This window comes from Crocodylus siamensis, chromosome 1, assembly GCF_052110815.1.
Source record: "Crocodylus siamensis isolate JL-2025a chromosome 1, ASM5211081v1, whole genome shotgun sequence".
NCBI lineage: Eukaryota > Metazoa > Chordata > Crocodylia > Crocodylidae > Crocodylus > Crocodylus siamensis.
In genome coordinates, this window is record NC_143395.1 from 99,894,504 (window position 1) to 99,966,592 (window position 72,089).

Consider the following 72,089-nt stretch of genomic DNA (forward strand, 5'->3'; position numbering starts at 1 on the left):
AGCGGGGAAGAGCCTGGGATGGTGCAGGCAGACCTCCCTAATCAGAGCATCTTGATCAGAGCTCAGCACTGGAATGGAAGGGATGGTGCTCTAGTGCCCCCCCGGCTACCTGCCACTGCAGTATGTGCCTGCATTTCTTCAGTTCAGAGGGGATGTCTGCACAGTTGCAAACTGGTTCAGCCTAGCTAGGTTAGACTAATCTGCCAAGGTTTAATCAATTCAGGCTCAGGCCTTTTGAATGTCTGTCCCAGAGTTGGAATGTGTTAAACTTCTAGAAGTTTGGCAAGGCTCATGTTACTTTAAAGGTCATTTGTGGAGAGATTGGGATGATAGTTGATTAGAAAAGATACCATACTTTTGTTGTAGATTTAAAGGGGGAGAATGGATTTTCATTGTGTAAATGATTAACAATGGATTTATGTTTGAGTATAAATGGTGATTACTTTGTTCTTTTAAATATTGGAAGAGTCGCTGAAAGCATAGGTGGGACTTGCTGATATGTATGTTTTTATAAATATCAAAATATTCTCTGTCAATGGCCTTTTTCCATCTGTGAATAAGAAAACCACATATCCTTGTCCTTTTTAGGCAGCCACTGTCTCACAGCCCCCAGCATATCACTGTTATCCTTCTAAGGGAAATTCCACCTTCACAGTCCCATCTTCATCCTCCAAGCTGAGGAAGTTACAGTCCATCCAGACAATGAGAACAATGAGATATCTCTGTGGTCATTGAGTGTTGTTTTGAAGAACAATGTAAAAATAGGCAAAAAATAGGAGGTATTACTTTTTTGACTGTTTTTTAACTGTCTTAAAAACAAACAAACAAGAAATAATACAATCAATACAATAGTTCCTGAATTATCAAATCAATTTATTGTGCCATTTTCAATTTTAGTATGTGAAACATTTTAATAATGATAAGGCACAAAGTATTTGTGGGGAAGATGTTGGAAGTTTGACTAACAACATGGCTTTGCATTGCTAGAAAAACAATATTGAATGGGCCTGCCAAAACAAAGGGCACTGAGATATTAATGCTGATATTTAAATTGTCCTTTATAGCCTCCAGGTGTTAATAAGGAAAATGGCTCTGTTCATGTGTCTCACAGCTAGAGGGTATGGTTCTTCTTTGTGTCAGTATTTATATCTGTACTGAGTACAGAAAAACTGGTTGTAAAGTGCAACACCTCTGATTAGGCCTCAGTTCTATTCATAATTTAAGCTTTCATTTAATTTTATTAGCAAAACATTTAAGCCCTTGCTTAAATACTTTACTGAAGAGAGGTGGGTGGATGAATTGACTGTCCATGAAGTGGCTGTCCATAGAGTAAGGCAAAGAAGCATTTGATGTAAACGCTATAGTTGCAGTGCTGTGCAATACGTGTATGGTAAGAAATAAAGTATTTAATGCACATGATGCAAAGTTATTCAATGAATTATTTCTATCTGTGCACCTTAGGTGCTTAAGCAGCTGAAAGATTGTTCAATTTTTTTTTCCCTTTGGTCACGTCGTGCTTATTGCAGCTATTTAGATGCCAAGTTAAAAATAAGAGGCAACCAGTTACTGCGGAAGCTTCCATTACAAGTTTGCGTGTGCCATAATGGTATCCCTGGTCTCTCTTCCCTGCTCCTTTCCAAGACAGACTTGACAACATTTTGTTAAATATTTTTTTTTTTCAAGATTTAGCTTTCAAGCAGCAAATGTAGCATTAGTTTGAAGAATTTGGCAGGATTTAATTACATACATAGAAGGAAGAGAAAGAAGAGAGCATGAAGCAGATGGGAGAAGATCCACAAGAAAAAACACGGAGCCACATCATTACACCCCGCAGAAAATGTAGGGGTCAAATTTCAAGAGCAATAAAGGAAAAAAAAATAAACCTTTGGGCATCTCCTCAGCTGCTGTAAACAGGCTCAGCTCCATTGACTTTCATTATGCCAGTTGAAGAGCAAGGCTTGCACATGCTATGCATAACCCCTCTAGGAATTGTTTTAATTTTATGTACTATACGTTATTTTTATCCTTTGGATTACGGTAACAGGTAGAGGTCCAAGTAAAAATCTGAACCAAACTGTGCTGGGATCTATATATACACTAATTAGTGGCGGAGGGCATGTCTACACATACATTAATATGCTTTCCCTAATGGACATTAAATGGAGTACATCCAATATGAGGTACTAAATAAATGCAGATTAGGCTTCACTAATGTGCAGTAATGCAAGCACACACTTTTTAGTATGCAGTAGCCTATTCTACTGCACATTAGAGTATTAGCTTGTTTTTTTACATACTCCTCTAATGTGCAGTAGAATAGTCTACTGCACATAAGAGTGCATGTGTAGACGTGCCCAGAATGTTCTACAAATGGCCACAATTCTAAATAGACCATCCAGAAAGAGATTAGGGAAAGAAATGGAGGCACAAAGAAGTGAAGTCATTTGCCCAGCAACATGTAGGAGGTCATAGCAGGGCCAAGTAAACCCAGAATTCTTGAGTCCCAGGCCATATCACTGATCAAAATGTAGAGGCTATGGTACAGACTACATCCAGTAAAGGACAGAGGCTCCTGAAGTGGGACTTACAGGCTAAAGATCAAAACTTCAGCCCAAACCCCTGACCCACTCATTTCTGGCACATAAGGCCTAGAGTTACCTTATTTTTATTATTTTAAAGCTCCTCTACTACCAAGAATCCTACCAAGAATAGTTTGCAGGCAGTTTGCTGGGAGCAAGAGGAGGAAGAAGGGGAAGGAGAAGAGAAGCCAGGCACCAGATCCTGCCCAGGGAAGGTAAATGATCCAGAGCTGCCCGAGTCTTTGGTTTGCTGAGTGTTTGTTTGTTTGTTGGGCTGTGTGTGTTTGGGGCATATGCTCTGAGAAGCTGATAGTGTTGCTAGCTGAGTGATTGCTGATTGTTGGGTGATTGCTGCCTGTGCCTGACTTCTGATTCTTCTTGCTTGTTTCCCAGGCTCCATGCATTCATGTTTAGACACTTAAGGTAACTAGTTGATTGCTCTGATTTCTCTAGCAGAATGAAAGCACCTTTCCTTTTGCCCTTTCCTGCTTGCTTTTCTCCCAGGCCATCCACTTCCCAATTTACCCCAGGGCTTTGGTCCCCATCCCCTGCAAAGCTAATTTAAAGCCCTCCTCACTATGTTGGCAAGCCTGTCTGCAAAGATGCTTTTCCCTCTCTTCATCAGGTGGATCCCACCTATTCCCAGCAATCCTTCTTCTTGGAACATCATCCCATAATCAAAGAAGCCAAAGTCCTCCTGGCGACACTACCTGTGCAGTCAGGCATTGATCTGCAGGATGCACCCACTCCTTCCCGGGCTCTGTCCATTGACTGGAAGGATCAAAGAGAACTCCATCTGAGCTCCCGTTCCTTTCAGTTTTGTACCCACAGCCCTGTAGTCACTTTTGATCTGCTCAGGGTCTCCCCTGGCAGTATCACTGGTGCCAACATGGATGAGCAGCATGGAGTAGTAGTCAGAGAGCTGGGCAAATCTCAGTAATCCTTTTGTGACATCTTGGATCCAGGGCCCAGGCAAGCAGCAGACTTCCTGAGACAGCAGGTCAGGTCAGCAGATGGATCCCTCTGTCCCCCGCAGAAGGGAGTCCCCAACCACCACCACCCATTGCTTCTTCTTGGTTGTGGTCATCTCTATCCTTACCACTGTGGGGAGGTCTGATAACTCCTTCTCCACCAATGGAACATGCTCATCACCCTCTGTTACTAGGGCTCCATACCTGTTCTCCAGATGAACTGCTGAAGGTGGAAATGAAGATTTCTGCCTGCTGCCAGAGGTCACAAGCTTCCAGCTTCCCCTTTCTGGGAGTATATGTCCTCTCCCTTCTCTAGCACTGCCTCTGGCAGTTCTTTCTCCACAGTCCCACAAATCTCCTCCAACATTCAATCAACAAACTCCTCATGGCAGAAGATGCTTCAGAGCCTCACCACCTCCTCCTGTAGCTCTCTTGCCTATTCCCTGAGAGAGACCACTAGGAGGCACAGCTCACACCACAGGCACTCCTTCACCTGGCCACCACTGGAAGGAACCTGCAAGCCGCAGTCCCCACAGTGTCAAACTTGGACCTGGGTGGAAGCCTCAATGGTGAGCTGTCTTGTCTGGACAGAAACCTCACAGGTACAAGCAGAGACAGTGGCAGTGGCTCTGGCATTGCAATGCCCTCCAGTCATTTCCCTGGGTCACTTAATCTGCCTCTTCTCTCTTTCTGCCCTTCTTCCAAGCATGCCTTGTCTAGTGAACTTGCCTGGAAGTTGACCTGTTTATTGCTCCTTAGTTCCAAAAAGTTCCTTTTCCCCTGCTTTCTTACACAAAGCTGAAAATCTCTCCCCTCAAAGGGGGGCAAACTGACTAGTGAACTACCTGAAAACTGCTTGCCCTGTTTGCTGCCCCTGTTCACTGGCTCCCTGGTCACATGGGGAGTCTCCTTTTATACCCTGATAGATCTAGACTGGCTCCACCCCCTCATTAGGGAGGGGAGAAGAGGAGGAGGAGTTGCACTTTATGTAAAAAAGCCATATGATTGTTCAAATGTCCGGTATGAAACTGGAAATAAGCCCATTGAAAGTCTCTGGGTTAGGGTCAGAGGAGAAAGCAACAAGGGTGATGTCATGATGGGGATCTGCTATAGAACACCAGATGAGGAGGAAGTAGTGGATGAGGCTTTTTTTAAACAGCTAGCGGGAGTTTCCTGGTCATAGGCCATTGTTCTCATGGGAGGCTTCAAATCACTATGACGTCTGCTGTGAGGGCAATACAGCAGTGCACAGGAAGCTTTTGAGAGTGTTGGGAACAACTTCCTGGTACAAGTGCTGGAGCAGCTAACTAGGGGTCATGCTCTTCTCATCCTGCTGCTCACAAACAGGGAAGAATTGGTGGGAAATGTACTTGTAGATGGCAACTTGGACAGTACTGATCACGAGATGATTGAGTTCAGGATCCTGAGGAAAGGGAGGATGGAGAGCAGCACAGTAAGGACCCTGGACTTCAGAAAAACAGACTATGACTTGCTCAGGGAACTCATGGGCAGGATCTCTTGGGAAGTCAGTCTGACGGGGAGAGGAGTGCAGGAGAGCTTGCTGCACTTTAAAGAAGCCTTACTGAGAGTGCAGGAACAAACCATCCTGATGTACAGGAAGACCAGCTTGGCTTAGCAGGGAACTCTTCAGTAAACTAAATCTCAAGAAGGAAACTTATAAAAAGTGGAAACTTGGCCAAACAACTAGGGAAAAGAATAAAAGTATTGCTGAGCCATGCAGGGATGAAGTCAGGATGGCCAAAGTGCAATTGGAGATATGGTTAGTAAGTGATGCAATGAGAAGTGTTTCTACAAATGTCAGTGACAAGAGGGGGATCAAGCAACGTGTGGGTCCCTTACTGAATGGGGGCTGCAACTTAGTGACAGAGGATGCAGAAAAGGATGCAATATCTTTTTCACCTCAGTCGTCACAGGCAAGGTCAGGTCCCAGACTTCTGCACCAGGCAGCACCGTTTGGGGAGGAGGGGAGCAGCCAACAGTGGTGAAAGAATAGGTTAAGGACTGATGGTTAGAAAATGATTTGTAGAGGTTTGCTTTTAGGAATTGGCTCATAGGTAAAATACATATTGTATTAGAACAATGGTCCAGGGCGACAGCAAGGGTTAAATGATTTTTAAAAGCCTGTTTTGTCATACAGTTTCACAACCTTCAGGGAAGACAGGACATCTGCAGCCAAGATATACACATCTTGGGAAATGGAAAACATCCAAACTTTATTTTCATAATAGAGATAGGCCTGGCTCCAGGAATACAGTACCCACTTTGCAAAAGCCCTTGGGTTTTCCAGTTTTGGGGGAACAGACCAAATTAGAAGGCCACCAGTAAAGCCCAAATTAGGATGTGTGTATGTGATAGGTTTATGAAAATAGGATTTTGGCTGACAAAACAGAACATGGACAGTATGATGACCACAGGAAGACCAATTAACAATGCCCAAAGATGAAGAGTTATTGGAGAAGAAAAATACAAAAGGAGGGGTTTTCAAAACAGCAAGTGGGCAGTTGGCATCGGCCTCTGACCTCCAAGGTTGCTGATATCAGACATTCAAACAAAGAACCCCAAGGTGGCATTTATGTTCCGGCCAGATAGACCACACACCTTTTGGATACTAGGGTATTTGTGTAAGGTATGTTGTAGTCAACTTGCTTGCTTTGCCTGCATTGTTCTTATTTCCTATCACTGTGTATTATCAGCCAGAGGAGTTGTGGTCGGTCTGAAGGTTGTGCTTGCCCAGAGCAAGGTATCAGGGCTGGATTGTGAATCCAGTGCCAAAAAAGGACTCTTTAGAAAAGCTGGACATATACAAGTCCATGGGGCCAGATGGCATGGACCTGAGGGTGCTGAGGGAGTTGACTGGTGTGATTGCAGAGCCACTGGCTATCATTTTCGAAAATCATGGCTATCAGGAGAGGTCCCAGATGATTGGAAAAGGGCAAACATAGTGCACATATTTTAGAAAGGGAAGAGGGAGGATCCAGGGAAGTACAGACCAATCAGCGTCACCTCAGTCCCTAGAAAAGCCATGGAGCAGATCCCTCAAGAAATCCATTTCTAACCACTTGGAGGAGAAGGTGATGAGGAACAGTCAGCATGGATTCACCAAGCACAAGTCATGTCTGACTAACCTGATTGTTGTGGCAGACTCTTATCAAAAGCCTTGCTTTTACCACATCCACTGGTCTCCGTGCATCCATAGAGCCAGTTATCTCACCACAGAAGACATTCTCACAGGCAAGCTAAGGAAGTATGGAATGGATGAGTGGACTGTAAAATGGATTGAAAACTGGCTGGATCATCGGGCTGAAAGTGTAGTAATCAATGGCTTGATGTCTAGTTGACAGCTGGTATCAAGCAGAGTGCCCCAGAGGTCAGTCCTGGGGCTGGCTTTGTTCAATATCTTTATCAACAGCATGAAAGGGGGCATAGAGTGCACCCTCAGCAAGTTTGTAGATGAAACCAAGTCTGGAGAAGCAGTAGATATGCTGGAGAGCTGGACTATGGTTCAGAGTGACCTAGACAAATTGGAGGATTGGGCTGAAAGCAATCTCATGAGGTTCAACAAGGACAAATACAAATTCAAACTTAGGACAGAAGACTCCCATGCACTGATACAGGCTGGGGGATGACTATCTGGGCAGCAGCTCTGTAGAGAGGGACCTGGGGGTTACTGTGTACAATAAGCTGAATATGAGTCAACAGTGTGTCCTTGTTGCCAAGAAGGCTAACAGCATACTGGGCTGCATTGGTAGGTGTGTTGCCAGGAGGTCAAAGGAAGTCAGCATGTCAAGATTGGGGGGCCAGGGGGTGGGGTGGGGCAGGCCAGGAGCAGAACAGGGGCAGGGCAGGCCAAAGGGGGAGATCCTGGGGTGTGCCAAAAAGTGAACTTCACCATAAAAAGGTTAGAGACCACTGATCTAGTACAAACCCCTTACTCTGCCTGCTCAAATCAGGACCATCCCCACTATGAAACCTTGGTTAGGATGTTATCTATCCAGGTCTTAGAAACCTCTAAGGATGGAGATTCCATGATCTCTCTGGGAAGCCTGTTCCAGTGCTTTACTACCTTCCTAGTGAAAAAGATTTTCATAATATCTAACTTAAACTTCCCTTGCTGGAACTTGAGACTTGCTCCTTGTTCTGTCATCTGCCACCACTGTGAACAGTCTACCTCTGTTGAACCACCCTTCAACTAGTGAAGGCTGCTATTAAATCCTTTCTCAGTCTCTTCTTCATAGTTTCATAGTTTGTAGGGTCGGAAGGGACCTGAGCAGATCATCTAGTCCGACCCCCTGCCATGGCAGGAAAGAATACTGGGGTCAAATGACCCCAGCAAGATGTTCATCTAACCTCCTCTTAAATACTCCCAGGGTAGGAGCCTGCACCACTTCTCTTGGAAGCTGGTTCCAGACCCAAGCCACCCTGACTGTGAAGTAGCGCCTCCTGATATCTAACCTAAATCTACCCTCTGCCAGCTTGTGACCATTATTCCTGGTCACTCCTGGCGGTGCTCGAGGAAACAGTGACTTCCCCAATGCCTGCTGATCCCCCCTGACTAGTTTATAACAGGCCACAAGATCCCCCCTCAGCCTTCTCTTTTGGAGGCTGAACAGGTTCAGGTCCTGCAGCCTCTCCTCATAGGACCTGCCCTGTTATCCCGATCATACGAGTGGCCCTGCTCTGGAAACTCTCCATGCTGTCGACATCCCTCTTGAAGTGTGGTGCCCAGAATTGGACACAATATTCCAGCTGCGGCCTGACCAGAGCCGCATAGAGGGGGAGGATCACCTCCTTGGACCTGCTCAAGATGTATCTGTGGATGCATGACAAGGTGTGGTTGGCCTTCCTGACTGCCTCCCCACACTGCCGGCCCATGTTCATCTTGGAGTCAATGATGACCCCCAGATCCCTTTCCGCCTCCATGCTGACAAGAGGGGAGTTCCCCAACCTGTAGGTATGGTGCCAGTTGTTCCTCCCGAGGTGCATCAGCTTGCACTTGTCTGTGTTGAAACCCATCCTATTCTCATCCGCCCACCCTTGTAACCTGTCGAGCTCTGATTGCAGCCTGTTGCATCCTTCCAATGTACCCACGTCCCCCCACATCTTAGTGTCATCAGCAAATTTGAACAGGGTGCTTTTTACCCCCTCATCCAAATCGCTGATGAAGATGTTAAACAGTGCGGGCCCGAGGACCGAGCCCTGCGGAACCCCACTGCCCACGTCCTTCCAGGTTGAGAAGGACCCATCTACTACCACCCTCTGGGTGTGGCCCTCCAGCCAGTTGGCGACCCATTTGACTGTGTGGGTGTCTACACCACAGCCCCCCAGTTTCTTAATGAGAACAGGGTGAGAGACAGTGTCAAAAGCCTTCCGGAAGTCCAGGAAGATTATATCCACTGCTACCCCTGCGTCTAATAATCTGGTGATCTGATCATAAAAGGCCACCAGGTTGGTCTGACAGGACCTGCCACTGATAAACCCACGTTGGTTGCCCCTAAGCATGCAGTCTCCTGCTGGCCCCTCCTGGAGGTGTGCCAGCATAATTTTCTCAAACAGCTTACCTAGGATCGAGGTGAGACTAACTGGCCTCTGGTTTCCCGGGTCCTCCTTCCTGCCTTTGTTGAAGATGGGGACCACGTTGGCCCTCTTCCAGTCCTCCGGTACCTCACCAGAGCACCACGAGTGCTCATAAAGTTGTGCCAGGGGACTTGCAATGACCCCGGCCAGTTCCTTTAGAACTCTAGGGTGGAGATCATCCGGACCGGCTGACTTGAATACATCCAACCCCTCCAGAAGCTCCCTAACTAAATCCTCACTATCCCATGGCCCAGGTGTGCCTCCCTGGGGCCTGAGGGGGGCCCAGCAGGGTGGTGGCTGTTCTGGTCCCTACTTAGGAAGACGGAGACAAAGAAATCGTTAAACATGTTAGCTTTGCCGTCTGGTGGGACGACCAAGTTACCCATGTCCTGCTGCCAGGGCCCCACATTACCCGGGACCTTCTTTTTACCCCCTACATATTTAAAAAAAGGCTTATTATTGTCCTTAATCTGGGAAGCTAGTCCCAGTTCCATCTCTGCCTTGGCCTTCCTAACTGCCCCCCTACATCCCCGAGGAACTACAGAATAGTCCTCCCTGGTGATGACCCCTTCTTTCCACTGGGTATAAGCCTCCTTTTTAGCAAGGAGACATTCCCGGATGCTTTTGGTGAGCCACGGAGGCTTGTGTGCTCTCCTGCTCCCTTTGATCCTCGTTGGGATTACCTTCCTTTGGGCTTGGAGGATTGTCTCCTTAAGGAGCGACCACTCTCTTTGGACACCTGGATCCCCTCCCCCCCGGGACCTCAGAGCTTCTCCAACTATCCTCGCTAGCTCGTTGAACTCTTCCCTCCTAAAATCCAGGGCTGCTGCCTTACTGCATGCCTTGTGCTGGATGGTGAATTCCAGCAGGCGATGATCGCTGTCGCCCAGGTGGTCGAGCATTTGCAGCCCCCTCACAAGGTCATCACCCGTGGCCAGCACTAGGTCCAACAAGGCGTCCCCCATGGTGGGGCTGTGCACCTCCTGGGTTAGATGGAGGTCCTGCACTCTGGCCAAGAACCTACGTGAGCGTTCAGACCTGGCTGACTGCTCTTCCCAGCAGATGTCCGGGAAATTCAGGTCCCCCATGACAACCACATCCTTAGCCTTCACTACCTCTGTGAGCTGACCCAAGAATTCCTGGTCAAGCTCTTCCCCCTGGTTGGGAGGTCTGTAGTAGACTCCCACCATTAAGTCCCTTTCCCCTCAACTGCCTTGTACTCTAACCCAAGCACTTCAGAGTGCCCCTCCCCTGACTCCTTGCTAATTAACGAGGATGTGTATTCCTCCTTAATATAGAGCGCCACGCCCCCACCCCTCTTTCCTATCCTGTCCCTCCTGTACAGCCTATAACCCTTGACATTGACCGCCCAATCATGCGTTTCATCCCACCACGTTTCCGTAATCCCCACTATGTCCGGGCTGGTGTCAGCCAGCAGGAGGGTGAGTTCCTCCTGCTTGTTGCCCATACTACGAGCATTTGTGTAGAGGCATTTGAGGCCTCCTGTGGGTGTGTGTACTGACCCCCTAGTCCCAGCATTACCCTGGCCCCTCTGTCTTACCTGTTTGTTCGCTTTGCTTGTTGGTCTGGGCTGGGCTGTAGTTGTGGGTGCTGTTTGGTCTGGCAGTCTGATATTTCTTCTGCCCTCACCTTCCCCTTCCCCCGACGAGCCTAGTTTAAAGCCCACCGGAGGAGGTCTGCCAACCTAGAAGAGAACACTCGCTTACCTTTAGGGGAAAGGTGGAGCCCGTCCCACCCCAGCATGTCTCTCGTCATGATGTGCTGGTCGTGGCTGAGGAAGCCAAAGCCCTCCTCGAAGCACCATTCCTGTAGCTGCCAGTTGGTTTCCGCAATGCACGTTTCATGGCGTCTGCCTCGTCCACTCACTGGCAGGATAGAAGAGAAAACCACCTGTGTGCCCATCTCCTTCAGCATGGACCCCAGAGCATGGTAGTCCTCCATCAGGCGATCAGGGCTCCTCCTGGCTGCATCGTTAGTACCCACATGGACTAGGACCATAGGGTAATAATCGGTGGGCTGGATTACGGTCTGGAGCATCCCTTTCACGTCCTGAATCCTTGCTCCAGGTAGGCAGTATACCTCACGTGCTGAGGGGTCCCGGCGACAGATAGGGCCCTCCATACCTCTCAGGATGGAGTCACCAATGACGATCACGCGACGCTTCTTCCTCCTGGCCTTCTTGCCTCCTTCGGCTTCCACGGGACGCAGTTTCGTCCTCTTCGTCCTCCTCCTCCAGGGCTGCCACAGCTTCATACCTGTTCTCCAGCCGGCCTGTAGGAACTGGTGCTGCCATGTCTCGAGCAGCCCTGGCTGCTAAACTTCTCCAGTTCCCTCAGATTGTCCTCAGAAGTCAGATTCCCCAGCTCATGAACCATTTTCATTGCCCTCTTCTGGACTCCAACTTGTCCATATCCTTTCTGTAGTCGGGAGCCCAAAACTGAACACAGTACTCCAGATGTGGCCTCATTAGTGCCAAATAAAATGAAGTGATCACTTCCCTTGATCTGATGGCCTTATTCCTATTAATGCAGTCTAGTATGTTGTTAGGCTTCTTTGCAACAAGGACATGCTATTGGCTCATATTCAGCTTATTGTCCTCTGTAAACCCCAAGTCACTTATCCCAGTCACTCTATTCAGTACCAGTCCTAAATATGTTCTTTATTTCCTCAGTGAAATGACTTGAAAGCAAGTTCCTTTTCACCAAATATGGTCCTCTTATAGACCAGAAATTTTATTAAAATGGAATCTATTTGGAAATCATAATTAAATATCTTCATGGTCAAATTCCAAGCCTTTCAAATTTCTTTACAAATATATCTTGCATATACATACACTAGCTCAGTTTCATAAGATTAAAGAAACAGTTACCCCATATAGTTGCTTTCTGATCTAACTTTATTCAAATGATGCATCCAATTTACTTTTCACAAGACTTCTTAATGTCATTTTAATTTATTTAATAGTAGCTTGAATTAATTTCTAGGTGTCTACTGAACTTTGGCATTGACTTTTATTTTCACAATTTTATGTTATGAAACTTTTTGATGAAATCGTTGGGTGCATCTACACAAGATAATTTACTGCACAGTAGCTTTGATGGAAGCAGCTTTGTCCATTGCTGCCCCTGTCTTGCTTTGCGCCCCTGCCCCAGAAAACTGGGCAAAAAATAATCAAAAGATGATGTTTCATACATTTTGTAGTCATTAGAATTAAATGCACATCTCTTTTTCAGATTCATAAAAAAAAGTCTAGCCTTCTTGTGCATTTTGGCAGTGTACCTAGTCCTTCACTTAAAGTTATTTCCGCACCTGAGTTCATGTTTTTAGTAGCTAGAGTTAAAAAATGGTCTGCAACCCTGTTAAATAGGAGCTACATTACCAGAAGCAGCTAATAGCAGAATTGCTGAAGAAAGGACAGCTTGATTCACTGAATATCAAAGACCATTGAAAAGGAGGGAGAATTGTTAACACTTATGGAGGGACCTGTTTAGAAGTAATCAGGAAGACTACCATGATATATGAAGTCAACTGAGTGTCTCACTGCTGCCTCACTAAAAGTGCTGCTGCTTCTGCCAGGCAGTTGGTTTTAAACTTTGGGTGGAGCAGGAATCAAAGCAAGATGCAACTGTACACTGCACCCCACCCAGATTTGTCTTTGGCTGTGTGTGATACTGAACAACATGTGCAATTAATTTGAAGCAATAAACTCCAGAATTAATTGTGCTGAAGTTTTCTGCTCCTGGGTGCGCCATTTGGATGTGTGCCTTGGAGTGCAGCACATTGAGCCTTGTCAAAGGAGCCCCAGCTGGCAGGGGGTCAGGCTGCCAGCCTGGTGCTGCTTTGACCTGGCTCAGTGTGCTGTGGAGGAGCTAGTTGGGGCACAAGGGTGCTCCAGTGTGGGGATAGGTTGGAGGCAGCCCCTACACTGAAGCACCCTTATGCCCTCACTAGCTTGGTCAGCATCTACACATGTGCTGTCAGCATCTACACATGTGCTGCTGTGCAAGAAAAAACTCCTTAGCAGGGTAGGACTTGTATTTACGAGTCCTGCCCTGCTTCAGAGTTTATTAGTTTCCTCTGGCCTAACAGGGCTGCATGTGTAGATGCTGAGCCATTTATTGCAGAGCTAATGAGGCAACTCCACAGTAAACATCTTTTGTAGACACACCCAGGGAGACCTAGAGCTCAGACTCTGCTCTAAGGACTGTTTATTTTATGTTAAACAGACCCTGCAGTCAATATATAAATAGGCCTCTTGATCAGATATAAAACCCAGCCCCCACTCCTGATAGGAAAGCCCTAATCATTAGAACAGCTATTTTAAAATCTCTCTTTATCTGACCCAGTGAATCATTTATGTTCTGTGAAGCCACTTTAAACAGGAGGCAAAGTGTCTCCACCCATTTTAGCCTTGTTATTAGGACATCCTTCTAGGAGGTTTGGATGTGTGGGCATCAATTGCCTCAGGTAAAGGAGGGAACTGAGCTCAGGTCTATCAGATTTGGGGCAAGTGCTATAAATTAGTCTACTGTGCCCTATTTCCCATGCCTGCATAGATGGAGGGGCTTTACAGTGCAGCAAATTAGTTTCCTGTGCAGTAAATTCTCTCATGTAAATGCGCTCAGTGTCTCTGAGGGAAAACATGTAGAGCTATGTACCAAGCTACTCACCCCTATCAAATACCAAAGTGCTTCTGAGCATTTGCAGAAGTAGAGCTTTAGGATTCTGGGGCTATGCCATGCAATAAAACTTCTGTGGAATTTGGTACCTCCCTAGGATTAAGTGGCAACTGACCAGGGGGTTGAAGATTACAGTTTTGGATTTAGGTGGAATTTAGGCACATAAATTCTACTTTCAGCACCAAAGTTCCTTTCAAGGATGTGGGCCAAATTCACTAAATTTCCTGTTATAGGTGTTGTAACCATCTACTCCTAAGCAGAAATAATTTACTAATTCAAGAAATATTATGTCTGGCAAAGGAACGGAAATTAAAAGTCTGAGATAATGCCGCAAAGTTCCGATTTCTAGTGCTGCAGGAAGCCAATTTGAATGAATCATGAACGATTACGTTCAATACACTAATTTAGCGGGAAAAAGAAGAGTGAGTCTAGCTTTCTCCAGTAATCCAAGAGCTGTCCCCCTAAGCATTTGGGGAAAAAATTTACAAAAAAGCTCAGTAAATTCAGAAATGCAGCAAGGCAACAAAGCATAGATGAAATTCCAGTTAACAGATTTTGACTTTAGAATTGTTCGAGTATAAGGAAAAAAAAAGCGCTACGCTGGACAAAAAATGGGCATAACATAAAAGCCAGTATCCACTGAATATTCTTCTGGATGTAACAGCCTTGTTTACTTAAAGGAAATCACCATAAAAGCGCACACACTGTGTTTTATCTATTTTGGGGCTTCACTGCCTGAGCATCCCATGTGACTTTAAATGATGAAAACTAATTACATGTATTGGACAGTTCGTGCAGTGTGCTTAGTTGTGCAGGTACTGTGGGAACAATTCTGCTACACCCTAGATATTGACTTCACTGGATTGTGTCCAGCTATGGAATAGTGTAACTGAGAATGGAGTTTGGCCTTGTGCCTAGTCCCTATTACAGCTGTCTGAAAAAAACAACTGGCATCACTAGCAAACACTGATATTTTGTAGTTTTGCTTTTTCACACTTGGGGGCTGATTCATTCACACTGACATTGGCTTTGCTCTGGAGTTTCTCACTGGCATTAAAAAAAAGAAGTTATAGTTGTAAATGAGATCAGAATCTGGCCCTAAATGGAAAAATGTTTTGTGGATGAAAAAAGCCCTGCCTATTTTAACTTTTTTTTCACTATAGAAAGAATGAGCCTTGCTAGATTATATGTTGTATTCTGAGTAAAAGGCACACTTTTTAAAACTATTTCTTCTAAAAAGAGTTTGTTTCTTAAATTTTAATAAAAAACCCCAAATGGTCTTATATCTGTAATACATCTAGCATCCTTGAAACATGTCTTCATTTGATTATTTTGCTTTCTTAAGTTAAGAGTCAGAAAATGCGGGTGCATCTTAAATTCAAGCATGTCATGCATTTGAAGGAATACAAAGGATTAGTAGTAGCACTGCAGTACTGGAGCAGTGATTCACAGAAGTGTCTTAAATCCTCAAAAGGGTTTTGTAAGGTGTGAGGAGATAAACAGGTAAGTGCAGCCTCTGGATGAGTCTCTAACTGGCCATTTCCTTGCCCCCACTGCCTGACCCTTCTGCATGGACATAAGTACAGTAACAAATGTTAGGTTTTCAAACAGAGTGCCCCTCACAATTCACAAAAATCTATGGAGAGAGGCCTTGAGTCTAAGAAAGTTGAGAACCACTGACCTAAATGCTCTGAACACAACAGGACCCTGTTGTGTTAGGTACAAACACATAGTACAAAAGTACCCCTCCTCGAAAGGACTTACTATTTAAATTGGTTAGGCATGCAAAGGGAAAATAACTACAAAAAGATGAAGTATTTTTCCAATATCCCTTGCAAGGTAGTTCAGTGTACAAAGGTAGTTCAGCTAGGAACAAAACTGCTGCTTCAGAAAGTGAGAGACAGTGAGACACACACACTTTGGCTTGCTCTTTTTGTCTCCGTCTCACAAAAATGGGCCAGCTACATAAGGAATACGGGGAGAAGTTGCTGAATAAAACCTGACCTACAGTGTGGCAGGAAGTGGGAGAAATCATGGTTCAAACTCCCTCTTGGTGAGGAAGGGATCTAGAACCCAGATCCTCTGACTTTCTAAAGGAGTGCTATTGTCATTGTACTACTAGAGGTTAAGCTATGAACCTGAGAGTCACACTGTTATTTGTGCACATCTCCAGTCTGTGTCCATACACTCTCCTCTATATGCACAGGGCTACTCAGCCAAGACTGGAATTCCAACCCATGAATAAGTGACATTTTTTGGACTTATATCAATGATCAAATCTAAACACTTAGGTGACCAGGATAGAACAGATTGCCATCCTACGTTTCTCTTTGGAAATAAGAAGTCGTATTTGCATTCTGCCTCTTCTCAAGTAGTTCTGGGCAACAAAAGGTTAGTGGCTCCAGAACTTGGCTTAGAAAAATCTAAGTCTCACACATACTTAAGATTCTTTACCTAGTTTTGATGATTCAGACTGACAGGTGATTGGAAAGGTGATTGAAATAATTTAGCTGTAACGATTTGGCTGAATCCTCAGTTTTCAGAACTCAGGCAAGCCTTTACTCAAGTGTCTGGTCCTGGTAGTGACAACTGGATGTCTTAGGCAAATAACAGCTCTTGCATGGGTTTACAAGGTTGGCTTGTAAAGTTAGTATATTGCCCCTAAATTATTTGTAATAGATAATGCAAGTAAGTGATCCAGACTCTAGTGCTGGTACGAGAGTCCTTGTATCATTTTTCTTAAAGGTTATGCAGTTCTACACTGCTGAGGCTAATCCCTGTGCTGTAACAAGGCTGAACATGCACGGAGTAGTGAATGTAAAATCGCTGCCTATTTCAGCACCTTGAAAACTACACTGTTTTAAATCATCATTCTGAAATAAGTTTGGACTGGCTTCTCCGAGACAGAAACAAAAGTTTAAAAGCAAATTCCTCTTGAAGTTACCAGGCCTCTTAATGCCTGTGTTTCAGTGGAGGTGCCAAGAATTTTCTATCCACTACTGAAATAATCTTTACAAAGCTGATATTTCTGATTTTAAAAAAGATATTGATATAAGTTTTAAAAAGATCTGGATATAAGTACATTTAAAGTGAGATCTTTGACAATGGTTCTGCAGAACTTAAATAGTTTCCACTTCTATTAAAGGATCTTTGTCAGACATTTTTATGAAAAACGTTTGTGCTTGCTAAAAGTTCAGGTTTTGGATTTAAGCAGTGTCTTTTATTTTATGCATGCTTGCTGGTGGGTAGAAATATTCCACTGGAATTGTAAATGCAATCAAAGTTGCATTTAAATAGTTATTAGTTCTGGTTGACTTAATACTTGTTAGGCTAGTTGGCTACATGAATCAAATTTAGAATGAAAGAAAACCATTAAGAAAGAGTTTACATTATTGTGTAATATGACAATAAGCCAAATCATAAGTATGTTCTAGTGTCCTAAAAGAGCAGATATTAAACCTATGAGAAATGTGCCATTTGAAATTTCTATTTGTTTACTTCCCACTTCTACCTTCTTGATCATTAGTTTCCCAATTCATTTCATGATTTAAGATATGGAACATCCCCTGAGAAATGAAATAATACATGATGCAGAAAACTCTAAATTTAAATTTGAGTAATGATTGCTGCCCTCAGAAGTTGAATTTTACATTAGAAATTAAAGCATAGCCCTTTGCAAGGTATAGTATATTATTCATTTCTCATCTCACAATTTCCATTGTTTCCTCAGTTTGTTGATCATTTACAAGAGAAAAAAGAATCTAAAAATACAATTTGTAATTTCTCTCACAGCAATGCAAAATTTGATAGGAACTTAATTTGTAATCAGGTTGATGCATTTTTATTATTTTGGCCATTATTTTGAATTATCTTTAAATGTGGATAACCTTGCAATCTATTTGAAACATCATCACAGTAGCTTGTGAGTAGAGCCATAGAGTTATAACACTAATACTTCTAGAGAAGTTGAGACTGTGAACATATGATCCATGCAAGTCTCACAGTCGTTATTGTACTAACCTACAGCTCTGGGGTCAGATTCTGTGCTGTATTTGTACAAACACTGAACTCAGTGCCTGGGGACAGGCAGGATTGGACTACAAGTGTCTGTAAGCCATCTTTGTACCATTCTGCTCCTGAGCTATTTCAGGGGTAAGAAGTATTTCTGGCATAATTTAGACACAGCCTGAGGGGTCTACATAAATTATGACAGCTTTTCTGGGCTGAATTGTGGCTGCAGGATTTTCTGGAATATATCTATATATGTCAAAGCCCTGCACCTTATTTGCCTTTTATGACACCAGCTTCCATAGGTGGGTCCTCTAACATAGCACACAGAAGAATTTGCAAGTGAACTACTAGAAAAATAAATGAGGCAGAGGGTTTCAGTTTTGTTGATATTAAAGTTACTAGTTATAAACTATATAGGAAGAGTCAAGTGGCCAATAAAAAGGAAAAGTGGAATGCTGTCAAAAAATGACATTACCTGTTTCCCAGTCATAGGCACCTTGGAAGCAAATGATGTTGAAGGCTTATGGATTTTATATAGTAGAAGAAAATCAGAGTCGATAGCAATGAATATAGCTCAGAAGTTAGTAATGGCAGAAAATTAGTAAGAGACCAAAAATACAAAATGGGAAATCTCTGACTAGCAGATTCAAATAGAGATCAAGCTGAAGCAACCCTTTGCATCATCTCATGTAAAATGTAGGTGTGAGCATTGTCATCAGTGGCAGTCCCTCAATACAAGGATGACGGTCTTCCAGGAAATAAGGTAGTCATCAGTGAGTCCACAAATGGTTAAGGACACCAGTCTGAGATCCACATATATGACTGAAGATGTGGCAAATAATTTTAGGAGGAAGGAGTAGATCCTTGTGATGCTGGGTCACAACTCTTTCCCTTTCTCTCTCTTATCTATTCATCTCTTGTAAGCACCCGGCCATTTGGATTGAAATCCAAATCCAGCTTACAGGGGTGTAGGTCTGTTAAGTCTCCTTGAATAGAGAGACTTAAATACTTTGAGTCTGAGATTCACAACACCCATACACTAAGTAGGGAGAGCATAGGTAGAATAGCCAGTAAGTGTGGAAGAGGGAGAAATGTCTGAAATCCTGCCCATCTCTTATTGTTGGCAGTCAGACTGTATACTCTGTATCCCTTCCTAAGGGTTTCCTTCTCATTGGCCTTGCCTCCTTTTTTTCTGACCCCCTGAATCTTGTACTTTTCACTATCTAGTAGGCCAGCTTCTCCAAAATATGGCGGAGGATATTTTCAGCCTAAGTTAGAAGTCGGAGATCTGGTCTCAAATCAAGTTTCCGCACTTCCTGGGCTAGAGTTTCACCCACTAGGAAATTGGACAAATGGTTTCCTCCTCCATTTTGTCCCTCACAGACATTTAGAGGCTAGATCCTGTTTTACCTAATTAGACATCTAAGTGGATTTATGTTCCATACCTGAGTCTATTCTATTTCATCCTCTTGAAGTCCCTGAAAAATCCATCTACATGTGCAGTATACCTTCATCTTGCCATTAAGATGGAATCACAAAAAAGTAACAAGAAGGATATTCCACCTTTTGCATTGATTTTTTTTTTTAATATTTTTTTATTAACAGGGTTTTTAAAATCAAACAGCAGGCTAAGGGAAGACTACTCACCATTTGTAGGCACCTACATGAGCAACAAAAATGTGATAGGAGAAGGGTCTTTTTATCTACCAAAGATGTATAAAATCCAGTGGCTATACAGTGAAGCTAGAAACATTCAGCCTGGAAGTAGGGCTGTGGGATATTTAACAGGGGTAATTAACCACTGAACCAACTTAACAAGGTTGTCATGGGTTCTTTATCAATGCAAATTTTTTAATTTGCATTGATACTGGATATTGTTCTTAAAGGTGTGCTCTGCTTCAGAGATGCATTAAATTCAAGGAAGCTCTACTGCTTGTGTTGGGGAGAGGGTCAGAACAACATTGTGGTCTTGCCTGGCTTGAATCTGTCCTAGGGCTTGTGAAGACATCCTCAAAAGGCAGTCTTACCGTTATAAGTGACATTCATGGAACATGTGCCAGGAATCCCCTGCATATTGGTTAAGGAACTTTAATAGCCCCTTTGGTCAACCCTGCAGTAAGTGGTATAGTCTCATCCAGTCATAATTTTCTTTTGGAGACATTTTTTCAACAAGAACAAGGTAGAACTTTCAAATGTTTATTTTCTTGGAGTTTTTATAAGAACAATTCTCAAGCACTTCATAATTGTTTAATCAATCTTTGACAAAACAGGGGGGAAAAGGAAATATTTGCCTTCTAAGGCTATTTTTAGGTTCTTGAATTTTAACTTTGTGCTTTCCCCCCTTACTTCTGTAGCAAGATGGGAAAGAAAGAAAGGAAGGGGCAAGAGGAAGAAAAAAGGAGAGAAAGAGGGAAAACCTGAAAAACATCCAAACATTTTCCAAAAATAAAATATTGGGAAAATTCAAATAAATAATAAAGTGTTCTTGATATTTACAGAAGGGTAATTATATTTAAAACTTCTATGAAAAAATGTTACTAATTTAGTAACTCTAACATAATAACTAGAAATAAAATTACCCAACAGATTGCCTAAAGAAATGTGTGTATGTTTTTGTATTAGATTTTCATAGTTACTTCTTTAGTAAATTAAATTGGTAACAAATTATATATTTGTACATATGGATTTTTAGGATCATTGTTAAGCTATGTTTATTCTCAAGGTTTGTTTAAAAATCAGAGGCAGTAGAAAAGTTCCACTGAATTCAAAGTTTTCAAACCGATTTTCACTTGATAGGTACCTTCCCTCTCTATTTTATAGCATATTATTACTCATCCTGGCAGCCTGCCTTGATCATGAGTTGGTCCAGATGGGCCAGTTATACAAAAAAGCTTCAGTAGTCACTAATAGCTGCACAGGAGAACTTCTGGCTATACACTTTTCAGCTGTTTTGCCATTATTGGACAGACTACTGTGTTTTTATGATGCAAAAGTCAACCACAAGATGAGTACTTCATACCTATAGCATTCCAAGTTGCCATTATTTTGTATAATGATATATCATTTAGTCTACAAACAGATTTCTCAGTCTATTTTATCATGGATTCACAGCCATATTTAGAAATGAGTTGAACAGCAGGTCTTGTAATTTTTTTAAGCCTCTGTTTAGAATCTTTTCTTTGTAAATATGCAATGTGAAATTCATCCATCACACATGGGATTGTTTATTTGCTGCATTCCCTGTCTGTGAGACTCCCAGCAGGAGTGACATATGAAATTGCATAAAAATGACTGGGGTGGTGCATGTTATAATTACATGCATGAATACAGTGATAATAAAGTAAAATGACTGCCATGATAATCAACTTAATTATCTTCCCAACTTCTGGTTTCTAATTGTTTAGTAGGAGTCAAGCATCCAACTCATTACAAGCAGATATTTGGCGACATCTATCCCCCCTTTCAAAATTAACTTGACAGCTACTATTTTTGCTTGCTGTTTATGAGAAACATTTTTATTTCTCCCTAACAAGCCAAATGCTGCTCAGTGGAATTGATGGACTTTTAGCGTACATTTGTTGTTAATCATGTTGCTGTCATTTTCATTAGTATATTGCAAATATTGCTTTAATGAAAATGAGCTAGTAACAAGAGTAACAAATTAGCACAGTACAAACCTTGGAGGGAAACACTATAGGACAAAGTAAAGCCACTAATGAGCTACGAATATGCTGTAAAAATCAGGGTTGCCTCAGCCTTTTACATGCATGGAGGCACCTTTAACTCTTCATTCAATCAGCAGGCCAATGAAATCTGAGATAATGATAATACCTTGGATTCCATGAGGGCCTTACTAAAGAGTAAGTTTGGGCGGCTCCTGGACTTCTTAACCCCTGGATAGTCCACACATTAACACCTTCAATTGGCTTAAAGCACTCATTATGGAGCTCAGGATTTTCTCTTAATCTGCACAACCCAGCTCCCAGTTCCATTAAGGTCTGGCCACTCCCTACAGCTGTGCTGCTCAGGTTGAAGGTGTGACTGATCCAAACTCCCAACTAGCACTACTTCATCAGCATTTCTGCAGCTTACAGGGTAAGATAGAACAAGGCCCTGAGGCTATCATGTTTTCAGAGCTTCCAGGGTGAGATTACATTTTTCGAATTAGACCAATTTAAGGTCACTTAAACTTGGATAATCATACATTAAGGTTCACTAACAAATTAATTGTTTTCTAGGTATCTTAAAGTTATGCCGCATTGGTCAAGAATTATTTTTGAGCTATGCAAATTAAGATAATTTCTGGCTATGCACCTGAGGTAAAACCACTGCTTTGCAGTCTCTAAGTATCCCAGGCAGCACTGCTTTCAGGTGGAGTAGCTATCATCCAGGACTCTGCAGACTTGGACTGATAGCTGGGCAGCAGGTGAGTGGGGAGGGATGAATGGGGAAGGAGGGAGAGAGGGGAAATGGGTCAAAGGACACAGAAGCTAGGGCCAAGGAAACATGGGAATAGGAAGCAAGGGAGCCAGTAAGTGAGGAGCTTCCAAGATGCTGATCTCCGCCCACCAAATCACCCCCTCTGCCCCCAGATCACCCCTCTGTCATCCCAGTCCCCCACCTGGATCACCACACTGCTGTCCCAATCAACCCTTCCTCAAAATCACTTCCCTGATCAGTGATCACACCCCCCCACCCCCAGACCATCACTCTGCTGCTCCAATCATCCCAAAAGCTGTGGTTGTGATAGCAGCAGTGAGGAGTAGTTCTCCCTCCTTGCCTGTTTCTAGGCTCCCTGCAGCTCATGCTGTTCCCACACATCCAGATCCAGGTCACTCTGGGCCCTGCAACTGAAGGGGGTTAGGGTATGGGGGGTGGGCACAGGAAAAGAACTGATTCCTCTTTTACCCATCTGCTTACACTAAATGCTGAGGCCTGGGGACAGATTACAGACCTGAAAAGTTAGTACCTGGTCCTGTTTTAAATCCCTTTCTAAGACTCAACTCTGCCATGAATACCTACAAAACCCTACCTGCTGGTTAATACATGGGTGGCAAGCTGTGCCTATTTCTTACCTTGTAACATTCCCTCATCTTTTTTTCTTTGTTTGCCATTTGAATCTCACCATCTCTATAAACCAAGATTCTACGTTTTTGGGGTAGGAGCCACCTTTCCCCTTCATGTTTGCCCATGACTTAATTGTCATGGGACTTGGCCCCCTATCTGAGACTTCAACATTAATAAAATACAAGTAATTAACCAAACAACAAAAACACATCACTTCATAAAACAAAGATTAACCCAGCCATAAATGATGGATAGGCAGATGAGTTTTTTGCCTCTGTCTTCTTAAATAGGAGCCTAGACAAACCCTCAATATGCATTACAGACGACAACAAGGGGAACATAAGCTGACCAACGATCAGTGCTGACATGATAAAAAGACACTTGGAGGGACTGGTCGTGTTCAAATCACTAGAAAAAATTATCAAGGGACACATCTGTGGGAGCCTGTTGGCTAATGTGGTGCGGAGGGGTAACCTGTGGCAGGCCAGTAGGGGGCACTCCTGCGTTGAGCCGCCCACCTCCCTGCGCCGGACCACCTTCCAGGCTCCGAATGCCTCCCTAGGGGCGCCATACACCTGGCCAACCCCCTTCCTGGAGCACACTCGTTAGCCTGGGGGTAACATAGCTGCCACCACCCTGAGAATGGACTCACTCTCGGCCCTGTGTCCTCGGGGAATCACAGGCCTAAAGCCCTACGGGTACTCGACCCAGTACAGGCACTTGGGGCACTTCCCCAAGTCCGGGGGCAAAAAGTAAAGTCTCCCTTAGTCCTAAGGGGTCTCTTAGGCATAATTTAGACCCACCCCTCAATAAGTCTCCCACACTGGTCACAAAGGAGAACTTTATTGATTACAGGGGTAGGGTGACAACAGGGTACAAGATTGAGCAATATCCTAGAAATCCTAAAGAGCAAACAGTCTGGCTGAGGTAGCCTTTTGATCACACATCTGAGTTACTGCCAGCTAGATATCTAATCAGATCTCGAGTAGCTTACTCACAAGCATCTTCCAAAGGCGGGTCAAGTTTTCCTTTGGAGGCAGGCGGTTTCATAGATTTCATAGACTTCATAGACATTAGGGCTCGAAGGGACCTCGGGAGATCATCGAGTCCTGGCTCGTGAGTTTGGGGGAGAGAGCCAGTTTCAGAAGGTAAAGCTCCTCTGTGTCCCCCGCATGGCTGCTGCCCCTTCCTCCTGGGCAGTCCTAACTTATGTAGCCCCTGTGACCTCATTCACCTGGTCCAGTGGAGGCCAGCACCTGTTGGCTGTCATAGTTTCATAGTTTTTAGGGTCAGAAGGGACCTGAGTAGATCATCTAGTCCGACCCCAGGCTATGGCAGAAACAGTACTGGAGTCAAACGACCCCAGCAAGGTATTCATCTAACCTCCTCTTAAAGACCCCCAGAGTAGGAGCCAGCACCACTTCTCTTGGAAGTTGGTTCCAGACCCTAGCCGCCCTGACCGTGAAGTAGCGCCTCCTGATATCTAGCCTAAATCTACCCTCCGCCAGCTTGTGACTGTTATTCCTGGTTACTCCTGGTAGTGCTCGGGGGAACAGGGACTTCCCCAATGCCTGCTGGTCCCCTCTGACTAGTTTGTAGCTGGCCACTAGGTTCCCCCTCAGCCTTCTCTTTTGGAGGCTGAACAGGTTCAGGTCCCGTAGCCTCTCCTCATAGGGCCTGCCCTGTTGTCCCCGGATCATACGAGTGGCCCTCCTCTGGACCCTCTCCATGCTGTCCACATCCCTCTTGAAGTGGGGCACCCAGAACTGGATGCAGTACTCCAGCTGCGGCCTGACCATTGCTGCATAGAGGGGGAGGATCACTTCCCTGGAACTGCTTGAGATGCAACTGTGGATGCATGACAAGGTACGGTTGGCCTTCCTGACTGCATCCCCACACTGCCGGCCCATGTTCATCTTGGAGTCAATGATGACCCCCAGATCCTTTTCCGCCTCTGTGCTGACAAGAGGGGAGTTCCCCAACCTGTAGGTATGGTGCCGGTTGTTCCTCCCCAGGTGCATCACTTTGCACTTGTCAGTGTTGAATCCCATCCTATTCTCATCCGCCCATCCCTGTAACCTGTCTAGGTCCAATTGTAGCCTGTTGCTTCCTTCTAGTGTGCCCACATCCCCCCACATCTTAGTGTCATCAGCAAATTTGAACAGGGTGCTTTTTACCCCCTCGTCCAAGTCACTGATGAAGATGTTGAACAGTGGGGGCCCAAGGACTGAGCCCTGGAGGACCCCACTGCCCACATCCCTCCAAGCTGAAAATGACCCATCCACCACCATTCTCTGGGTGCGGCCCTCCAGCCAGTTGGCGACCCATTCGACTGCGTAGGTGTCGACACCACAGTCTCCCAGTGTCTTAATGAGAACAGGGTGAGAGACAGTGTCGAAGGCCTTCTGAAAGTCCAGAAAGACTATGTCCACTGCTACCCCTGCATCTAATGATTTGGTGATCTGTTCATAAAAGGCCACCAGGTTGGTCTGACAGGACCTGCCACTGATGAACCCGTGTTGTTTGCCCCTAAGCATGCAGTCCCCTGTTGGCCCCTCCTGGATGTGTGCCAGCATAATTTTCTCGAACAGCTTGCTTAGGATTGAGGTAAGACTAACTGGCCTATAGTTTTCCGGGTCCTCCTTCTTCCCCTTTTCGAAGATAAGAACCACATTGGCCCTCTTCCAGTCCTCTGGCACCACATCAGAGCACCATGAGTGCTCATAAAGCCATGCCAGGGGTCCTGCAATGACCTCAGCCAATTCCTTTAGTACTCTAGGGTGGAGATTGTCTGGACCGGCTGACTTGAATACATCCAGTCCGTCCAGAAGTTCCCTAACTAGTTCCTCGCTAACCCTTGGCCTGGGTGTGCCTCCCCTGGGGCCTGAGGGGGGCCCAGTGGGGAGGTGGCTGTTCTGGTCCCTGCTTAGGAAGATAGAGGCAAAGAAATTGTTTAATATGTTGGCTTTGTCGTCTGATGTGATGACCAAATTTCCTAACGTGTCCTGCAGGGGCCCCACATTACCCAGAACCTTCTTTTTATGCCCTGTGTATTTAAAAAAGGACTTCTTATTGTCCTTAATCTGGGAAGCTAGTCCCAGTTCCAGCTCTGCCTTGGCCTTCCTGACTGCCCCCCTGCATCCCCAAGCAACTGCAGTATAGTCATCCCTGGTGATGTCCCCTCCTTTCCATTGGGTTGTGCCTCCCCTTTAGCTAGGAGACCTTCCCGAATGCTTTTGGTGAGCCATGGGGGCTTGTGTGTCCTCCTGCTCCCTATGATCCTTGTTGGGATTACCTCCCTTTGGGCTTGGAGGATTGTCTCCTTGAGGAGCAACCATTGTCCTTGGACATCTGGCTCCCCTCTGGCCAACCAATTTGAAATACATCACTAGTTGCCGGGCAGATTCCAGCCCACCAGGTAGAAACCCCTCACCCAGGTAGCCGATACCAGTCACGTAGGCAGAGGGAGCAGGTTTCCACCCTCCCTCAGGAATGTAGCCAGCAAAAGTTACCTAAAGGGAGAGGCTGAGATGCGACTCCTGTGCTGGGCCCATCCTAATCACATTGTCACAGGGCAGAGATTTTGTGGAGAAACCAAGGTGACTTTCTGCCACACAAATCACTAGAAAAAATTATCAAGGGACACATCTGTGGGAGCCTGCTGGCTAATGTGATGCGGAGGGGTAGCCAACATGCGTTTATAGCAGGCAGGTCCTGCTTGACTAACCTAGTTTCTTCTTACAACAAAGCCACCAAATGTTTAGATGCAGTTGAGGTAAATGGTTCTATCTGGACTTCAAGGAGGCCTTCAATACAGTATCCCATATCATCCTTATAAATAAACTGAGGAGATTTCCCTTGGATGATTATACGGTAGACTGGTTAGCAAACTGGCTCAAGGGTCACGCTCAGTGTGGTGGTGGATGGGTTGGTGTCAACCTGGAAAGATGTGTGCAGTGGAGTCCCTCAGGGATGAGTTCTAAGGCTGGCACTGTTCAACATTTTCATCAGTGATTGGGATGAGGGGGTGGGAAGCACCCTGTTCAAATTGGCGGATGACACAAAAATATGGGGTGAAGCTAATACCCTGGAGAGGAGGAACCAGATCCAGGCTGACCTAGGCAGGTTGGGGAAATGGGCAGAGAGCAACAGGATGCAGTTCAGTAAGGATAAGTGCAAGGTGCTGCATCAGGGGAGAAAGAACTGCCATTATATCTATAGGCTGGGGGCAACCTTCTCAGCACCACTGAGGCAGAAAGATCTTGGAGTCACTGTTGACTGCAGGATGAACATAAATCAATGTTTCATAGTTGGTAGGGTTGGAAGGGACCTGAGCAGATCATCAAGTCCGACCCCCTGCCTACCATGTGATGTAGTCAGCAGAGCCAAATTGCACCTTGTTGTGCATCCATAGGTGCTTCACAAACTGGTCCCAGGAGGTGTTTCTTCCTCTGTGCAGCACTGGTCAGGCCACAGCTGGAGTACGGTGTCCAGTTTTGGATGCCACAGTTCAAGCAGGACAACCTGGAGACGGTCAAAAGATGAGCCACTCATCTAATTAGAGGCCTGCTGGGAAAGCCCTATGTGGAAAGGCTAAGGGACCTCAACCTTTTCACCTGCTCCAAGAGAAGGCTGAGGGGGGACCTTGTGGCGGTGTACAAATTCATAAGGAAAGAGCAACATGAGGTAGGCGACGATCCGTTTACCAGGGCACCCTCTGGAACAACAAAGAACAATGGCCATAAGCTCCTGGAGAGAAGGTTGGACATTAGAAAAAAAGTTCTTTGTGGTCACGGCTGCCAGGATCTGGAATGGACTTTCAAAGGAGGTGGTGCTCGCTCCATCCTTGGGGGTCTTCAAGAGGAGACTGAACAGTCACCTGGCTGGGATCACATGACCCTAGGTTTGATGACCCTTTTCTTGCCTGCCAGGGGTAGGGCGTCAGACTAGATGGCCCACTGAGGTCCCTTCCAACCCTAGATGCATTTACAATAATAGATCTATAGATTCTACAAGATCAATCATTTCATCTCAAACTTAAAATAGTCTTCACAAAAATTCTTTGGATCTGAAAACAGCATACTTCACACATCTCTGACAAAGATGAAGAACAAAGCAGCTAGCTGGGAAAGATCCAGTCCATTTTGTGTTCCCCTCTAAGTTTTATTTGTTTGAGTACTGCAGCAATTGTTGTCAAGTAAGAAGCTGATGAGAGAGAAAGAAGTATAAGACTAAGTTAGTTTAGTTTAGCTTAGACGTTACAAACTACCTTGCAGCTGTGCTGCTCCAAGAGAAGACAAAGGGGGCAACTGTGACTCAGAATCTTTTGTGTTCCCACTTTCCTCCATTTCTACAGACTTATAATACTATACTCACAATGTATTCCACTAGTGATTCATTTCCAGTATATTGGGATAGTAGAACTGAACACTGCCCATCCACCTCCTTCTTGCCTATGGGAGAAGTACTAGAGCCATTTCCTTCCTTCCTGGAACATTTTGGTCACTGAGTAAATGCACTCTTATTAAAGAACATGGATGTGCGTGTAGCAAGAAGCCCCAACAGTAAACTCTCTGAGATTTAAAGTCCAGTTATCTTCCAGGGGGTTGGTTACATTTCGCACAATGAACAAATCAAAATAAAAAAGTATCTGTCCTGAATGTTTTTATGTAAGAATTGTTTTCTTCTGCCCTCTGAATATGTTTGGAAGTGCATCTCTGTTAGAATTATTGCTGTAGGGAAGTCTGGGGTGGTCTTTGTTTTCCTACAATTTAAATAGAAACAACTAGAGGGTAGGGAGATGAAGGAAGAGAGCTAATAATGATATTACAGACTATTTTTTCCCTGGGGAAGACAAATAAAAGTTACCACAATGAATGGAAACTTTGTTTTACTTAGACTCAGAGTAATATCTAGTTTCTATAGCTAGATTTTCAAAATGAATAGTTTGTTTCCAAATTACAAGTTGGTATAGAATGCACTTAATCTCATCACATTATATTTCTAGCAAGAGGTAATTTAAGGGACTCGTGTTAGCTGTAATTACTAAACTTATATTTTATTATAGTTAATCAGAGTTGCTTGAAAATGTAGATAACTTTTTTATTTTGCTAAGAACAGCTATTTCAACCATAGTTTTCACACAGCTTTAGTGGAATCATTGTCATATTTGCTCAAATCCAAGAAGAGGTGCCCCCCTCTAATCAACATGGGCAGGGGAGAAGCCTCATCTTGAATTTGAATATGGGGCCATGCCTGGGCCAGAACTGCTGCCACTGCTGTTGTCTGGGCAAGTTAGGGTAGCTTGTGTGACAGGGTAGACAACATGGTGAGAGGAGTGCAGGGGAGACCATGTGGTGTGGTGTGGGGAGAACATTGGGGAGACTGTGCATGCACAGGGAAGACTGCATTGTTAGGGGACCTCCTGTGGCTCTGGCTTCAGCCCTGATTCCACACAGCTACTATCAGGCCCTGGCTTGAGCCAGAACCACCATGTGCTTCAGGCCCTTGAGTGAAGCTGGAGCTAGAATCACTGCATAGGGTAAGTGGTGGTGGGGGAGGGAGGCGGCACCGGGGGAGGAAGAGGGCTGAGGCCAGGTAACATTATGGGTAATTAGCAGGGAGGACACGCAGCAGGGGGCAAGTGCTGGGGGGGATGGGGACAGGTGGCAGAGGAGGGGAGCACTGGGTATGGGAGATGTGGGTGGCAAGTGATGGGAGAAACACACACCAGGGAGGCAGGCACCCAGGAGGAGCAAGGGGCATGGGCCAGGTTGCCTGCCCCTCTCCTTCTGCTGCTTTTCTCTAAATTCCATGCATAGAATCTAATTATTGGGGGTGGACTGCCTTAAACCAGAAATCTTCTTGGAATTGGGTAAATACAGTAATTATTGAAGCGTTAGAGCACAAAAGCCTCCAAACCAGGCAAACTGCAGGATTTCTTTCTGCAGAGTTTTCAGTTAGCTAAATAACCTTGAGTGGAAACTCAATCCCTGCTAGTTTCCACTTATAAGAGATTCAAGTGTTATGGGGTTTATGAACCAGGTTTTAATGAACACTTTCCTTCCCTTGTCTTGGTATACATATACCTGCCACACATTCCTACATACAGAGAGTAACTTAAGCTCTCTATACAATGCATCAGGAGAATCAGGTACCTCAGAGAGTTCCACAAAAAACAGTATGCTGATCAGGGAGCTGATGTATTTTAAATCCTACTCCCCTCCAGGGTTTAGATGCAGATTTCATAGTGCTTCCAGGAGGCATTCAGAATCCAGAACTTTTCCTGAATGTAGGTACCTACATCCTGCCAAAAACAGAATACATATTGTTCTTGACTCCATAACATGATGGAGAGGGGAAGGGGAAGGCAGCCTCCCTTTATCCAATAACTCAGTAGGTTAGCGCATTAACCCAAGATGTAGCAGATCTGAATTAAATTCTCTCCTCTATTTGAGGGAATTCAAACCCTCATCTGTCACCTCTCTAGCCACCAGGATATAAGCTGCTATAAGAGGGTGTAAAGTGCAGTCTCAGCATCTCTTGTTGAAGTTGTATGGCTTTGTATGGAATACTTAAAAGTTCATTAGCACAGAAAGTAGTAGTAAAAGTAAGCATGGCCCTTTGGCCTAGTGGAGGAGGAAAAGGTGGGACCCAATCCATAAAATGTTCATATATTTTGCATTAAAAACTCATTGTATAAAATACAATTGATAATTGTAGGTCTTTAAGCATGGTAGAGCTGCAAGACATACTTTACAGATTTGACTTTTCAATATGTAGAGACACTGCTATGACCACAGGCCTGAAACTTCGCCATCATAAGCAAGAATGAATTTCTAGGTGAGAGGGAGGGAAAACATTTTTGTAAATTAATTTAACAAAAAGAATAGCAGTCAGCGCTTATCATAGGATTGGAATTTCAGAATAAATCCAAGAGCAGAGGGTGTCAAAGATGTATGTTAAACTCATTATTACATGGTCTTACGATTCATTGTCGGGGTAACATACCAGAATATGGTCTGGTGTTATAAAATCATTGAAAATGCAATCACTATTGTGTCCTTAAACCTCCCACATAATTTTCAAGTTTCTAACTAGAAGTACCATCTAACATAGGCTTACATAGCTTTCACTGGCCATACTATAAATTCTTCAGGAAGGCAATAAGAACATCTAAAAACTTATAAAATCAGACATGGGAATTTTAACTTCCCTAATGTCTGCTAGAAGAATAATACAGATGTAGAAGCATCTTTCTGTTCCAGAAAGTTGAGGATACAATTGAGGATCATCTACTGTGGATCCTGACCTGTCTGTTAAGGAAGAATTGATTGCAAACATGGAAGTAGAAAAAGGGAGAAGAACAGAGCAGAAGGTAATCACTATATGATAAAATGTATGACTGTAAGAAAAGGAAGACATGAAAATAGTAAAGCAAGGACATAGGACGGAAAAAGACAAATTAGAAAAGTACTGGGTAAGGTCCCATGGGTAGATGGACTGAATGATAAAGGAATCCAGAAGGGCTGGTAGCTCAAAACACATCACATGGAAGGCTCAGCAAGAAGCTATTCCAGCATAGTGGAAAGATAAGAAAAACTATAAAAAAATGGATGTGGCTACAGAAAGAGATTCTTAGTTACCTCAAAATCAAAAGAAAAGGGGGAGTATACCAAGAAGTAACAAGAACTTGCAGTTGAACACAAAATCAGGGAAGCAAAGACAAAAAACAAGATGCATATTGCAGTGGATGTTAAGAGCAACAAGAAAGGGTTGTATAAGAGTTAGAAAGAAAAAAGAACCAAAGAAATTGTGGGTCCATAGCGATGGTCACAAAGATGGCAGAGCTTCTCAGTGATTATATTACAAATCAAAGCATGAATACAGAATGGGAGATACTTGACTATGCAGTAGCATTCCTAAGAAAGATGTGAGGGCTTTGATTGGATCACAATCTGTGATCCTGCACAGCTGGACAGTGTGATGCACCTGCAAAACAAGCAAAGATAATTTGGAGCCACATAAACACAGATACCATATGGAAGACAAAGGAAGTGATAGTACCAGTCTAGTCAGTGCTGATTATGCCTCAGCTGGAGTAGTGCATATATAGTTCAGAAGTAGGCAAAATCTGGGCTACAGGCCAGATCTGGCATGCCAGACCATGCTATCCAGGCCATGGGGCCCTTCCAAAAAACATTTACAACCAGCCCCTGGCTGCCCCTCTGAAATCCAGTGGGAGACATGGGCTTTCAGAGGTCATGTGCCATCAGACTGGGCAGGCTCTGTACTTCCACCTCAGACCCCATCAGGGTCCCAGCACTCCAGCTGGGAGCCCCATGTGGAGGCAGAGCTGGTCTGGCCCAGCACATGACTCCCTGTGGGTCCTACCACTCCAGCCAGGAGCTGCAGGGAGCCACAAGCCATCAAGCCAGGCAGACTCCTTGCCACCACGTGCATCTCCTGGCACACCTTCCAGGAGCTACACACCATTGGGTTGGCTAGGCTGGTTCTGTGCCAGCATGTGGGGCTCCTGGCACTGCAGTCAGGAGCCATGTGCCTTCCAGCTGGGCTGGGTTGGCTCTGTGTCTTCACATGCGGCTCCCTGCTGGAGTGCTGGAAACCCTATGTGGAAGCATGGAGCCAGCCTAGCCTGGCTTGATGGCACGTGACTTCGACCTCCAATGCTGGGAGCCCACTGTACCACCACGTGCAGCTACTAGTCCTCAACTGGAGCCGCACACCACTGTGAGGGCTCTGTCTGCCATGGGCCATGAGTGCCCTGAGGGTCTGTTGCCCGCTGCTGCTGCCAATGGTCGAAGCTGTGTGCCATGGAGGTAATATGGCAGGGGGCCCACACTGACATAAAAGCCCCATGCCCACCCCCCCACACCCATTCATAAGTCCCTGCACACACACTCCCCCCACAAACCCCGCAGCCACTCACACAAACCCCCACACCTCCCACATGCACCCATACACTCTTGCCCCATTCCCCCACAAACCTCACACCCACCCTTCCATACCTCCTCATAAACCCCACATACACCCCCCACAAATCCCACACACATACTCCACACCCACAACCACACCACACAGAAATATATATTTTTAAAAAAATTAAAATATGTTATCATAGATGTCTAATATGATTTGTTTTTTTTCTCCAGTTCCAATATGCCAAAGTCCCATCTCTAAAGCAGTACTTCTGGGAATAGACTTACAGTGGCAGAGGCCAGGGACAGGACTTTCAGTACCAAGGTGGTGATCTGGGGCCAGGGCACCTGTCAAGGTTCAGGGCTACTGTTGTGGCTCTCAACAGCTCACCAAAATTCATTAAATGGCTGAAATAATTGTCCACCCCGGTATACTTTAAGAAGAATGTGGAGAAAATGGAGAGGATCCAAAAGTAACAAAAAAAAGTGACAAGGGTGTTGGAATGCAAGCCATACCCGGAAAGGTTTGGAAAACTAGGTACATTTAGTCTGAAAGAAGAGTAAAGGGACACCTGATGGCAGCTTTCAAATATTTGAAAGCCTGCCATAAAGAAGGAGTCATAACATGAAACATGAAATATTTGGTTTAAATTGCAGAATGCAAGATCAGTAAAACAATAGAATAGGCTGCCCAGGAAAGTAGTGGCTTTCAAGAAGAGACTGTATAAGCATCTGGCTCAGGAATAGCATCTCCCACCTTTTTTGCAAGTGACTGGACGAGATGGCCCTTGAGGTCCCTTCCAGCTCTATGATACTCTGATTCTTATGGAATTCTACAAAAGAATTTCTTTTTTATTCATTAAAGTCTTAATGTGAAGCGCATTCAAATCGAAGATAATTTTTTGCTTTCAGGCAATGTATGAATTAATTGTTTATTCTGTTACTAATGTGATTATCAATATTATCCACCCACTCTATCAACAACCAGACTCCATCTTAGATACTTTCTGACCTGGTGACACTAATAGCCAGTAGATTTGTCTCCTTGCTTTCTCATTGAAGATGCATCTGCTTAAAGAAATGCTTTCTATTCATTAGTTCAACCATTCAGTCATGCTATAAGTGGATAAACCATACTATACTCGAATGCACATGGTTTGAGCTGCAGAACAAAGACAAAAACGAAGGAAAAAATCAGTAGAAGTTGCAAACTGAGGGTGTAAAGAAGCATTTAAATGACCTGACTAAAGTTAGATGGCTTGGTTTGAACTTCCTAAACCAGGATTGGGTTCTGCTGCATGCAGGCATTCATGTGGGCAGCCAGAGAAAAGTAAGTTGGGTAGGGGAGAAAGAGGCTGGATAGAATGGGAGGACTTAGAGGGTTCAGAGGGAGGGGCTGCTTGGTCAGGGGATATGCTGTTTGTGGGGGTAAAAATAGTGTAATAAGGGTTAAGGAAGGGTTAAAACCATACAACCCTGGGGCTGTGGAGAGTGGCTGAGCTTTCTCAACCCCAGGGCTGTGCTGTAAGGGCATTTGTTAGACTGATGCAACAGGAAACGAGGGGCACTTGTTACTTTAAGGGAGAAATTGTAGCACAATAGGCTCACAGGCAGGTGATTCTGAGCTAGCTGCAGGGGAAATCTCTCTCATCTGGGAAGAAATAATGTGCAACACACTTACAGGTTCAGCTTGCCAGCATCACAACTGAAAAAGACCTGGGTGTTGTGACAGAGCACAAAATGAACATGAGCCACCAATGCAATGCCATAGCTGGCAAAGCAAGTCAAACACTGGCATGCATCTACCAAGGCATCTTGAGCAAGGCTAAGGATATCATCCTCCTTCTTTACCTGGCCTTGGTGAGACTACAGCTGGACTACTGCATCCAGTTCTGGGCACTGCACTTTAGGCAGGATGTGGAGAATCTTGAGAGAGTCCAAAGGAGGGCCACATGCATGATTAGAGGCCTAGAGAAGAGGTCATATGAGAATAGGCTGAAAGACTTTGGACCGTTTAGCCTGGAGAAGAGATGACTCAGAGGGGACCTAGTGGCAGCCTATACATATATTAGGGGCATACATTGGGGCCGGGGAGAACATCAGTTCACCAAGGCCCACCAGGGTGGACAAGAAACAATGGGCACAAACTGATTGCAGATTGCTTCAGACTGGCCATGAGGAAAAGCTTCTTTACAAGTCAAGCGCTGAGGGTTTGGAACAGGCTTCCCCCAGAGGTAGTACAGTCACCCACCCTGGCAATCTTCAAAAAGCACCTAGACACTCACCTTGCTGGGATCATCTGACCCCAGCAGTCTTTCCTGCCTAAGTGAAGGGAAGCTGGACCTGATGATCTGTAAAATCCCTCCCATCCCCTAACATCTATGAACAATAAATAAGCAGCCAGGGACCCAAAGGCTGCAAGTACTTATTGCATGGCTAACTGCCTAGCAATAGGATAATAGGGCAGAACCCTACTTAGGCAGCAAGGGTACTACTGCAGCTTGGCCATAGAAACAGCAGTAGGCTGCTCTAAAAGCTGAGAGAACACACCTGTGGCCAGTCAGGAGATCACCTGACAGGAGGGGCAGGTGCCCAGGAGATAAAAGCCTGGGTTCCTGAGGCAAAGGAGATAATACAGCCCAGAAAAGGGAAAGAGCTCCTGCCAGCTTAGGCTGGCAAGGAGTGGAACCTGCAGGCCATAGCAGGTACTCCCAGGGCTAAGAGAGTAGGGATGAAGCTGCTGCAATGGCATGGTGACCCAGGGAGTGCTTTGAGTATTTGAGTTTAAAGCAGTTGCTTGTGTCTGTGGTGCTTTCATTCTTGTTTTAATTTATAGTGAAGGACCAGATGTGGCTAATAGGGATGGATAGGAGGTCACACAATGGTATCTGAGGAGGACATGATAGCAGGCGTGGTTAGTGAGCTTGGACTGGTAGAGCAGCACATAGGAGGGGAAGGGGGGTTTGCAGCTGGCCAGGCACTCTGGCTGGGAGTGGGGAGGCTGCAAACCCCTCTAGCTCCCCCCTGCTCCTGGCTGGCTGCAACCCCACCCACTGCACCCAGCTGGCTGCAACCTTTCCCCCCGGCCCTTCCCCATGTGCTGCTTCACCCACCCCACCAGTCTGAGTTCACTAGCTGTGTCTACATGATAGTTGGGCCCTGCTGGGGGCAGAGTCTCACCACAGGGAAACGAAGGCCAATTGAGGGTGAGGGGGCCAGGGGCTGAGTCCTGAGGGTGTGATAGAGGCAGCTGGAAGCTGAGAAGGCCAGAGCCTGCACCCAAAGTGGGTGACACGGGCAGACTGTGGCAGACAAGAGGCTGCAACTGAAAGGTCAAAGTAAGTAGTTCCAGGGTAGAAGTTTGCCAAAGCTAAGAGGGCTGAAGGTTATACAGGAAGGCAAGTGACACCCATGAGGCATGGCTTTGGCTATGGGGGAGGTTGGAGACCATGATTAAGAGCTCTAAGGCTTAATTAGGGTCAATAGAGCAATGTATGGTGACCCCTAGCTCAGAGTAGTGTCAGCTGGGTGCCAGTAAACCTGCTGGGGCACAAGAAACACCATGGAGAACTGTGGAGTTTTGTTTAGTTGGCAGAGGGCTCAGAGACCATGAGAGGTCAGTTACACATCGGTAGGAGTACTTCAGGACTAAGGGATAGTTTTCCAGTCTATCAAAAGAACATCTAGCTCTGGCAGGTGAGATAAACGGGGGAGGCTATATAGAGGACTGAAAATACAGGAAGGATTAGGGTGGCCCTTGAGGAGGGGTGCCATGGCCAACCCAGGGTCCATCTTCTGACAGTCAGGTCAACTTTAGATTGTGTGTGCCAATTTAGGGCTACTTAAGCCTCGTGAATGCTTGCATGCTCAGCCATTTAGATTGCCCTAAGTTTGGTTAAGGTGCTCTAAATGTACATCTTCTGATCTGAGATCTAGAAACGTGTACATATTCTGATTTGAGATCTGACATGGCAGTGCAGTAATAGTCTATGCAAATAATCCTGCTGTGTAATAAATCAACTATCAAGTATTCACACATTTCAATACTTTTATTCTTGGATAGTTTTCAGTTTGCCTGTAATTGTACTAGCAGCTAACTTGCCACTTGGCAGTTAAAGGTGAGTTAATAATTCAGATATACTTATGAACTGCCAGAAATAGCATTTTTTGGCATTTGGAGATGTTGGCAGAAGGAATCACTTGATACAATTATAAATCAGGACACATGGAAATAGGGTCTTCCGACAGTCTGCAGCTCTCCAGATGAATATTAGAAACAGCTCTGCACCCCTTTTGCAAGCAGCCATGCCAGAACTTCAGTGTGCTCCTCGAGATAGAAGGTGGGGAAAACTGGGGAGAAGATCAGTGGAAAAACTAGATGATTTTTAAAAAAATATTTCTATTTGTAATAGAGTTTTGTTGGCCTTGATTATTTAGAATTTGCATAAGAGTAAAAGACAAAATTCCAGTCATCTAATCTTTTTTATTATGAAACACTTGCATTAAAGACAGGTTTACTTTTGGATCGGCTTTAATTTTTTATGCAGATTGAAATTACATTAGGGGCATACATGGTAGCCAAAATACAGCCTCATTCATGTCTGGCATATATCTGGACTGAATAACAAATCTGCAGGCAAACACTGTTAAGAGTTTTGCTTTCAAGTATTAGAAAAATGACTGACTGGATGAAAAGGAAAAAAATATATTTTAACACAGAGCAATCAAACAACACAGATGGATTTCCATGCAGAAATTCCTTTGGACAAAGCATGATCCTCATGACAGCCAGCAGGATGAAGGAACATCTGTTCTCAGAGTTAAGGAAAGAATATAGTACTTATGCTAGTACCCAAAAATGTTTCTAGTCTATTCTGTTCTTTTCTGGTATTTTTACTATATCCCAACACTGTGTTATCCCTTTGTCCATATACTTATTTGTTGGAAGATACACAATGCATTTTTCTGAAGCAAATACCATTCTGCACAAGCATATCTTCTACCAAGTCTTTCCTTTCCTGTATGTGTGTGCATGTAATTACTTCTCTCTCTCTCTCTCTCTCTCTCTCTCTCTCTCATGTACTTGGGCTGCTGCTTGAGCTTTTATTTGGGCTGCTGCTTCTGCTTCATTCTTCCCTATTCTTCATTGAATTCACCTCGAAAGATGCATATATCTACTGACCCAACAGAATTCATTTAGGATACAGGCATATGAACAATGTGGGATGGGCAAAAAGGGGTGAGTATTTACAGTGCATCAGCAGTTTTGCTGTTACTGCCCTTGTATATACTCTTACCTCATGGTAAATTAAACTAAACTGCAGTAATTTACTTCTCAGTGAAAGAAGGTCAAACTGCACGGAGGAGAGTACCCTGGAGGAATTGTTGCATAGTGAACTCCTGACCCTTTTATAGATGGGAAGTCATTGTTACATCCAAACTCTTAGGCTAAGAACAGAAATTATACATAAACTGATACAGTGGTCAAACAGGTTCAAATCTCTAACACAACAAGATGGCTGAAACTGGTTGGAAATAAACCTAGATGGATGTAATATCAGATTTAACTGATTTACATTAAATCAGTTTATAGAACTTCTGTCCCAAATCCCCTCCAGATTCAAGTTATCCCGGTGTCCCAGCATCCCTGAATGGTTTGTACCTCCTCTTTAAACCCTTCCTTGCAGGGTGGGCAGACAAGTGTTAGTCTTCTGACCTGGGTCACTGCAGGCATGTGGCTGAATTTCCAGAATCAAAACCAAATATCTGTTCACTTGCTTATTGGTTCAGTCTATACAGCTTAGACTAACCTGAGAAGATTGAATCAATTCAGCCTTGGCCTTTTTGACTGTCTGTACTTAGCCTTAGTGTATTAATACAGACTTAACATGTCTTTGGCTAGGTACAAACAGTCAAAAAGCCAGAGGCTGAATTGATTCAGTCTTTGTAGGTTGGTCTAATCTGCACAGATTAAATTGAAACAGAAGTGAACAGACATTTATCTTTGATTGAGGAAATGCAGCTACATGCCTGCAGTGGCTCAGGCCAGAAGCTGGGGAACACTGGAGCATGGTTCTCTGGCTGTGTGTTCACTTCCTCTTCCTGCTGCCCTTGAGGTCTCTGGGACTTGCAGTCCAGAATCACAGAAGCAGGACTTCTGCAGGGTTGCTCATTTCCTCTTCCTGCTTTCAGGTGCCTCTAGGATTTATAGTCCACAGTTACAGCCAACAGTAAGTTTAAGTGGGGAAAGGGGTGTTTAACCCCTCCCTGGACCCAAAACCCAGCCATGGTTCACCTGTGTGAGTGGTAGTCCCCCCTCTGTAGACTGGGCTGCACCCTGCCCCCTTGTCAGCCAGCTCTCACTGCTCCAACTAGGGAACAGAGGGGCAGAGCCAGCCCTGCTCTCTGGACCAGACAGCATAGTTGGGTCCAAGAATGTAAAGCATGCTGGGATGCTGGGGGACTATGATTTAACTTGAACCAGGGAGGGGTCTGGGAGAGAAGTTTCATAAACTGGTTTGACCCAAATCAGTTAAGTCTGATACTACATTCAACCAGTTTTATATTAAACCAGTTTAAGCCATTTTGAAACTGGTTTGTGTGCACTGAACTTCTATTCTGTTCCAGGTTTAAACTAGTTTCTGATCACTTAAACCTGTTTATGTGTAACTTCTATCCCTTGCCTTTTAGTTAACAGGCCATGTTCTCACTTCAGTGAAGCAACTTCTCTCAACAACCGCAGCCAAAGGCCTGGCCCAGTGACTACAAACATACTATATTACTGTAAACAAGAAATAACAATTCCTCCCAAGATTGCTTGTCTCTTGTTTAAAATCTTCACTGTAAAACTGCACCAAAAAAGAAAAAAGAAGAAAAAAGGAGATGGCAAATTCAAATGACAGAAGGACACCTGGCCAGAACAAAACGCTCTCTGTTTCAGGATTGGCATTAAATAGTTTTCTGGTTCAAGTCAGAATTTCAGTAGTGCTAAAGTATTCGTAGACTATAGTCTTTCAGAAGAAATTTCTGCCTCCAGGTTTATTGTGTGATTCTCTATACTTTGCAAACCTAATATATTTGGAAAATGTGCTTCATTCCTTTTCAACAGTCTGCTTTCAGATTTTTTTAAATGTCCTTGGAATCTTCATGAATTATATGTTTGATCCCACTTCCCTTCACCTATTTTCATATTTCTGGTCTGAACCAAAATATGATTTATGCTTAACCTGGGAAGTTGGGAGCAGCACAAAAATCTGAAAAATGCAACATCTTCACCAGGTTGAAACTAACTTCCACAGAGTGATCATAAATCATTAGAGAGCTCTGTGTTTTCTAGTTACTAGAATGATTTTCTACAGAGCAACTGTTGCCAGTAAATTGCTGCAGAAGAGAGGTTTTGGCTGATGGGAATAACAAATTCTGTAAATTCTGAAAAGTTCAATGTGCCTTCAAACATTGTCATTTCTTTACCATGGTATATTTAAAGACAAAATCCCTATTCACAATATAATTTTCAGGGTTATTACACTGTGTTCAGGTCTCAAAGCAAAAAGCCTTTTGGTGTATTTTTCTAAGGACATTTTGAGCTTCCTAAATTCATATGGAAAAAAGTCTGGGTATTTGGAGCTAACTCTGGCCATGCCATAGAAGTGCTGAATCTATGTAACTACCTTCTGTACCAATGATAGGTGGGAAAAGCAGACCTGTGCTGGATGCATAACATCTTACCCAAACCCTTTAAGAACATCTGCCAAAAAAGTAATAGAATCTGAGGCAGTCCAAGGGCACAAGCAGTGGATAGAGACAATAGGGAGCTTGTCCATAGGGAGACAATACAGACAGTCCTTGCCTCTAGCACATCTGTGAAGTCTGAATGCTCTATGTATTCACCCTTGTGCTTCTTACATGTAGAGTGTGAGCAATACGCAAGCACTCATGCTGTTCTGACCATTCTTTAGGGAGGGACGAAGATCAAGCTATTGTACAATGATACCACACCCAAATATATAATATGCATCCCTCTTACAAAATACATCAAGGAAAATTAAAGTTACAGACAGAGCTTCTGTTATTTTATGGATTCTGTATGATGCTTGAGAATCATAAGCTTAATCAAGAAACACATTGGCAAATATGCATTAGAAATAGTCTGAGTCACAAGAACACGAATAAAGATCAAGGAAATTGTCCCACACTCTCAGCAGTTTATTATTAGGTAACCCAGTTTCTCAGTCACGTACCAACATTTTGTTTTCTCAAACACCAGTATTCCCTATATACCTGAGGGGAAAAAAGAGAGTCCTGCAACACTGAATCATTTACCAGTGCAAACAGTAGTGGGTCATAATGGGGGAAATCACTCCAAAATCAAGGGGTCTTCATGGAAAATGATTTTTTGTAATTCTCTATATTTATACTAGATACTCCACATCAAGTGTCTCCAAAGACAGGCAGTGTGACAGTAACCCTCTATAAGAAAGATGGCACGTCAAGGTCCCAAAAGGTTTTGAAAGAATTTGTAAAAGCATTTGTCTAAAATACCTCTCACATCTAAACTTCCTTGAGGATGAAGGGGAGGAGCGAACCCTGCCTTGATTTCAAGTTAGGCCTCCTGATATCTAAATACAGCTATTCCTCACTTAACATCATAGTTACGTCCTTGAAAAATGCAACTTTAAGCAAAACAATGTTAAGCAAATCCAGTTATGTTGCCTACTAGCAGGCAGAGGCCAAACAACATTATAACTGAACATTACGCGACTTTAAACAAGTATGTTGTCTAATAGATCAGTGACATAGTAATGAAACAATGTTAACCGGGATGACATTAAGTGAGGGGTACCTGTGGTATAGTTCTTCTATGTGAAATTTGTCTTTTATGGAAATTCTTTTTAATTATCATCATCATCATTACAATTAATTAATTAATTAGTATCATAGCCTCTTTCAAGTGAGACATTCACAAAGTTTTAGACAAAAGAAGTATTATTATACCTATACACAAGGAAATACAGTGAAGAGGGAACAAATTATTTCTCTAAGGTCAGACTCATGATGTGTGGAGGAAGCAGGTGTGCAGACTTGATCCCATGAGTCTCCGTCCTGTGTGTCAATAAAAAGTAATACTTCCTCTCCCTCCAGAAAACATTTTTGACATCTATTTCTGTTATTGTTGTGAACTGAGTGACTTTTAGGGAATCATCTCCTTTTCTGCTTAGCTTTTAGGAAACAGAAAGGAACTGCCCTCAATAGATTCAAGCTTTCTGAACTACATACTACAAAAAAAGCAAAACAAACAAAAAAAGCCCACTATAGTGGCAATTACAGAATGCAGGGTTTAAAGCAGCACCATGGTAATGGCATGCATGGTAAGGGAAATAAGGGACTTTTTGGAAGGATGGACAGATGGATGGAATTCCTTCTTGGCAAACAGAATTTTTTTAGATTTAATTTTTGTTGTTTTTGCTGAAAGAAACCAAAACAAACCAAAACAAAACAAAAATGCTGCCACATTTTTAAGGTACTTTTAACTAAAGAAAAGCAATGAAACCAAAGTGTTAGATTTAGGTATCATTACAAAAGCAGGGATGAGAGGAGCAAGTGGTACTTTTTTACCCAACAGCCTTATAGATAAGACATCACCTTCAGCATGGCCCATAATGTAGGAGGGCAAAATGCAGTTTTGTCCTATGCTGAAGATTATTTAAACCCACCTGTGGTGAGTTGCTCTCATCCTACTGTTTTATTTTGTTTATTAAATATCTATTCATCAAGTCAGAGGTTTTTTCTTCATGGTATGTCACAAAACATTTTTTTCTTCTGTGCGTTTTTACAGATATTGGTCCATAGAAAACTCATAGGCTAGGTACAGGCATTCAAAAAGCCCAGGAAGGGATCAATCTAAGTTTACATGGTTTTCTGTAAGCAGTGTAGTTTAGACTAGTGGGAAACAGGACATACGTTCACCCTTTGGTAGGGGAAGGCAAATCTTAGACCGAGTTCTGCCATTTTTAAAGTAGTCTATGTGTACTGAACTTCTGTTATGGTTATAGACCAGTTTTGTGTGCCAAACCTCTGTCCTGTTATGTGTATAGTCCGGCTTCTGATTATATACTAGTAAAAGTATAATGTCTGTACATGGCCATACATTGAATAGGCCCTGCATTCAAATTCTACTCCTTGATGAAGCATCTTACATCCCATTAACTTCAGACAAACAAATGCACACAATTAAGTTATTTGATAAACAGCCACAATGGTGTCTCCTAAGTAAGGTTTTCTGTACCTCTCCTCATTGCAGAGGCCTATTATTCCTATTCTGATGCACAGGGTGAGGAGGTTTCAAAGAGCATTTCCCATTCCCTGTTTGTTTTCATCTTTGTATACAAACTGTACCTTGAAATTCAGAGATTGATCTCCTGTATTTCTCTTTTAAAGAGGTAGAAAAAAGCAAAGCAATGGCTGACTAAAGAGGAACAAAAGCTATTACATGCTTAACTTATTAAATACTTAATTACAGAATAAATACTCACCCTGTGTGCCAGAAGTTTTAGGAGGCATTTTTTCCCCACCCAACGCATTATATTCACAGCATCCCTTTTTGGGTATCGCTGTGCTGTTCTACCCCCTACCAACTGTAATTGCCCTCTTATGTTTGACAACCAGGTTCTAAGAAATGGAGATCCCTTGACTTGTTAATGCAAAGCTGAGTTCTTTTCTGGCTGTGTGTATGTAACATAGAAGGAACTGCTGCAGAAGTTTCAGCAGGCAGGTCCAAAGACATGAAGATAAATGGCTACAGCAAAAGGCTTTTTTTATAAAGTCTGGCAAGAAAAGGAAAGATTTCATAAACAAAGGTGTAAAAAGTCATATCTCAAAGTGAAAAAATAGTAGTACTTATTTGGGTTTTTGGGCTGGGTGAGAGGGCAATCAATTGGAGTGTACAGCTGTTCAACTTTAGGACTTTGTATGCCTTTTCTTCAGTCTTTTAATAAAAGCAAATAGAAGCTTGCAGCTGCCCAGTCAGGATCAGTGAGTGCTCTAGTTCCCTGCCCAGTTCCCCACAAATCCTTCATACACCTATTCCTGATTACAAGGTCCAAGAGTCACACCCTGAACCATTATGGCTCTTGATGCCACTTACACTGCACACGTGTCCATGGAGGGTGGAAGGTTTCTCTCTCTAACCATTTCCCCTACTGTTTCTGACTTTTCATAATGCTGCTGCTTCTCAACACCAGTCATATCCTTTACCACGGTCTTTTCATGAGACACTGTCTCTCACCCCATTCTCATAAAAAATTAGGCGACTGTGGCATCAATGCCTACACAGTCAGATGGGTTGCAAATTGGCTGGAGGGCCGCACCCAGAGTGTGGTGGTGGACGGGTCTTTTTCGACCAGGAGAGATGTGGGCAGTGGGGTCCCCCCAGGGGCTCAGTCCTTGGGCCCGCACTGTTCAACATCTTCATCAGTGACTTGGATGAGGGGGCAAAAAGCACCTTGTTCAAATTCATGGATGACACTAAGATGTGAGGGGAAGTGGGCACGCTGGTGGAGAGAGACAGGCTGCAACTATATCTAGACAGGTTACAGGGGTGGGTGGATGAGAACAGGAAGGGTTTCAATACTGACAAGTACAAGTTAGGGAGGAAGAACCAGCACCATACCTACAGGCTGGGGAACTCCCTTCTCATCAGTGCAGAGACAGAAAAGGATCTTGGAGTCATTACTGATTCCAAAATGAACATGGGCTGCCAATGTAGGGACGCAGTCAGGAAGGCCAACTGTACCTTGTCATGCATCCACAGATGCATCTCAAGCAGGTCCAAGGAGGTGATCCTTCCCCCTCTATGCAACACTGGTCAGGCCACAGCTGGAGTACTGTGTCCAGTTCTCGGCACCACACTTCATGAGGGATGTCGACAGCATCGAGAGGGTCCAGAGCAGGACCACTTGCATGATCAGGGAGCAGCAAGGCAGGCCCTATGAGCAGAGGCTACGGGACCTGAACCTGTTCAGCCTCCACAAGAGAAGCCTGAGAGGGGATCTGGTGGTTGTCTACAAACTGGCCAAGGGGGACCAGCAGGTTTGGGAGAGTCCCTGTTCCCCCAAGCACTACCAGGAGTAACAAGGAATTATGGCCATAAATTGATGAAGAGTAGATTAAGGCTAGATATCAGGAGGTACTACTTCACAGTCAGGGCGGCTAGGATCTGGAACCAACTTCCAAGGGAAGTGGTGCTCGGTCCTACCCTGGGAGTCTTCAAAAGGAGGCTTGATAAACCCTTAGCCAGGGTCATTTGACACCAGCATCCTTTCCTGCCCATGTGAGCCCCAGATCATGGAGTCAGCTGCCTTCTCTGCTCCTTGCAGTGCAGGTCCCTGGACTCCACCAGAAGTGGAGGGGAGTCCCATCCCCTGCTTCCTAATGGAGTCCTGGGCCCTGCACTGCAAGGAGCTGCAAAGGCAGCCAGCTCCATCACCATGGCTCTCCCCAGTGGTGCATGAGTGCAGGGAGCTGTACATGCACCATGGGAAGCCCTGCATGGTAGAGGTGAGCCAGCCTGCCTGCACTCCTTGCCACCACATGCAGCAGGAGCCATGCACCTCCAGGCTACAGTGCCTGTGTGGGATACAAGTGCCCTGAGCATCCACTGCCTGCTGTTGCTGTTGGTGGCAGGGGCTGTGCACCACTGGGGGAATGTGTGGGAGGTCTCCATACTCCCCACCCTCCCACACAGCCCAGAAATACCACACACCCACACCTTGCCCCCACAACTCCCCATATGCACACACCCCTCAGCATACACTATTACCCCTACACATACAGCCACACCCCCTCAAACCCCCCCGCATACACCCCACTACACACACACACACAACTATACCCCACCCTCCCACAATATACAAGAGTAAGACTTTAATTTTGAGTTATTTTATGCAATCACCTCTATATATACTACACAAACACAACTCATGACAAAAATATTTTTGTGATAAAATTGAAATATGTTATAGTAGGTGTTTAACTTTTAGTGTATGATTTGGTTTTCTTCTGTTTTCAAGATGGCATGCTCCCATCTCAAAAGGAGTATTTCTGGGGGCAGGGGGACTTTTGGCAGCAAAGGTGAGGAGCTAGGGGTCGGACTTTCAGTTCCAAGATGGCAACCAGGGGCAGGTCACATTTTAAGAGGCGGGGCTACCCTTGCAGCTCTCGTTAGCTCACCAAAACTTATTAAGTGGCCCTCCAACTGAAATAATTGCCTACCCCTGAGATAACCCTTACAAAATTTCAGTCAAATGTAGCTAGTTTGGGAAAAGTAAAAGACAGAATAAATTCAAGCTGGTAATGAGAACTAGCTTCTTTATTAACTATGGAAAGAAAATGAACATAGAAGGTTACCAATGTAAGCTATGAATATTTAACTGCAAATTGGATGATTATTTTCTGAATTGGATTTCTGGTGCCATTATGATTGCCTGTCAGGTCATAAAGGCTTTCCTTTAAGGCATGCCTCAGCATTCTGTACTTACCAACCATGCAACACAGACTTTTAAAGATATTATAATATTGTGTCTTCAATGTTAATAAAAGAGTTACAAATCTGATGTCTGCAGTCATATGATGTTTGTCTGTTACAGCCATAGATATTTCCTGTTCTATAATTCATATAATGCCCTCCAGTGGCCAGCCATTTTGCATAAGCAAAGTGGCCTTCAATACCAGTGAGGATTACTGTGAGCAAAAGTCCAGCGAGTGATAAATCATGTTTTAAGGGATGAAGATGGTCATAAATAACAGAAAAGCACAGTAGTGCAGGGACCCATTATCTTCTTTATAGCTTTATGACTCAGTTCCATGGACTTCAGTGAGACTTTGCTAATTGACACCAGGAGAGAAAGTATGTAAATATTTCCATCTTTAGATTTCAATATAGCTTGAGAGAATAGCCACCATTCATATGTCCCTCCCATTAAATAGCACCCATAATTTATCTGCAGACAGGAAGCTCAAGTATATAGCCTCCTTTGAAATAGATGCCCTATGATGACAATTTTTATACGTGCAACTTATGCCAATATACATAGCCAAGCTGTTCAAGGGTAAGTAATGAAATAATAAGAAAACAACTATGAATCCCCTCCAAAACAACTGTGGAAATACATGCATTGACTTTATGGTATAAGAACAGTTTGTGTATTAAAGTGTTGTGGTTTTGGAGGTTTACATACAAACAGTATTCAAGACATGAACATATGCCATGCAGACACATTAGACAGCTTGCCTTTCCTTTCACTTCACTTCAGACCTTCTAGTGGTTTCTCTTAGCATTGGGGGAAAAATGGTTATTTGTATTTTAACCACCACTAAAGCTGGATGTCACATTTACTCACACACTAGTACAATTTTCTCTCCATCTCTGAAGATATATAGTGGAGAACATTGCATTAACAGAGTTGCTTTGCTCTTAGCTTTTCTGTCCTTCTAGGAGTATTGTCTCCCAAGCTATAAGAAAGATTCTACAAAAGCCTGGAGGACATTTTGTAACAGAATTAAAAGTTTTTGGGCATGTCTACATTTGCATTTAAATGTGCTTAAATTTAATTCACATTATCTTAATGCACAGTAAGCAGGTTTAGGCAGGTGTCTATACATGCAGGCATAAAAACACATTAACACTGTGTGTAGACTGGTTTGGGACTAAAGTTAATCCCAAGTCAATCCACACGCACTGCGTTAATGCACTTTAATGTGTCCACATGTTCATTAATGCACTTTAACTATTTACACCTAAATTTGATACCTGCATTTGCAGGTATCGAATTTAGGCACAAATAGCCTAAATTTACCATTTTTAAAGTGCATTAAGGGTGTGCACTTGTAGACACATGCCCTAATACACCTTAAATTTAGGCTGATGTGCTTTAAAACATCTCATGTAGATGCGCCCTTTGTCATTGTATCTTTGCAATTCAGGTTTGTTTTGGTAGCGGGACACACACTTCTTACAGGTTTGAAGAACTTTGTTACCAGGGTTTGATCCAAAGTCCTTTGAAATAAGTAGGTTTCCTTCCACTGATTTCAATGAGCATGCAATCAGACCTATGAACATCTGGACATAATTTCTTCAAAAGTACCTGCTGTACTCTATTTCTGGTCCAGGATCCCTTTATTCAGCCGTAACTGATATTTTCCAGTTTCATTAATGTATCCTAGAAATCGTATTGATAAGTGACTTTCCTGCCTATTGTTGTTGTAACTTAAAACGTTCCTCTAATGGTGCATAATAGTTTCCTAGTGCATGTAATGGATTAATCCCAAATAATATGTAATCATTTATCATAAATATGTATGTGGCATCTTTTTAAAAGATATGCTCCATAACATTGCGCTATTTTTTGATGTGCTAGCTGATGATATCATTTATTTCTCTATTACTTTTATAGAACAAACTGAATTCATTGCAAATTATATAGATCTATCTATCTTTCTGTCCGTCTGTCCATATGCATGTATCTATCTATCTGTATGTATATATGGATGGATGGATGGATGGATGGATGGATGGATAGATATGAAAAAATGACCCTCTAGGTTTAATTGTTGTAGATATTTTATACAGGTTGATCCTGCTGCTTAGTGAATAAAAAAATCAAACCATAATTTAAACTAAATAGGCAACATCCAATGCACCATTTCTTGCTGATTTTTTCCAGTTGTGTAGGTTTGGGTTTGCACAGTATAGATTAACAGCTGTTTATTTAAATGTTTGGCACTAAACACAGCTCATGCTACAAGTTTCATTCTTACTGATGTATAGTTATAGCTGAGAATATGAGCAGAAGAGCAATCTATTTGCTTCCTGTGGTTGGATATTTTGCAGTTTTGAAAGATGGAATTACTTAGAAGTGGTAACTCAAATGTATCAGGGAAGAGATAGTAACTTCACTGTTTTGCCTTAAACATTGGCCCATAACTAACGCAAAAGCTATTTAATGGGTTGAAATATAGCTGGATTTTTTGGAACAATTAATGTAAGTTGAGAAGAAATGTGTTTGTTGCAGAAGCTATGCAAGTCTAATTTACAGGTACAGAAATTGGCTTGGAATACATCTTAAAATAAGCTACAATTACATTTATATGCAGTAGATTTTAACAACACATGCATGGAACTCAAGTCATATTTTTATATTTAAAATTCAGTATTTACATATTTTTAAATCCAGATAATATATGTAATTTTGCATTATCCTATTTGATGAGAGTACGTGCTAGTAAAGTATTTTCAAGAGCACATAGACTTGGCATGCAGAGAAAGAATAGCAAGATTATGATTACTATGGGTTGGAAAGAATTCAGATCATGAGGATTTTCTATTTTTTCAATAAGAAATTGGCAATGATATATTCATAACAATGTTGAATTGGATATTTGAGGAAGTCTACCTGCAAAAAATCTATTTGTTCTTGTTAATTCCTAGCTATTATTCTGGAACAACTGAAGAACAGAATACTACTGAATATTCTATTTCAATTTTTTTGCTGGAACTTGTAATATGATGTGAACATGTCAAGTAAATCTAAGCACTACTTAGTTTTAATGCTGTCGAAAGAACAGAAACTCCACTTTGTAAATCTGGCTGCTTCTGCACCAAAGTAAAAAAAATCAGCAAAGGATAATGGAAAAAGAATACAGTATTCGTTTTTGGGTGACTGAAGCATTTGGTTCTGACAAACGCCTTTTTTGGATTTTTTTAAATACAACATTATGAATATTCAATATGGGTAATACTTTTTTTAATAAACAAATAATTCCAAAAGGAAGATGTAAAAATATTTCACTTCAGAAATTGAATTGTAGCCATTTGCCTGGTTTTCTTCAGAAAGAATTTTCCAGCAAAATCAACCCACTATTATGAAATTTTCCAATTTGTATGTAGATGCATGCTTCATAATGTATGGATCTGTTGAAATGCCTTGGAACAACTCTCCTTTTTGTGGAATTTTTCAGGAGGTTTTCAATAGAAACAAAGCAACTACATTTTGGATAAGTCATATTTAAAGGCTGTTGGAACAGCCCTTGTTACAGGACAGAAAAGCAAAGTTCAAGTTTGATGACAATCACTGAAAATGTAAGAAATAAGTAGAAAGGAAGGGACATAAAAGCGATTCTTCTATGCTTCTTTTTGTATCTTCCAATATGTCTTCCATATTGATGAAGGCCTATGTCTGGCTAGTCTAATTTTTATAATCCTGTTCATGGGTCCTCTCTGCCTCTTGGTCATGTTCATACTCTGAAATTCTCTAATCTTTCCTATCATTTGAGTAAAGATTCACAAATGCATTGAACTAGTCAACCTACAACCTGTGGGCCAGATCCAGCTTCATTTAATTCAAATTCAGTATTAATATAATTTTAAATCCAAATAATTCATGGACATCACAGGTGGTGAAAGCATACAGTGGCATATGGTGACAGGGTTGCAATGGCACTAGCAGCAAGTCACAAGCATGGTGCTGGCAAGGGAAGCAGCAGCGGAGGTTGGGTCACATACAATAGCAGTCCGCCTTGGTGGAGCTGCATTATTTCAGCCCAATGCTCCTGAAAAGTTGCTGACCCTTAGTCAGCACAGGACAACGAATGCTGTAGTCAGAACAACAAAGATTCAAGTACAGCAATTGCCAGACTATGGTCTGTGTAACCTTTGCTGGTGTTCTGCAGATTTCTGGCTGGTTGATGGTGCTGGCTCTGTCTTCCTTCCTTCCAGGGTGGTATAGTCACCTTCCCTGAAGATTTTCAAGAGACGGCTGGACGCACACCTCTCTGGGCTCATCTGACCTCAGCAGACTTTCCTGCCTTGAGCTGGACCTGATGATCTCTGAGGTCCCTTCCAGCCCCTAACTTCTATGAATCTATTAAATCGGACATGTAGTAGCCCAGTCAACCCATAAGGAAGGTTGGTAGGGACATGTTCCACTGGGCAGCCTCCCGACTTTTCCCCTGCCCCAGCAATGCTCCTTCAAGTCAGAGCAGTGAAAATGTGGATTGTACCCTGCAAGAAGTGGTTCATCCCATGGAAAAAGTTTGGAAGCCCATGGGGTATATCTATACCACTCAATTACAACTCCATGCAAGACAGAAATGAGACATGTAGCACCGCTCTGCATTCTTTCATCAGTGCTACCTCTCCAACTGGAAATAATGCAACAGCCACAGTGTATTGCTATACATGCACCAATAAATGCTGCAGACAGAAGTGGGGTAATGCGCATGCGGCACTGTGAGATGTCTCAGTAGTGTTCCATAGCAACCTAACTGAGCAGTGTAGATGAACCATCAGTGCAAATTAAGAAAATTCCAGCACCAACAAAATAAATGATGTAATGATACTGATTTTAAAGTCAGGATCTTAAACAGCTGACAGCTAAGTCTGCTGCCCTGAGCAATTTCATCTAAACAAAAAGGCAGGCCTTTACTCACATTTGCACAGCTGAATTTGCCGTAGAGTGTCTTGTTTTGGGTGACCTCTGTGTGTGTTGTCAGTTGCTTTCATATCCCACTGCTTCAGAGAACAGATGGAACAGTGTTTGGAAAGCTAACTTGTGTTAAATACACCAAGGACTCACGGCTTATTAGTAAGGAAATTAAACACTGTAAAAAAGAAAAAAAAAAAGCAAGTGTTCTTTATGCCAGCAACTCAGGCAGCTACTCAATCTTGGTATTATGAATGGTACCAAAGAATACTATTTGAAAATGTAACTCTGTTATTTCAGACATTTTATTGGCCTGGATTGTCATATAAAATAGTCCCTGATGCTTTCTAAATCTTAATTAAAGCCATTATAATGGCTTGATTCATAATAAAAACTAGCAGCTCCAAAAACGTTTAGTGTGAAAAAAGCACCCTCTGATAGTCTCAGGGCAATCGGATTTAGCATGCAAACATGCAACCTCCTGTAATAGGTTCAACTTAATAAGCATCTTTGAAAGGCCAAGTGCAGGGCTAAATTTCTTACACTGCAATATTACGTCTGCACTTAGAGAATATACAGCTGTATTATTTTAACATCAGGAACCTCACCAGCCTAATAACTTAGCTACAGGCAACACAGAGGGGTGCAAAAGCTAATATAGCAATGTCTGCAGAGCTAATTGCATACTATGCAACTCTGGATGGCAAAAGCATTTTCAAAAATATACCAGGTTTAGACAATGCAGTAACAAATGTAGCAAAACTGGGCACAGTGTGAAGCACGAGGTGCAGTCAGAAGCAACTTGCTGTTTGTTGGCATCCATTGTGGAGCACCTGGCCACACTGGTTACAGGCAGGAAACAACTCTGTCACCATGAATAGGAAGGAAGGACTCCTAAGGGATTGCAGGCAGATGTGAGGAAAACTAGGAAGAAAAGATGAGGAAAAGGCAGCTGCTCATTAAGCAACAACAGAGGCAAGAAATAAATGATGTGTGCTGAAAAAGGAGGCATCCTTGAAAAAAGCAGGTAAAATATTCAGTAAGGCCAAGTTTACACTACAAATTTTTGCCAACGTATCTAGATGGATCAAAGATGTGAAGCGGTAGGATCCCAAGACAACATAGGTGTACTGGTACAAACCCCTAACATGCTGCATTTTTACCAGTACAGCTAGTTTTACCTGTGGAAGGTAGTTTTATTGTATTGGTATAAAAAAATAGCTTTGCTGATATTTTTCACGTTTTCATCAGGAGCACTGAGCCTCAGTATAGCATACTAATATTCCTATATAGGATTACCCTGAGCAATATGCAGATGTCTCTCTATTGCTATAGTTGGTTATACCTGCATCCAAACAGTTTTGGAGGCAGCAACATTTCACCTTCAGCCACCCCAAAACACTTTCTACATCTATCCAACAGCTGTAGGACTACAATTCAATGCTCCTCCTCCCTACCCTCACCCCACCCCCAGTTCTCTCAGATCAGAGTAAAGTTTCATAAACCTTGGCAAGTCATAGTATGTCAGTAAATATTGTACCCTAAGGTAACAAAGCACAGACACCCCACTTACAATTACGTCATCTGGCCGAAATAAGATCCCTGCTTGTCCATAGAAGTAAATGCCACATTTTGTATCATGCACCTTTTTGGTAAATCCTCCATCAGTATTTATGAACCTTCCTTCATGGTCAACTAAGGACCCCCAGAATAATATAGGAGTCATCATTTTGATTACAAGATTCAGCTGTTAGTAGTAATGTCCTTAGTGCAACTTGGAAAGCCCGTTCTTTGAAAGCCATCTATTATTTCACTTGCAGGTTACCCACAGTATTAATCGCTTATCAAATCTCCAATAATAGTACCCTAAGGATTGAACTACCAACACCAAACTTGTTTTCCCCGAACCTTTAGCAGTCTGTGGTAGCCACCTTCCACATGGCAATAGCTATGGGCTGCCAGACACATATGTATATCTCTCTCACGGGAATGTTATGGCAGGAGGAGGATGGGACTAGCTCTTCATACGCTCCAGGAAGGTCTGTTTCCTTATACAGACATTCGGCTGCCTTCCCTGGTCATCCCAAGTCTGTATGATATCATCCCTTCCAGCTGTGCTTGCCATGCACTAGAAATTCTGTTCCACATGTAGGAAATCTGCACTGATGGCAGTAACTGTGCCGTGGCAGCCTCTGAAGGGCTAATACCCAGCTGCAACTAGGAAAGTTTCTTTGTCATAGAAGTAGATTAAGAAAAGAATAGCAGAGAATTATTTTGGCTGAAAAGAGGGGAATATGGAGGACATAGATGACCTCTCTTGCAAATATGTGGAAGTTAATTTAAAAGGACTGTAGCATTATATATTGCAACAATGAGGTAACACAGAAGCTTAACAAGTGTTGCCAATATGACAGTCAGTGAAAACCGAAAAAAGGAGAAAAAAAGCTATCAGGGAAATAGAAAGAACACACTAATCTTGCTGGCTGCTCTTACTGCTTCTTTAACTAAAGTTCATATAGGGACTTTCCTGGTCTATTTCTGTCATTTCCTTGCAAGACTTCATCAGTTTAAAACCTACTTCTGGGTCGAAACATTACCTGCTTCATTTACACCAAATGAATAATTCATATGGCATACTGCATCTGCTTTACAACACCATTTGCTGCACCATTTACAGCACCATTTACAGCACAGCATTTGGAAAGAGCTCTGTTTTTATTAGGGTCACTACTACCGGTTGTCGTTTGCTTGGGAAGGAAGTTCATATGCAGTAGCTGTGGAGTTTACAGTAAATGATTTTGGTGCAGTTCATATTTTTATATTATTATTCTTAATTTCAAGGCTCTTTCTAGGTAAAAAGGGCCATAAAAATCTAACAAGGTTTTAGGTTCTAAACTTGCCATTGGTCAAACAAATAATATGAAGGTAAATATTTACATTATTTCATCTAGAATAGATACCACTTCCTGTCCAGCTAACAATAGCAGTATGTCTAATCTGCTGTACACAGTACTGAAAATTTACAAGTATGTCAAGATTACGATTTTGAATGTTACTTAATAAATAACTGAAACCAAACTAACATTACAGGAAATTAGACTTGGTGCTGTAGTTAAATGGAATTTCCATTTGTGCCTGAAAATTTCCTGAGACAGTTGAAAGGAGTTCTTTTCACCATTGATCTTTGCTCAACCATACTGTTATATAGGTATTTTGCATAATCTTAGTTATGGGAATATGCATAAATCTGTATATTTTGAGGAGTCCATTATGGGTTCATGGTTTCAGGGCAAAGATGTAACAAGGCCTTTTATTTTCCTCACTAGTGATGTTTTTGGATTTACCACAGTAAATCCAAGAAGTAGAAGAGGCAGTATGCTAAATTTTCCAGGCTGTACCAGGTACTGTTCCAAACAGAACTGGACTTTTAATATCAGTGACCTTGAACTCCAGCAGCAGGGCAATTACCCTGGTATCATGTCTTGGTTGTATAAGCAGCTGATATTATGTTACCCATGGGCTATTCAGAAATGGCCACACCAACATAAGAGATTTAACAGTGACTAGTTTGGCCACAGTCCACATTGCTTTACAGTCTCTCCCTATCCTTTTTTGCTTCCTAGAATGGAAATGATGGAGCAGAAAATATTGCACTTAGTTCTTTTAGAATCTGGAGTAGCTCCCATGCACCACAGCTAATGGGATAAGAAAACCTTTCTGCCCATTGTTGGCTGACATAAGTTGTTAGTAATTTGCTCAAAGTAAGCTCTGTGTTCTTATTTGGCTGCGTCTAGACAGTTGAATACTTTGCTGCTTTCCAAGGAATGTGCAGCTAATGTCAATGACGTATTCAAGGAAGAAGGATTGGTCCTTATTCCACTCATTGGAGAAATGAGGTTGTGGACAGTTGCTGGAAAAGGTACATGGCTTGATGACTAAGGAATCTACCCATCTCACGCCAACAGAATATAAGACCATGCAAAACATGATTCTCAACAAACAAAGGAATGGTTAATATACAATATGAAGGTCACAGAGGAGATTTAGTATGGATCAATTTGAGATGTATAAATACACATGAAACTCTTAAGCACTGCAGTAATTAAAGGCAAAACAACAGATCTACCTCTGTTTTGCACTGGGAAAAGACTGTTCTTGGGTAAAGAGATTTATGAACTGCCTTGTGTAGCTCTGGCAACAGCTAGCATATGTGTTTAGAAAATATAACAGTGCCAACCCATAAGCTTAGCATGAAAAAATGGCATTGTTAAATGAAAGAAAAAACTACCCAGGCAGACCCCCATGTTGTGTGAATTTCTACCATCTCAATGGAACTATGCCACCTTATTATAGCTAGGGTCCAAATGAGGCATGTATTGGTATATCTTGATGGATACCCAAGAGAGGGAATTTAGTACTATATATACATTTTATATTATATATAGTATATATAACAAATACCTGTAGATATCTATCTTTCCACAAGGAAGTGTAGACCCCTTTACAGTTATGAATGACTTAAGTCTGATGACATGCATAGTAAAATAAGTATTATTCCTATTTCTCAGATGCTCAACTGAGGCACAGAGAAACTGACTGATTTATCCAAGAACACATTACAACTAGGTCAAATATGGCTCTATGTTTTCCAAGTTAAGTTTAGATGCTAAAAACAGCATATGAAATCCTCGATGGTAGAAACTGTTATAATGGCACAGTAGCTTTGCTTTTATTCAGCAATGCAGTTGGCCTATTGTCTATCCTATACATCAAGTGCAGGAAGACAACATGAACTCTAACATGAGCTTCTAACTCTACCTCATAAACTTCCCTAAGCAGACTCTGGAGTTACAATAACATCTTTGTTGGCAAACATTTTTAGGCACTGTAAATCTTTCTGACTCTACAGGAGAGATGGTTGATGTGCAAATCTCCAAGTTACTGTTGTTAAAAAACAGAGCCCTGTTCATCCATCTTGGATCTTATTTTACAGATCACCATATAAATGGGGGACTTAAAATAGTTCTTTATCCTTGCAGAGTTCACAGTCACTGGAAAGGATAGCACAACAAGCTTCCCTTAGTAAGCTGACTCTGTTGAGAGATGAGGAATTGTTGAACACGCATATACATTCAGAGGTCCTGTCTGCCTGCCTACTCTAATTTTGCAATAGATTGTGCAACCCTTACATGTACTGGGGAGTACAAATAAAAGCACTCCTATCTCTGTTTACTAATATTCATATTCACCATCCTGAGTTGTTAGGCTTATCAACCTAGCTATTAAAAATGTGCAAAAAAATTCCACAAAAAATATCCCCAAAGAAAGGAAAAACATGAGCTGGAACGATCTGGCTCCTTATTTCAGGATCTTGTAGTATCTTTAAAGCTGTGAATGCTCAGAACATATCCATACCCAGGTGAGTTTAGGAAGACATTTATTAGTCTCTTTGTTATCATGACAGTAAGTATACCAACACCTCTGTGCTGGAGTTTCCTTCAGTGAAGAAGGCACAAGTTAAGATTCCATCCTATGGAAAAATTCAGATTCTGAAAAAAAGAAAGAGAAAGCCACACATCAGAATAAATAATAACTTATTGCTTAAGGCTTTATGTGGTTTATGGGAGACCCAGATTTTAGTCTGTGTTCTGAATTAGGGCTATTGTCTCTTACAGGGCCTCCGTATTCTCCAGACCTACACCCCTTCTCCAACCTGAAATTCCCTCACACACCTGAGAAAATTGCATGAGGAAATTTCCATCATAATCAAAATGTTTTGACAACACAGCAATTTCAACAGAGAAAAGTTTCAGCCATTTTTTCCAACCAGCCCTACTGCAAAACCTTATTTGAAAAGTCTTCATCTAAAGGTGTTCGGATTTGGCACCAAGTGTTTCTGAAGAACCGCCATCAGGGTCTGGGAAAAAGACTAGATGCAAAAGACAGCTTTCAAAAAGTAGCTTCTAAAGGCACCATGTAATTATAGAGGCTGACCATGGAAGACGTGCCAGTCCCCAGAGAATCCCTTTCTATTTCTGCTTCATGGTGTAATTCTAAACTTTACAGTCAATACTTCCATGGCTTCATGAAAAAAACCTCAGTCAGTGTTGGGTGAAACAGTTTGCACTGTCTTTCTTTTTCAAAAAGACAAATTAAAAGTTTTATAGTGCTGCAGGTCTAACCTCTTCTTCAAAAGTAAAAGACACAAGAAGGGGAGGAGGAGGTGAGGCTAGTGAAATAGCTGTTTCTACTTCTCAGCCCTTTTCTTTTCTTTTAAGGCCGTAAGTTCTGCCACAGAAATGAAATGCCCATAGTTTTAATTACTATGAATTATGAATAATAATAATTATAATAATCTTATATTTTGAACAATTTTCACTCCAAACTATTGTTATAGATAGGACACTTACACCGCAGAGCACTGTGCTCTTAAAAGCCCACAGATAGGGTCACCTGAAGAAATTCCTGAGAAACATAATGTTCCTAGAGATTTTTTTAAAAAACAATAGTCAGCTTCTCACAACTAATGTGTTTTGCTAAACATGTTTTGCTAGCTAGTGGCAAAATATTTTCTACCCTTGCAGTAGCAGACCTTCATCCCTCTGCTTTCCCTAAGGCAAGTTAAACACTTTTTTTTATGCTTTGGGCATTATGCCCGCTAGTTGTGTGGGAAGGTTTGTTTTTAAAGTTTTTCAGAACAGATTAGACAGACACTTGTCTAGGATGGTCCTGCTTGGAGATTGGGTTAAATTAGATAACATCTTTGTGTGCGTCCAGATGAGCCCACAAGTGCCACTTGCCATGTCTCAAAGCAGTTTGAGACAGAGCAAGAGGCAGGCTGAAACAAAAATGTTCCCTAGATATCCAGAGATCAGACCCCTCCCTGCCCAAAACGTGGGGCAGGGGGCAACCAGAGGCTTGGGTCCTCCAAGAGACGCTCTAGTAGCCTGCCCCTTGCTCTGATGCTGCAGCACGCTGCCTGCCCATGCAGGGCAAACAGTCATGCAGGCTGCAGCGACCTGGACAGGGACTCCTTTCCAGGTAAGTAGGGAGTGGAGGGGGAGAGGGGCTGTGGGGGTGCAGCTCAGGAGGGGTGGTTCTCTCACCTGCCCCCCACTGCACAGCCCGAGGCCCCCCCCCACATGGCCCACAGCTCACCAGCAGCAGCCATCGGGGCACTTGGGGCTTCCTGGCACAGCCCCCCCCACATGGCAGGGGGCAGCACAGCTTGTCCCCAGACGTGTGGCACCTGGCATTGGTTGTGCCACATTGCACAGGCCTGGCCCAGCTTGGTACAGGGCTATGAGCTTTCAGGCAGCTCCGGGCTACTTGAGCTGTCACCCAGAGCCCTGAACTGCTCACGGGGACTACCTGTCACATCAGGCTGGGTCCTGCATGCATAGCCCCTGTGTGCCATCAGGCCAGGCCTCTCCCATGCATGCAGGACCTGGTCCAGTGCAGCAAACAATCCTTGCAAGTGGTGCAGAGCCCCAGGCAACAGTCTGAGTGGCCCAGAGCTGCCCAAAGGTGCATGGCACCATGTCTAGCTGTGCCAGGCCCGCACAAAGTGGCATAGGCATCGCCAGGTGCCAGGTGGCCAGGGTCAAGCTGCAGTTCCCCCTGCTGCCCCATGACATGCAGGGGGGAGGCCTGTGCTAGGAGGCCCTGAGCTCCCCAGTGGCCACTGCTGCTGATGAACTGTGGGCTGTGCAAAGGGGGAGGACTCTGGGCATGTGAGTTGGCATGTAGGCCCTGTAGGGGGTGGGGCTGGGGTCCTGCAGGTGGGTAGGTGGGCAGTCCACGTGCTGGGGGGGGGGCTGTGCCCTGCGGAAGAACAAGGAAATCACCCATCCTGAGCAGCCCCACCGCACAGCCCCCCATACCCATAGTCTCCCCACACCTACCCACATACACCATGCTCTCCAACTCCCTCCACACCCACTCACATCCCCTGCAGACTCCTTCCTACCCCTTCCTGCAAACTCCATATTTCCCCATCACACACCTATTGTGCCCAGCTGCCAGACAGGATAAGACCTGCTGGCAGGAGCTGTGGCTGTAGGGGCAGCTGTCCCCACATCCCAGTTAGTGAAAGGGTCAGGGGGAGCTCTAACTGCTCTATGGTAAGAAAACCAAAAGAAAACATCAAAATATATAGATATTTAGAATTTATTTTATTATGATCATAGAGGCACTGGTAGGCTTCCAAATTGCTTTAACTTACAAATATATCAATAAAACATTGTCTAGCTGATCTCTCTCTCTCTCTCGCATATATATAACCCTTATACAACACTTTCCAAACACAATAAAAGCTCAGCTCCCAGCTGACCTGCTGGAAAACTGGAGTAACTCCTGAGACTTTAAGGGTGCCTCTGCATGAGATGCTACATCGTTGTAACATGAACTACCGTGACACTGCTGCTACTGCACAGTAGCTCATCAGGTCAGAAATGACCCATGGAGCAGTGGGACTGTGCAGTGTCAACAGTTACTGTGCAGTCGTTTAATACTTGAATTAGCAGTTGTGTGCACTTGTGCATACGCCCTAAGGGTCTTCAGATTTAAACTGCCATATTTGAGAGCTACATCTATTACTTGTTCTGCAAAAGGTACTAATTCTCCATAAAATTGTATTAAAACCTAATTACAAAAACAAAATTAGTGTCTTGAGTCCATTCTAGAATGGAAATGGATTCCCAAAATCTAGCCCATCATAGTTCCACTGTGATAAATTGTATTGTGATTTCTTTTTGAAAACAAGAAATCACGGAAAAAGAGTGGAGGCAGAGAGATGTAAAGAAAAGGGAGAGCAAAAGAAGAAAAATTTCACTTTTTTTTAACATAAGACTTTCTAATTCTTTTCATTTCCAATTTAAATCATATGCTGCTGTTTAGAAAAAATGTAAGTTGCTAAGTGCCTACCAGTTATGCAAGGTAAGGATTTCTATGGGCGATATCTTTGTGGGTGATGTAGAGAAGAAGCTTGTCTAAGGGTAAAACCAGGTATTACCAAATGAAGCTAATCAAACTGTGGTGGAATGCATTCCTCTTTATTGGGAACAACACTTGTCACCCATTGTCACACTTTGGGTAGTGGCTTAATGTGAGACAAATTGCAATGTTTCCCTTTGCCCAGGTTTCCCCCATGTCCTTTCACTGCCCCACACCTTCTTCCCAGGACCTGGGTCCTGTGCTATATCATACCTCATGTGGAGGCAGAGGTTGGTGTGGGTCCCAGCATGGAGACACAAGCCACCAGGGATTCCCCAGATCCTCATGTCTCTGCACCAGGACTTGTATGAGCTTTTTCTACTGACAGAGTCACACCGCTGGAGATCCCAGGGCAGATCTCCATAATCAGGGAATCCTGGCTTTCCCTGCTCACAGAGAAGTGCTGTGAGATTCCCTGTGGCCTGTCTCTGTAAGCAAGGAAAACTGGGAAGGTGCTCTCAGGATGTCAGGGGCCTGATCTTTTGTGGGGATTCCCAGGGTCTGCAGGACCAGGCCCCTCAAGCCCCTGAAGCACCTGCCTGGGATGGCTGGAAACCCACACTCTCCTGCCACAGCACAAATAGACATCTGCCTCAATAAAGCAGCACTGATTTACACTACCTTGTAATAAAAAGGGTAGGGATGTCTGTTTGCTCACTAATTGTGTCACCATTAAATTTTTCATGGCAGCACAGATGTGATATCAAGTTGTGTCTGTTTCTACCTTAGGACTATCCCAATCATACAGTTAGTCCATTAGAAGATAATCCCACACAAAAACCTTGCTTTGCTTATTTACTGAACTATTATAGCTACAACATCATTCCAATATTACCAGTTCTGTATGCATTTCTAGATACAGTGACTCTTAGGGTCAGTTCTGATGGTTGATTTTGGATACCACTCCCCATGATGAGGAACACTCCAAAACCAATTAACTTTGGCTCATAAAGTCTATCTTGTTCACAGAATGCTCCATCATTATAGCCAGAATTTAACTGCATTCTGCTGGAATATAACTACAGTTGAATGACATTCAAGAAACATTTTTTTCCAGGTCTCAGGTTCATAAGGCAAAGCAGAGCTTATGCTGCTGTTAAGATAATTTCACTTCTGGAGGTTTTGTAAAGTTGTGCTCTGTGAGCTTCTTGGGCAGGAGATGGAAGCAAATATGACTGGACTGTTACATCTCACAGTTTGTCTGAATTAGTCCAAGGCACTGTGGTTACTACTTGCGGACCTGATTCTGCCACCTCAATTATCAGTGGGCTAGATTGTCACAGCCCTTTTTGGGCCCCTCAGGGAAGTAAGAAGAAGTAAAAACAACTCACCTGAAATTTCTCACTGCAAGCAAATTGATGGGGAAGTAGTGCAGAGGATCCCTGGGCCAGTTCACTTTGCTTCCTGTGCAGAGAAGCTGCGTCAGCATGCAGGACAGGATGAGCTTTCCTGCAAGGTAGAGTCATGTAACTTGGACAGCAAGGTGAGCAGAAGAAGCTAGGCTTGTGGGCCACAGTTTGTTCGTTGTTCCACTTCTGGGAACACAGCGTGCCACGTCCTCCACCGTGCTCTAGATCTATGGTAAAGTTAGACTCTAACCTACCAAACAGTAGCTTTCTGTGTGGCTTAGTTTTGCTTAACTAAAAAAATAGCAACATGGATAATAATTTATTAAGACAACTAGGCAAGAAGTGAACTCAGGACAGAACCATAAAAAAACAAAAATACTGAACACCATTAAATCTTCAACTATCTCTGGAAACTTTTATTTGGAGATCAGTATTTTTAGGCTAAAACTTGCAGCAAAATAAAATTATCTCACTATAAATGACTTGTGAAATATAATTGTGATACTTCACATCCATGTACTCCAACATAATATAAAGTAGTTTTTAAACAGAACTTTTTAAGTTTTGCTACATTCAAAGTTCAGATCAGCATTTTATTGGACTACATTAGTTTCAAGAAGGAAGGTATGTAACATTTGCTTAGATCACATCCATTTTTACATGAGTTAGAACTAATAATGCAGCTTTTTAAAAAAGGATCTCAAATTCATGCTTCACAACATAAGTCAGCCTTCAATCAGTGTAGATTAAGGAAAATAATTCTCCTAGAGAATATGCTGAAGATCCTTCCAGCATTTTAGATCAACTAGGACTTCTTCAGTAAGGGGCAGTGTACAAAACCTCACAATAAATAGAAAAATTCTATGGTCCTAGGATATTTATGGAGATAGCTTTAGACTTATAGTTAGTGGTGGCTCTGATCCTTCCTCAGACCTTTCACTCTTCTAGAAACCCATCCAAGTTCAGTAATACCAGTAAAGAGCGAGCTGTACAATTCAAGAAAGGATTTGCTGATACAATAAAAGTTGTCAATGTATGTACAAAGACTTCTTTTGCCCTTGCAAGCAGTGACTTGGATTAATATCTCTATAATCTATGAGTTATCACAGCAATATATAGTCGGTGTTTATAAATTTGACAAATGAACTAACATTTGTATATGATCTAACATTTGTAACCAGGAAAAGGGGGCAAAGTTGAATCAAATAGATTAGCACCTCTTTAATGCAATTTCCATACGTGCAGGCAATCACGCTGGGTAGACGTGAGCTTGTACATCAGTCCCAGCATGTCTCTGCTATAAACTCTCCCACTAAAATGCTGCTGAATCATGCAATGTAACGTGTAGCAAAAAAACAATCAAGCATTCCTTTTATCATCAGGGGTGAGGTGCCCATGAATTAATTGTAGAAGATTACAGTAAGATTCACATGACTACAATAAGACCAAAAGCCAACTATTAAAAATAAATAGCATTGTGTATTTAGTTTTTTTGGCTCTATTTCTTTTAAACAATTAACCAGCAGTTTCATTGGCATAATAAACGCAGCACATCAATGTGACTAAGACTTAATAATGAGCAGTTTAAGCTGAGTTTAATCATATTGACTCTGGTGTGTCCCTATAATTATTATGAATGTCTCTTTGGAATCAATTCTTCAACATCCAAGACTTGGTGTGATATTTTAGCACTTGAATTGACCTAAAAATAAGCCCTTTAAAAAAGTATTTTTAAAAGACACTTGCAGGTCTGAACAAAAACACTAACATATCCCATAGACTCTCTTTATAGAAAACACAGTAATTTTATTTGGAAGAAGAAAGTTAAAAGAATAACTACAAGGAGTTAGGAGATGAAAATAGAATTGATATGGGTGGAGGAGTGAAATAAAGACAGAATAACTATCAGGTATCTAAATTTAGGATCATTGAATTGCTTAGCACTGTTTTCATTGGCTTTTATATGACCTTTTATTGAGTTGTTTAAATGGAAGTAAAGGCCGTATATCTAACTTACTTGTTGTTCTCACAGAATTAAGAAAAGGGGGCATATCATCTCAAATTTTCCTTCCATCTGGCAAAGGGAGACAATGTGGTGTTCATTTAGGCTTGTGAATGGTTTTCACAAAGGACTAAGTTATGAAAGTGAAGCAGATGCCAAATGGTGACATTTAAGGCTTGATAATTCAAATAAAATCTTTTCAGTTGTATCTGCCTATTTTGTGTTCACACGTCACCTCTTAATGTTGAATGTATTACTTTTACAGAATTATTTGATGTATACATTTTTAGGGCACATCCAGATGAGCATGGCTGTGTGGTATGTGGCACTGCAAACACGTTTGCAGCACCACATACCACACAGTCCAGTGGTCTCTGTGCTGCAAGCATGTGCTGCGCCAGGTTTTTTTTCCATGGGGTTTTTTGAGCAGGGCTCAAAAAGACCCATGGAAAAAAAGCCAGACGAATGGCCAGGGTGTGCTGCTGAAAGATGGAGCCGGCCTGCCCAGAGCCACAGTCCACTGCCAGCCAGGCTCTGCATGGCAAAGTCACCGTGGCTGCAGCACCAGGAGGCCCCCAGGATCCTGGGTAAGGCTGCTGGAGCCAGCACAGTGCTGGCCTCAGCTTCCCCAACCCTGCCCAGGGTAACTTTCTGTGTGCCAAAGCGTGTGCGGCTCAGGTATTCCCGGGGGTGAGCTGCCATTACTTGTCTCCAGGGACCCAAGCATCCATGTGCATCTGAACATGCCCGTAGTGTGTAGTCTATCACGAGGCATTCCTTGCAAAAGTTCAGTATTGTAACTTCAGACTATTTGGACTTAGCATGAGTAATCTGCTGACTGGTGCATTACAAATCAGAAGCTCTCTGGTGAGGTAGATCTAGGCTCATTTCCACTAGCCACTCTCAAGCCTGCAGGAACCTGAGGGCTTGAGAAACACTATAGAGGAATAAGACTGTATCAGCTGGGTTTGGAGTATATTTTGGAGTTTCAAACATGCCTGTAGATGCAGGTGGGGAGGGTTTCTTTCGTCCTGTCTTACCAGAACCTGCTTCCATGATAGTACAGGCAGGACTTATGTGTTTCTGTGCTTTGACTGAGGTAGGACCTGAGTCAACAACTGCTCCCTAAAATGTGTAAGGGCGTAATTCTTCGTCAAGAAAATCTTCTAAGACTCTAGTAGTCCTACTTTTTACAAAATACTGACAAATTGATTGTAGGGTTTAGTCTATAGCGTATTTAATGGACCAGGAAATAATCCAGGACTAATGATATTCCAACTTGAGGTGTCTACAATAGTAGGTTTGTATGACTGCTTTTTATTATTTAGATACCTCCCAGTTAGAGATGAGTTTGTTCACAATGGTAGATATTCATCTTTTTGCCAAGGCTAGCAAACAACTATCCATATTTGTAGCACTACAGATCCGCAGAAAATACTTATGCCTTGACCAAGGAAGGCTGAAGTCTCAGCTCCTGGAACAAAGCTAGGGAAGTGTAACTGCTATCTGTTTCACCTCTGCTTTCCTAGACAGTTCTATCTTATTCAATTTCAAGTAAACTTTAAAGTGCCTTTTGCTCAGATCAGAAGAGTCATATTTTGGAAGAAATGTGGAAGAAAAAAACATCAGAGGATACAGGTGAAATTGCATACATGTGGAAACTTATCTAAAACTTAAAACCAGTTTAAGTTTTCCTTGACATAGGTTTTTGTCCCTGCATTACTGTTTTCAGGCGATGCAGTCAAATAAAGTTTTCAAAGCATGTTTGAACAACTGCTTTGTGATTATAAAAGGGAAAAAACCAACAATAAATGTTTGTTCTTTGCTTTGTCTAAAGCTTATATGCTGTTTGATATTCAGATGTTCTAGAAACAACAAGACGTAAGTTCTAAGCAATTTTAGTTTACTTTTTCCTTGCTTTGTGTTGGTTGGTTATACTGAGCTATCCAAAGAGAAATTTGACATGAGCAGATGTCCCATCACAAATTCAAGGAAGAGAATTTTTGGCAAATGGTGGATTTGCATTTTAACTTGGTATCTGTGCTGCAATTTGAAATTAATTCTTGTTTTACCATTCTAAAACGATGACAGGATATAAGAAAGTGCACAGAGTTGTAGAAGTGGAGAAAAAAATCTAATGGCTTTAATAACCTCTTAAAAAAATTCTTGAACATTGAGCAAATGAACCACCCTTCTCAGGAGGACTGAAATCAAATCTCAGCAGGAAGGTAGAGATCAAAACATTTAACTTCTACTGAGTTTCTTAAAAGGCACTTTAAGCATTTTTAAAATGAAGGATTTTATTACAAAATGTGGAACTTTGTGAAAGGCAGGGCTTTGCCCTGTTTGAAATATTATTTTATATAAAAATAGCAAACCCAAGAAAGGAATGTTCATATAGAACAACTGCACACAGAAAAGTAATCTATTACAAGCAATGAGGCAAGGCAAATAAAGACATTTAATCATATTCAAAACATGCCTATCGAAAGTGTTTCCTGCTTGCATCATATTACATGTTATTTCCACTAACATCACAAATTTGTTATTTTTAACTGATATTGCTAATTAGCTCTTTCTAAAATAGGATATATTTTGCACATAGCTTTATCAGCTCATACGAATTGTGAGCAATCAGATATGACCCTTCCATAACTTTTCCTGCCCCCCTATTTTAATAAATGTCTAGGTTTTTATTGCAAAGTTTTGTTGGTGTCAACCTAAATTGGATAATAACATTAACTTCAAGGTAAATTTAAGGTTAATTTCATTTGTAAAAATCATGTTTAGGAGCTCTCCGTTTTCATTGTAGCTATTGCTTTCTCTCTTCTTCCTATTTAAATAAGCTTTGATGACCATCCTTGCCTGTAATATAGACTTTATGAACTTGGGAGAGTTCCTGCCTCTATCCAATACTGCTGTCAAGAACTACAAAGCCTCCTACAAGGATCTGAGGTTCCTTTCTTTTCTTCACTATTCCTTCCTTGTTTAGCATTTATACCACACAGATAGGACCCAACAAAACAGCTTGGTGCATAGGCAAAAAAAAGCCATAGAAATTCTATAAAGCAAGCTTCTCTAGAAATTTGTGAATAAAATTGTATCAGATATTTAATTAGGACTCTGCTAGATACCAGTGTTATTTAATTAATAGTTTAAGGTGTTACACTCAAGCCTCCCTTTTTTATACTGGACAGACTCACCTAATGTAGACATCAAGTACACTTAAAAAAATCACTTTAAGCACTCATCATTTGAAATCACTCCGACTAATTGCCCTTCAAGTTCTAAACAAATAGACACAATGTTTGCATTTTCTGAATTACTTAGAGGCCTTTAATTTTACAAACTGTGTTTCATATGAGGCCATGTTTATATGTTTTTATGCTAGGGGCAGGCCAAGAACGAACTGTAACTTAATTCTTAACTATTTCTCCTTTGCCAAGAGCCAACTCCTAGTGAAATCAATGGAGATCCTTCTTTTGTCCTCAGTTTCAGCTAAGCCAACTCCAGAATTATGAGAGTCTTAAAACATGCCGGAATTAAATCCTAGTCACATAATATCTTATTTACAGCACAGCAATGGGTGTGGATAATATCTGTAAGTCGTTAGTCAAATTTGACATCATTTTTTGATTGGACTTATTATTAAGTTCCATCTATATTCTTTCTGATGTCTTTCTAAGATTTGTACAGACCACCGAAAACATGAGAGAGAGCATCTAACCTGGCTCCACTGAACTATCCTTTTCCAGATGGAAGGACAGAGAAATAACTTTTATATTTAACAAAACAAATACACCTGTGCAAGAAAAAACCCCAAACAGGGTAATACTTGTATTTACAAGTCCTGCCCCGCTATAGAGTTTATTAGTTTTCTGTGGCCTCATAGGGCACCATGGGTAGATGCTGAGCCATTTATTGCGGAGCTAATGAGGCAACTCCACAGTAAACATCTTGTGTAGACACACCCAGGGAGACCTAGAGCTCAGACTCTGCTCTAAGGTCTGCTCATTTTATGTTAAACAGACCCAGCATTCAATATATAAATAGGCCTTTTGATCAGATATAAAACCTAGCCCCCACTCCTGATACGAAAGCCCTAATGATTAAAATAGAGAATTAAAATCTCTCTCTCTCTATCTGACCCAGTGAATCTTTTATGTTCTGTGGAGCCACTTCAAAACAGGAGGCAAAGTGTCTCCTCCCATTTTAACCTTGTTGTTAGGATATCCTTCTAGGATGGAGGGGCTTTACAGTGCAGCAAATTAGTTTCCTGTGCAGTAAATTATCTCATGTAAATGCGTCCAGTGTCTCTGAGGCTAAATATGTAGAGCTACATACCAAGCTATTCACCCCTCCCAAAAAGTTTCATAGTTTCATAGTTGGTAGGGTCGGAAGGGACCTGAGCAGATCATCAAGTCTGACCCCCTGCCATGGCAGGAAAGAGTACTGGAGACAAATGACCCCGGCAAGGTGTTCATCTAACCTCCTCTTAAAGACCCCCAGGGTAGGAGCCAGCATCACTTTGCTTAGAAGTTGGTTCCAGATCCTAGCTCCCCTGACAGTGAAGTAGCACCTCCTGATATCTAGCCTAAATCTACCCTCTGCCAGCTTTTTTCTTGTCCCTGTTCCCCCAAGCACTCCTGATAGTGCTCGGGGGAACAGGGACTCCCCCAATGCTTGTTGGTCTCCCCTGACTATTTTGTAAATGGCCACTAGATCCCCCCTCAGCCTTCTCTTGTTGAAACTTGTGGTACAGGTCCCGTAGCCTGTTCTCATAGGGCTTGCCCTGCTGCCCCTGATCATGCTAGTGGCCCTCCTCTGGACCCTCTCCATGTTGTCCACATACTTCCTGAAGTGCGGCACCCAGAACTGGATGCAGTACTCCAACTGCGGCCTGACCAGTGTCACATAGAGGGGGAGATCACCTCCTTGGACCTGCTTGAGATGTATCTGTGGATGCCTGACAAGGTACGTTTGGCCTTCCTCATTGTATCCCCACACTGCCGGCCCATGTTCCTCTTGACATCAGTGATGACTCCAAGATCGTTTTCTGTCTCTGCACTGATAAGAAGTTCCCCAGCCTGTAGGTATGGTGCTGGTTCTTCCTCCCCAGGTGCAGCACCTTGCACTTGTCAGTGTTGAAACCCATCCTGTTCTCATCCGCCCACCCCAATAACCTGTCTAGGTCCAATTGCAGCCTATTCCTCCCTTCTAGTGTGCCCACTCCTCCCCACATCTTAGTGTCATCTGTGAATTTGAACAGGGTGCTTTTTACACCCCTGTCCAAGTCGCCAAAGGACCGAGCCCTGTGGAACCCCACTGCCCACATTCCTCCAGGTCGAAAATGACCCATCTACCACCACTCTCTGGGTGTGGCCCTCCGGCTAGTTAGTGACCCATTTGACTGTGTAGGTGTCAACGCCACAGTCCCTGAGTTTTTTAATGAGAATACGAAAGTGCTTCTGAGCATTTGCAAAAGTACAGCTTTAAAATTCTGCATGCAACAAAACTTCTGTGGAATATGGTACCTCTCTAGGATTAAGTGGCAACTGACCAGGGGGTTGAAGATTACAGTTTTGGATTTAGGTGGAATTTAGACACAAAGTTCTACTTTCGGCACCAAAGTTCCTTTCAAGGATGTGGGCCAAATTCACTACATTTCCTGATGTAGGTGTTGTAACTGGCTACTCCCAAACAGGAATAACTTACTAATTCAAGAAATATTATGTCTGGCAAAGGAACAGAAATTAAAAGTCTGAGTTAATGCCACAAAGTTCTGATTTCTAGTGCTGCAGGAAGCCAATTTGAATGAATCATGAATGATTACATTCAATACACAAATTTAGCTAGAAAAAGAAGAGTGAGTCTAGCTTTCTCGAGTAATCTAAGAGCTGTCCCCTTGAGCATTTGGGAAAAAAATTTACAAAAAAGCTCAGTAAATTCAGAAATGCAGCAAGGTGACAAAGCATAGATGAAATTCCAGTTAACAGATTTTGATTTTAGAATTGTTTGAGTATAAGGAAAAAAATGCTACGCTGGACAAAAAATGAGCACAGCATAAAAGCCATGGGTGACTTGTCCGAGGGATGGGGAGGGCCACTGCCCTACATTCAGGCAAGGAGACCCCCACATGGATCTCTGATCCCTGTCATGCTGGCTAGTGGGCCAGGAAAGAAATGCAGAGTGGCAAGCAAGCCTGCTGGTCCATGCCACACGACTTGGCTTCTCAGGGAGCAGAGATCCATGCTGGGGGTCTCCTCGCTGCCACTGCCCACCCTGCACTGCCTCAGCAACGTGGGGTTGCGCAGGGTAGGCAGTGGCAGCGAGGACACCCCAGCATGGATCTCTGCTCCCTGCAGAGCCTGGTCACATGACAGGGACCAGCATTGCCCTGCCACGCAACCTGGCTCCACAGGGAGCAGAGATCCACGCTGAGATCTCCTCACCACCACTGTCCACCCCATGCAGCCCTGTGTTGCCGGGTCAGCACAGGGAGGGCAGTGGAAGCAAGGAGATCCCCACTGTGGATCTCTGCTCCCTGTGGAGCCGAGTCATGTGGCAGGGCAGCAGCATACAGTTGTTTCCCTGCAAGCCCGGCTCTGAAACTGCAATTTTCTGAAACATTTCCAAAACTTTTTGGATGCCTCATTTCATGCCAGAGACACCTCTGAAACAAAATAGCTGCCAAAATTTTCCACAGCCCTAATCTATACCCAAAACAGAACACAAGTTCAGCGCACAGACTGGTTTAAAAATGGCTGAACCTGGTTTAAGACTTGCTTCCCCCCCACCCCCAAAGGGTGAATGTGTGTTCTGTTTGCTACTGATCTAAATTACGCTGCTTACAGAAAACTGCATAACATAGCTCAATTCTGCCTCAGGCTTTTTGAATGTCTGTACCTAGCCTAGAGAACTTTAAATGGAAGTGCTTGAAACAATAATGGAATTAGCCAGAGAGGAAAAATATTTACCATAGAAGAAACAAAATGTAAGATTCAGAATGTGCTTTGGAAGGTTGTAAAGGCATTTAGGTACTGCAAGCCATACAATGTGTTTGTATGTGACCACACAATCTGGACAAAGGCATCTGGACAAAGGAGTCTTTCATTTTTGAGTGGATAATATTGAATTAATGCATTTTGAAATATTTTTCTTATGCTCCTAAACACCTATTATGAATAACGCAATTTGAAGACACAAAATACAGACAGTGCTTACCATGGACAGCTTAATACTATGAAAAAGAAAATGCACTGGGAAGCCCCAAGAAAGTATATGGGCTCCTGTAGACAGCTCTAGCCATGGTGAAGTCAGTGCACCTATGCCCACTAATAGTAGCTGAAGATGTGTCCTATATCTTTTTTGCTCATTTACTGTGAGTACCATGTCTCTTATCTCCAGTCTTTCCACCCCTACATTCCTCCTTTCCACTTAGAATGCACACACCAGAAAGAGACATGTCGGAGAGAAAGGAAAACAACTCTGGTCAGTAAATACTTCTGCCTTGGTCCCCAAGATAGAATTGAGAATTTCTCAGTTCCCTTTACCACAGATTGAGAAAACGACATATTCTGTACAGAATTACATTCAAAGAAGCTCAGTAGGGCCAGAATTACTTGCTTGTCTTTCTAGTATGTAGGGCAGATAGAATCAGGTGACTGTTTATTCCATATCTGTACTGCACCTGTCACAATGGGGTCCCAGACCATAACTTTAAGGGACATGGCAATATCAATAAGATAAAAAAAAAATAACAGTGTTTTTCCCCTCTGGGGAAGTCTGAAGTGATTCTTTTCTCTCCCTTCAATGAGCTAGAGAGAGGCATGGGAAGGAAAGAGGTGATATGGCAGCAGTTGAATTCCAATGAGATGCATAATGCCATGAGCAGGACCTTTGTCTTCCCTGCTAGAAAACTAGAAAGGTCACAATGAGAGTGCCAGATTACAAATACTGCTAACATTGGCCTTATGTGCTTAAGTATACAAGTACCTGGTTGCCTCATGACCCAGTCTTCACCTGCTAAATATCCAAGACTGCACATGATGTATCTGTTTTTCAGTGAAGTTTCCTACTCTGATAAGTTTTCCAGCTGGTTGAATGAGATAAAAGAAATCAACAGACTAACCCAATAACTAACCAAGATTAAGTGGCTTATTTGAACTAATATCCAAGACAGCTTTTAGCCAAAATTGCTAGACAACATTGCCTCAGACTTCATAAACCCTTCTTAAAAGGAAATGATTTCTTTAAAGAGACATGACAGATTAGCATCCAGTTTAAAATTCCGGGCACTCATTTTCTATTTATTAGAACTCCTGATTTCCATGACTTAACAAAGGCAGGGAAGGCAAGGAACAGGTCAGAAATATAATCATATCAGTTATGCTTTCATTTCAAATTC